At 30.9% G+C, this 55,087-nt stretch overlaps 3 protein-coding genes and 1 pseudogene across 7 annotated transcripts; 2 read left to right on the top strand and 2 right to left on the bottom strand.

The window, feature by feature from the left end:
• The first annotated feature begins 221 nt into the window (after positions 1 to 221).
• On the top strand, positions 222 to 5,739 carry LOC129296411 (eukaryotic translation initiation factor 3 subunit B-like; annotated as a pseudogene).
• A 1,971-nt stretch (positions 5,740 to 7,710) lies between these two features.
• LOC129296412 (uncharacterized) lies at positions 7,711 to 11,085 on the bottom strand. The gene is made up of 2 exons (XM_054935015.1): positions 10,743 to 11,085; positions 7,711 to 8,009 (listed from the first exon to the last, which is right to left on the bottom strand). The coding sequence occupies exons 1-2, from the start codon at positions 11,053 to 11,055 to the stop codon at positions 7,828 to 7,830; spliced, it is 495 nt and encodes a 164-aa protein (XP_054790990.1). The 5' UTR covers positions 11,056 to 11,085; the 3' UTR covers positions 7,711 to 7,827.
• Positions 11,086 to 29,573: 18,488 nt separating this feature from the next.
• LOC129296414 (uncharacterized) lies at positions 29,574 to 34,763 on the top strand. Its single transcript, XM_054935021.1, has 12 exons — positions 29,574 to 30,179; positions 30,346 to 30,548; positions 30,624 to 30,821; positions 31,007 to 31,078; positions 31,408 to 31,503; positions 31,917 to 31,996; positions 32,172 to 32,250; positions 32,335 to 32,545; positions 32,664 to 32,860; positions 33,316 to 33,421; positions 33,597 to 33,686; positions 33,781 to 34,763. The coding sequence occupies exons 1-12, from the start codon at positions 29,660 to 29,662 to the stop codon at positions 34,536 to 34,538; spliced, it is 2,610 nt and encodes an 869-aa protein (XP_054790996.1). The 5' UTR covers positions 29,574 to 29,659; the 3' UTR covers positions 34,539 to 34,763.
• A 2,342-nt stretch (positions 34,764 to 37,105) lies between these two features.
• On the bottom strand, positions 37,106 to 45,126 carry LOC129296413 (protein PTST, chloroplastic-like). 5 transcript variants are annotated; one of them, XR_008589772.1, is made up of 10 exons: positions 45,021 to 45,126; positions 44,089 to 44,138; positions 43,514 to 43,835; positions 42,694 to 42,783; positions 41,433 to 41,501; positions 40,204 to 40,309; positions 39,858 to 39,946; positions 38,368 to 38,477; positions 38,011 to 38,277; positions 37,106 to 37,629 (listed from the first exon to the last, which is right to left on the bottom strand). XR_008589772.1 is itself a non-coding variant. In XM_054935017.1 (9 exons), exons 2-9 carry the CDS (start codon positions 44,106 to 44,108, stop codon positions 38,064 to 38,066), a joined length of 1,020 nt encoding a protein of 339 aa, XP_054790992.1. In that variant the 5' UTR covers positions 44,109 to 44,138; positions 45,021 to 45,126; the 3' UTR covers positions 37,878 to 38,063. The 5 variants fall into 5 exon arrangements, 4 of the variants coding, with proteins under 4 accessions (XP_054790992.1, XP_054790993.1, XP_054790994.1 ...); XM_054935017.1 differs by lacking the exon at positions 37,106 to 37,629 and having other exon boundaries at positions 37,878 to 38,277; XM_054935018.1 differs by lacking the exons at positions 37,106 to 37,629; positions 45,021 to 45,126 and adding an exon at positions 44,907 to 45,003 and having other exon boundaries at positions 37,878 to 38,277.
• Positions 45,127 to 55,087: the final 9,961 nt, after the last annotated feature.

The following is a 55,087-nucleotide window of genomic DNA, read 5'->3' on the forward strand; positions in this document are numbered from 1 at the left end:
GGAGGATATCCAAGAGGAAACCTGAGCCGCTTCGTCTAGCTTGCTCTCAATTGCAAACCTAACTCTGCCCGCGCTAACCTGAGACTGAGACTCTTGTCGCCACAACTATGCTCGCCTTTGAAACTAACTAGTTTTTCAGTATTTATGTCTGGGAACGTAAACTGGTCACTGCCAACGAAAGAGAATCTCGTAGTTTCGAAGCCATTATTTTCGTCTTTGGTCTAGTCATGGCGGACGTAATGGTAATGAATGAGATTGAGGCAACAGCATTACGGCTTGGAGTCGATCTCTCCACTCTTGACTTGGATTCCGTTCGCCTTCCACCGGGCGATGATTTTGGCGTCGTCAGGTATTTCCACCCTAGTTCTTACATGTTTCTGGTTCGCTACTGAGATAATTGGTAATGCGAGAAAAATTGAATCTTACGTTGCAATTAGTTGGCATTTGTATTTATTAAGTGATGTGAATTTAAGTTTATAGCTTTCCTTTTTTATTTAGGAAACTCATAATGCCTATATTCGTACTGGGAAAATATGTACTGTGTAAGGTGGGAAAATAGATTTTTTTTGGCGGGAAGAAGTACATTTTACCCATGATTTATGTGTGATTGAAGCAGTTCTCCTATGAAACTTCTGGATATTAGTAACACACTTAATGAAATAGGATTTGGTTTTGGTGTTTACGGGTGTTTTTGTTACATTTAAGTTATGGGAGTGCTTTCTTAACTCATGTATCAATGTAGAAGGTATGGTTCACGGGGTGAAATTTTCTTACGCTGGTTATTTCTACTTTAAGTTGGAACTTCTTTCAATCTTGGGAGTTTAGAAATAAGAGAATTGGCGACTGTAAACTACCTCGATGAAGGGCATTATTCCTCTGTTTCACCCCCAATTCAGTGTTTAAGTTGCTTATATTCTGGTCGAAAAAAAGTTGCTTATATTAGCATTCTCTTCTCGTCCAAACAAATAATGCAATTAAAAATCTGTGGCCTTTATTTAAGGAATGAAATAACTTATTTTTAAGCCAACCTTTCTCCATAATGTCTCATTCTGTCTTGGTTTATGTATATTTGGTGCTTACAATTGTCAGATTTTTGATTTATCAGTTGGCTTGATGATCTGATTATGTTTTGTTTTTCATAACATAGTGATGATGAAGATATCTACCAGGAGGAAAATCTGGAGTTGGATTCTGGATTTAGCAACATTATAGTTGTGGATAACCTTCCAGTTGTGCCCCGGGAGAAGTTTGAGAAGCTGGAAGGTGTAATACGTAAAATTTTTAGTCAGATTGGTGTGATTAAAGAGGATGGCCTGTTTATGCCTGTTGATCCTGGTTCTGAAATAAGTTTAGGTTATTGCTTCATTGAGTATAATACTCCTCAGGTATGAATGTCAAAACCTGAAAGAAAAAAATTTTTATGTGAAAACTTTGCTATTAGTAATTTAGTGTCAGTTTTTCTCCTTGTAGTTGTTCATTGCATTGGATTTTTTAACACTTTCATTTTTTTGTCTTTAAATCTGACACTCGTTTTAGGAAGCTGAGCTTGCAAAAGAAAAGACACATGGATACAAGTTGGATCGTGCACATGTTTTTTCGGTGAACATGTTTGATGACTTTAACCGGTATATGAAAGTACCAGATCAGTGGGCTCCCCCCGAAACAAACCCATATGCTGCTGGAGTAATATTTTATATCAATTCTGTTTCTTTTGGATATTTGCTTTGTTTTTTAATTGTTCTTTAAGTCTAAATTTTATGAAAAACTGCAGAACTGTGAATTGAACTTTTGTTGCGAACTTTGATGGCACTCTTAAGTTCTCTCGCATGTCAACCTAGGGAGTCAGATGTTGTAGTTTTACTAATGTAAACTATTCTATTTTCTTGACTTGGCTGCTGACCCTTCAATGCAGCCTTATATCTGTTATTGTATGTTACCACGATGTCTGGCAACGGAAAAAAAAAGGTATATTGCTACGATGACCATGTGTATTTGTTAAACCAGGAATTCTGATCATTTGATTGATGATATTATATGATTGTCCAACGATTTTGTTGGTTTACATCTCAGGGTGTTTGTAACTTAATAGGGTTTTTTTAAAAAAATTTTGGTTATCACCTTTTTCACTTGATTGTTTGTGTCTAGTTTTCTTTTACAATTGTATTTAAACTTAAGCCATTTCAATATTATCATATATGATATACCATGCATCCTTTTGCAAATATGAACGCATGTGTTACTTGTTGGAAACTGTGTGGTGTGACCACATATGTGTATAGTTTTTCTTTTAATTTATGATTTAGTGCCTTTATCTGTGACTTCTAGGTGCCACATTTGATGGCTTTTTATTCTATCATTTTGAGCCTGTAAAATGTGCAGCTTTTCAATATTTTTGTGATTCATTTTAGTATTGTACTTTTGACAGGAAAATCTTCAGCATTGGCTTACTGATGCAAAAGCCCGAGACCAGTTTGTGATTCGTGCTGGCTCTGATACTGAGGTTTTATGGAATGATGCAAGGCATTTGAAGCCTGATCCTGTTTACAAGCGTACAGTGAGTGCACATCCTTTTTTCTGATATGAGTATTAATGCCTTCTCATCATTTATTCTTCACTGCCCCTTTGTGTCACTGCTGACCACTGCATGCTTATATCTGATGCAATGACAGTTTTGGACTGAGAGTTTTGTGCAATGGTCCCCACTTGGTACATATTTGGCAACAGTTCACAGGCAGGGGGCAGCTGTTTGGGGAGGTGCCACAAACTTCAATCGTCTTATGCGATATGCTCATCCACAGGTTTTGTTTTGTGTTAGAGTTAGGATTATGTTTCTCGCTTTCTCCTGACTTGTAAATTATATAGTACGTATATTAATAACTGCAGGTAAAACTCATTGATTTTTCACCTGGTGAGAAGTATTTGGTAACTTACAGTAGCCATGAACCAAGCAATCCTCGTGATGCAAATGTGAGTTCAATCTTGTTTATTCATTGTTTTATATTTGTAATGTGAGTTTCTTCTTTACACCGTTTCTGACATCAATTTTATTTATAGAGGGTTGTGATAAATATCTTTGATGTGAGACTTGGTAAAGTGATGAGGGATTTCAAAGGAAGTGCAGACGATTTTGCAGTTGGAGGTACTGGGGGTGTTGCTGGGGTGTCATGGCCTGTTTTCAGGTACCATTTCCCCCTTTCTAGCTTAAATCCTAATATATTAGAATCTCCAATGTGCCTAACACATTGATATCATCTTTGCAGATGGGGTGGTGGTAGAGATGACAAGTACTTTGCCAGAATGGGGAAAATGTGATCTCTGTATATGAGACAGAGACCTTTTCTCTTATTGACAAGAAGTCCTTAAAGGTTGAAAATGTAATGGATTTCATCTGGTCTCCAACAGATCCTATTCTTGCACTTTTTGTTCCTGAGATGGGTGGTGGGAACCAGCCTGCTAGGGTAAGTGCTATTATGTGGAACTACCTGCATTCTGGTTGTTTGGTTTGCTATTTTAGATTAATGTTCATGGTCTTATCTCAAGTGTTGTAAATTGATATTTTGCATTGGTGGATGAGTAGGTTAGTCTTGTTCAAATCCCCGGTAAAGAGGAACTCAGGCAGAAGAACCTTTTCAGTGTCAGTGATTGCAAGATGTACTGGCAAAGCAATGGGGACTACCTTGCTGTTAAGGTAGATCGGTACACAAAGACCAAAAAAAGCACTTACACAGGCTTTGAGCTTTTCCGTATAAAAGAACGTGATATACCCATTGAAGTTCTGGAGCTTGAGAATAAAAATGACAAGATTATTGCTTTTGCTTGGGAGCCCAAAGGTCATAGGTTTGCAGTTATTCATGGTGATAACCCTAAGCCTGATATTAGCTTTTACACCATGCGGACTGCTCAGAACACTGGCCGGGTTTCAAAACTTGTTACTTTGAAAGGCAAGCAGGCAAATGCTCTTTTTTGGTCACCTGCAGGCCGCTACATTGTGCTTGCAGGTTTGAAAGGATTCAATGGACAATTGGAATTTTATAATGTTGATGAGCTTGAAACTATGGCAACTGCTGAGCATTTTATGGCAACAGATATTGAATGGGATCCAACTGGAAGGTAAATTTTGAATCTAAATTTTGATATTACTAATAAAGTCATAAGTTTGTTTTGGTCCTTGCTAAAATCACTCTACACTTGCTTATTTAGTTACTATGGCTGTTCAATATCAAATTGTTGCTATTCTGAAATTACTTATTTCATTCTGCAGGTATGTTGCAACTTCTGTGACTTCGGTCCATGAAATGGAAAATGGTTTCAATATATGGTCTTTCAATGGCAAGCTTCTCTATCGCATCTTGAAGGATCACTTCTATCAGGTGTGTCATCACTCCTTGCTTGAAGCTTTTGTTAGTTTAAGTATTACAGTGGTCAGTGGTCGGGTCTTTAGCAAGGTTAAGGATTGCAATATAAACTCTACTCCTGTCCCCAAAAAAAAAAATGTTGAAGTCTCGTTTTGGTCTTTCACATGTGAGGTAGTCTTTAATTTGGTTCCTCATAATATGATTATCTTATCAATCTGATCTCTTATGGATAAAGTATCTCTCAATTTGGTCCCTCAGAATCTTCTCTTTAGTTTAGTCCTTTTCAAATGGTTAGTTTTCAATTTGGTGATTGGTCCCTTATAAAAATAATCTTTTAATCCGTGTTAAGTAGTTAAAAATGACTTACATTAATTGCAGAATAATCATCCATAATGTTTTGTTATCAATTTATTACAATTTAAATTATGACATTTAACATGTGTTTTGATTGATAGGTTATAAATTTGTCTATATTTTAATTCATTTTTCATTGTCTTTGCAATAAATTGATGGACATCATTGATAATGATTTTGTTTGTGAAAGACTAAATTAACAATTACTCTGGTAAATGGCTAATCTGATTGGTTGATCTAGAAACCAAACTGATAGATGCTTTATTTGCGAGGGACTGGATTGATTAGTTAGTTTTGAGTAAGTTGAAATAAATACCTCATCTTTGAAGGATTAAATGGGGTATAAGTCATTTAAAATCTTGTCATACAGGCCTTCCATATCCAAGATTTGGTGTTGAGAGCAAGTATCCTGATAATTCTGTATTGATTTGTAGTTCTGTACTTGGTCTTCGACGCAAATATTGAGTAATCACTATTTTTCCAACAGTTGTTATGGCGACCAAGGCCACCATCTTTCTTGAGTCCAGAGAAAGAGGAAGAGATTGGAAAGAACTTGAAGAAGTATAGCAAGAAGTACGAGGCTGAAGACCAAGACGTATCACTGCTACTGAGCGAGCAGGAACGCGAGAAGCGCAGGCTTTTGAAAGAAGAGTGGGACAAGTGGGTGAATCAATGGAGGCAGCTTCATGAAGAGGACAAGTCAGGGAGGCAAAAACTTAGGGATGGTGAAGCCAGTGATGAAGAAGAGGAATACGAGGCTAAGGACATTGAAGTTGAGGAAGTGGTGGATGTGTCAGAGGAGGTCCTTCCTTTTGAGTATGAACACGAGTGAAGTGTTTTTTTTGGCTTGGCTTGGCAGAGTGAAGCAGTTTCTTTTTTCCAAACCCAATTTTGCAGGGTCATTTTGTGGCAGCAATATTTTTTCCCCTTCATTATTTAACATGAGTGGCAATTTTGTTGTCGCCTTTGATGTAACTGTAAGGTTTATCTAATTGGCTACTTCATAATTCAGCAAAATCATTTACTGTAACTGTGGCCAACATTTGAAACCCGCATTTTGAACATTTTTTCACATTTTCAGGCAGAAAGGAGGATAATCATATGGGGTATTGACCTGATTGGGTCTCTCTCTCTATGGGGTATCCATCTGATTGGGCCTTGCTCGCTATCTTGAAAAACCAAGGTCTCTTGGTAGTTAGAAAACTGAGAATGGAATGAATTAAAAAAATTAAAATAAATATAAATTAATTTTTTTTTATGATAAGTATGATCAAATTTAATTTTATATATACATGGGAATTATTATATTTTAAAAAAATTTTATGAATTGACTCTCACTTTTGTGAATTAAGTTATTTTTTTTCTTATGAATATAATTAATTTATTTTCTTTACATTTTGATCATTTTAATTTTATTTTTAATTTTTCAATCTATTTCATTTCCTTTTTTTCTTTATTTATTATTAGTACTTGCCTAGATTAATCAAAACCTGGGCTCGCACGTTGATAAAGCGATTATGTTCCAAAAGATTTGTGATGAAAAATGGGAAGTGAAACAGTGGTGGTAATTTCATGCTCGCAGTGGCACAAGCTTTTAAGTCGAATCAAAGCAGTGATGAAACATGTTTTGCGGGAGCCCGGCCATCCCCCTGCCATCCTCTCCCTTGGACTCTTCTTTTTTTTTTTTTTTTTCCTTTTTTAATAAAAAATAAAGTTTATAGGTAATAAAATAGTAAATTAGGATCCTATAATTGTGCTGTTTCCAATTTTTAAAGAGAGAATTACAGATAAATTCTTTTGAAATAAATAATAATTTAATCATGTGAAATGTGAATATCATAGTAAGGTCCTAATGATTTTTTTAGATTAAATTATTGAGTCAAATTACTTTAATACCCCCTTGCTATTTATAAAATTGTGATTTACTAAATCGTTTTAATCGTTGGTAGAATTAAACTTGTAAATGCGTATAGCAAACTTGTGGACTTTACTAATTGAAGAAAATTGTTGGTAAAAAGGTGTGACTCCCTAAATTGTTTTAGTTGTTAGTGGAACTAAACTTGCAAATATTTATAATAAATTTGTGAATTATATAAAATTAGTTGCAGAACAGTATTAAAGTAATTTCACACAGAAATTTAATTTCAAAAAAATCTCTTAGAACCTTACTGTGATTATCATATTTTGTGAGATCAGATTGTTATTTTTATATTTTAGAGGAATTTATTTGTTATTCTCCATTTTTTTTAAAGAACAATCTATTATGAAGGGAAACTGAATTTGCAATCCGCAAGAGTTAATTGAAGACTTGTTTTATTTTTAAATGCAAGATTTCAATTTTCTTTATTTTCTTATTTATTATTTTTTTTCTTAAACTATTTCTGCATAATATCACTGATCAATAGGAGGTAATTTTCAAAAATAATTTATTAAAATAAAAATCAGCACACTTTTCTACAGGTAATAATTTATTTAATTTCTTTAATCTATGTGAATTAGTTAATTAGCTCATATAATCAGGAGTAAAGGGAGTACAAAACAAGAGTTTGAATCTTTGATTTTTACAAACATTTCACCCAACCGCAACCAGTGAGGTAATCTTTATATAAGAAATACTATTCTGTTTACGTGCAAATGGTTGTTAGTGTATTTTTTTTTTTAATAGCTGATAGCCAGTTTTCTTATAAATATTTTTTAATTATTTAAACATGAAGTTAAAGATGCTGAGGATATGCCAATGAACACATAACTCAACTGAAAAAGAGTTGTATTAACTTGACCAATTGTTTTGAGTTTTAGTCTCGGTATTTAGCTGTGTTGAATCATCAAGAGATCTTTGCCTTCAATGTGATCTTACCTTACTCGACCCATGAATAATGGGTAATTGTATTAGGGGGGGAAAAAAAGATGCTGAGGATATATCATATTATTATCATTAAATAGGAGTATTTAATACAAGTGCTCTTGTGTGCACATAAGTGGATTCTACAAACATGGCAATTTGGCGACAGGCATACATAAATTAAAACCAAAAGCAATATACAAATAAAGACGTACGGCAAATCATAAATAATATACCATCAACCATAAAATATTGATATCCTAAATAAACAATTTCCTAAGACGCAAGTTCGGATTGGACGATAAAACATGATTTCCATTTGGAATTCCAGCGACGATTTTGATTTTGGGTGTCATCTTTGATTGGACTTGTTCCTTTGACGTCGATGTTGGCCTCCTTCTTCCATAATACGAAGTTTCTTGCTCCACAACATCCAATGGCTTCCTTCGGACTCAGAGCTGCAAAACCACTTTCACCATCTATAATCCTTATGATTTCACAAGCATCATACATACATACATACATACATACATACATACATACATACATACATACATACATACATATATATATATATATATATATATCTTTCCGATCTAATTTATAAATCATGTCTAACATGTTTCAACATTTAAAAAAAAAATTAAAAGTCATTAACTTTGTGTAAAAAATTATTAACTTTATACACACACAATTTAATAACTTACTCCTCGTTCTTAATTCTCTTTTTGGGCCACAATACATGTCATTAGTAACTAATTCATGTTTTACAAAAAATGTTAGTTGAAATGTTATTTTTCCAAAAGTATCACATCTTTACATTGATACCCTTGAGTTTTCCTAATAACACATGGATAATTTTTAAATATGAAGCATTTAAAGATAAGGGAACGAAAAAAAAGAAGAGAGAATGACATTTACGGTGTGTTTAATTCAAGGAGAGAGGGGAAGGGAGGGTTTTAATACCACATTGTTTGGTTTTGTTGGAGGGGAGGGATTTTTAATGGTCCTTTGTTTGGTTTTGGAGGGAAGAAGAGTAATAACTAATTTATTATTATATCCTTATACATTAGTCTAAATTTTTTTAGTTTTTCCTTGTAGAAAATAATTTTATACCTCAATTTAAATTGCATATTTTCTTAAAAATTCACTCTCATCCTATCATATTCCCAATATGTGAATAAAAAGATTAAACAAATAATTGTAATGATAACAAGTTTTTATAAAATAAATAAGTTCCTTAAATATATAATAAAATATGATGAGTTGTAATTTTTTTAAATCCAATGAAGTTAGTCAAGGTCTGAGAGTGAGGCACAATCTGATATGAAGGAGAGTTTTTTTTTTTAACTATAGGTATATTTAGAATATTAAAAAATAAATAAAGGCAAAATAGTCAAAAAAAATTAACCTCCTTCCAAAAAACCCCAAAATGAGGGGAGGGGAGGAGTTATTTTAGCTCCCCTCTCCTCCAAAATTTCTTAACCAAACTCTCCTCCCCTTCCCTCCAAAATCCCGTAACCAAACACACCCTTGAGGCTCTCTCAAGGGAGTTTATCACAATAATGGCTCATTAGTTTTACATCGGATATTTTCTTGTGAAAGCGGGTATATGTTGTTAAAATTGAACCTTAACTTGATAAATTTTTAAGAAAACTCTAACAAAAAAATACAAGTTATAAAGTTTAGCTTTTAACAATAACATATACATGTTTTCACAAGAAAATATTCAATGCAAAAGTTGATGGGCCTTTATTGTGATAAATTTTCTTGAGAAAGCCTTAGATATTATTCTCCCAAAAAAGAAAGCAAGGGTATAAATGGTAAAAAAATATAAAATTTATCTAATGCCTTATGCTTTTGAACCAAAGGGTTCTCATAGAAAGTGACTTATATTGTGGCATGGAGGAAGTATAAGGTAAGCTTAACCAATTTCACGTTTATTAAAAAATACTCTCTCTGTTAAAAAATATAAGACATTTTTAATTGAATCTCACCCGCCAATAAAGTAGTCACATACTTTCAAACTAATCATAAGTTTTTATATTTATCCATATTAAATACCCTACAATAAATATAAAGTCATTATCAATATGGGTACTTTTAAAAAAAGATTATTGATTACACCTCAAAAGATTAAAAATGCCTTACATTCTTGAACATCCAAATCCTCAAAAATGCCTTATATTTTTTAACGGAGGGAGTAGTTGTTATATTTTTAAAATTATTAAAAAAATTCTCTATAATTAATAATTACATTAAATTGTTATTTAGGAATTCAAATCATAATAAAAAAACAAGGGATACAACTGAAAAAAAAATTAATTACTCTAAGTTTATCATATATTAAAGATAAAAAAAGTTTCAAAATTTACTTTATAATTATATTAAGAATTGTATGGAGCACTTTCTCTTACCCACGTTTAACTGAGGGTGAAAAAACTTGTTATAAAAAATCAATAACATACTTTATGATAAATTTTTTTATCCCGTCTTATAATGTTCATATAATTTTAGTTTAGTTATAACTCAATCACCAAACTTTAACTCAGTTATAATCCAATATATAAATTTTGGCTCAATACAACTTAGTATTTATAATTTTAACCATTTAAAATATCAATCCTCATAACTTTCAAAAAAATTATAAACATTAAACTAATATTTTTAAAATGTGGGGACTAATATTTTAAATTACTAAAATTTTTAATTTCTATAACTATTTTAAAGAACCAATATTATAATTTTATTAGGGGCCAATATTTTAAAATACTAAAAAGTAAAAAGTATAAGAATGGGTTGTACCAAGTTAAAGTTCAAAAACCAAACTAAAATTAAATTAAAATTATAAAAACTAAATTATAATGAATTAAAATTTAAAAACTAGTTATAACTAAACCAACCAAATCATTAATTTTCCGGATAAATAAGACAGCGAGGGAATATTAACAATAATCAATATCTGTGTCATATGCAGTTAGAAAAGCCGTACAGAAGAAAAAAAGCGCAACTTGTTTTAAGACTCCGTACAGGTGTACGGGTCTACTCTAACTTCAACAGCTTCTACATATATATTGGATCTATGGTGGATCATGTTGATAAATTCTGAGATAAAAATATCTGTCAAAAGAAAACAAGCAAAATCAAACCCCACAGAAAAAAAAAAAAAAAAGAAGAGAGTAATATAATACCGTGAAGTTGTGGAGGACAGTAGAGGAGAAAATTGCTGAGATCACATCCGAGAAGAGGAAGCCTTCCAAGACGAGCATAAGATTTGAGAGTGATGAGAATAACGTCGGAAACGACATCGTTTTCGTTCACTAGAAATCTCAGAGGTCCTGTTCTTCCCGCAACACTCACTGTGATCAGCAACCTCGTTAGCTTTCTAGTCTTTCTTTCTTCATCATCCTCTTTCTTCTTCTTCGTCGTCTTCTGCTGATCTGGTCTGTTCTTGGCCACCATTTTTTGTGCCATGGATCGAGGCCGAGGCAGCAATGGCACCATATATTCACTCGCTTTTTGTGGGATGGACTCAGAGAGAGGAAGCAGCGTGGAAAAGAGATATAATATGAGCATATAAATACAGAGAGATTATTGCATGGGAATGGAATGGTCATGTAAGATCATTAATTAATACTGTGACGACATGCATGGGGTGGATTTTGATTGATTGCTTTTCCTCAAGTGAAACCGTACCATACGAGCACTTTACCCCAATAACATATTTCTAACTAAATTATATTATTGACAAAAACATGTCACAAACTCTCTCTCTCTCTCTCTCTCTCTCTCTCTCTCTCTCTCTCTCTCTCACATCAAACACCTAGTATTAGTGAGATAAGATTTTTTATTGTATATGCCAAATGTAGTAGCTAAGAAGATTCAATATGTGCTAAGAATAATTTGGTTCAATGCCACATGCATTCAACTTTTAAAAACGGTGTTGTAGGTTCTATCTCCTATAGCTTCAAAATATGGGGTGAGATTAGGTTAGATAGGTGGGGGTGTGTGTGAGCCAATTAGGGCTATTGTGTGTTGAGTGAAAAATAAAGTCATTAAAAGTAATTTCATGTAAAATTTTATTTGATTAAAATAATGTAATATGACATTTTTATTAGATAAAGCATGGATAACATGATATATCATATTCATGCAAGAATTTATTGTTATGTGATCATAGTCCTTTTTGAATTAATAGTTGGAAAGCATGTATATAGGACAAACATCATGTCACTACATTGTCATGGATTCCTCAAATAAGGTGATTAGTTATTAAACAATGATGGTATATAATTGGTTTATTTATTCAATAAAAATCATACTTTTAATCTTTTTTATTTTATTACACTTGAATTTATGGATTCCTCAAACAAGATTAAATATTAAATAACGCTGACATATAAATGGGTTATTTCTTCAATAAAAACCATAAATCTTCATAATTTCGTTAAATTTAAATTTAGTCTTCATAACTACAAATTATAATTCAAAAATGTTACTTTGGCGATAAACTAGAAGTCCTGTGCCAAATATTGTAAAGACTGAGACTCAAACTTGTAACCAATTTCTTAATAAACAAATACTATTCCTACTATCGACAACCTAAGTTGGTTAATTCAAAAATATTTTGTTAGTGTTAATTATTCATACTTAGATCACCACACATGATACAGAATTAAATTTTTTTAATAAAATATGAAAAAAAAAGAATATTGGATTGGATTTTATTTTTTAAATCATAAAAACGTGATTATAGATTTTTATACTGTAAAGAATAAATTCCAAATTTAATATAATTATATAGTTTAATTAAAAGTATGGTTTTCATTAAAAATAAATAAAATATATATTATTAGCATCATCTAATACTTGTTTATCGAATCAATGATCTAGAGCATATTCTCAAGTGAATCCATATGAAATATGATGGACTGCGCACTTCTAGTAAGTTGCTTGTTTTGTAGTAAGGCACTAATCTCTTTAACACTAAAAAGCCCGTTAAAGTGCTTGAGATGGTGGAAAAGTGGAAGCGGGACATGACAGTTTCCAAATCAAATCGTATATTTATCTAAACATCTATATCTACATATAATTAATATAAAAATGTATTATCAAAATTAATCACATTATATTTATAAACAATAAATAATTGTCTCATTTTAAATTTTGCGATTTTAATGCATGCATCAGCGGACAATGCATTTAATTATGAGAGATTCACATACATGTTGCTCTATGTGTTCATATATATTAAAATGATTTGGTGATCATTGAGAGATCAGATAAGTGATATATGTACTTTTGGATATGTTATTAAACCTTCAGGTGATGATCAGTTTAGTTTTATAATTAAGTTGCATGAACTCATATTGGCTATTGCTCATAAGTTTTATAATTAAAGGAGAAGTTTGTGGGAGATAAAGTATCTTATTGATTGGTTAAACAATAATTTTAAATGATGGGCTATAATATATAAAACTTTACTGAATTTTGAGTCAGTAGTGTAGAACCCATTTACTTTTAAAATTTAAAATTAACTTTCCTAACTTTTTTTTGTTTTTACCACAAACTCCCTTACTGTTATTTTTTAATTGTCTTACTAACAGGATTTGTCATGTCATATTAAAAAAAACCCATATAATAGTTTATCTGGTGTTCAATGTAAATTAATGATAGTGCTTTATAGAAATTTTATCCTTATTTTTTTATTATTATTAGCTTACATCAGGTACCATATAATCTGTTATATATATATATATATATATATTTTAATATGACATGTCAACTTCTATTATTAAGATAACGAAAAAAATAATAGTAGAGAAGTTTGTAGTGAAAAATAAAAGATTAGCAGATTAATTTTAAATTTTTAAAAGTGAAAAGAGTTTTGTACAACTGTTAACGTTAAGGGATTTTGTATATTTAATCTAAATAATATATAATAGTTTTAATTTTACTATAGGAAAATTACACTCTTAATATTTACAGTTCGATTAAAATTGTAAATAGTTATATATATATATAGTTCAAAAGTTTATAACCAAGTCATCATGAATTAAAAATATTTTTCGGTGGCATCATAAATATCGCTGGCCAACACTAAAGATTGCAATTTTCCCCCCAGAATAAAGAGGACAAGTGACAGATTAACTAAAAGTATTTTAAGGTAAAATAATTATGTATTGTCATGGTACTTTAAAATTTAAATATATTTAATATCCCTAAAAAACACTAAAATATAGATAATTAAATGAGATTAAATTGAAAATATAATGATAGAAACTAAATTATAGTTTATTAACTCATGAAGACCAAATTAAAAATAAATTTAATTTACAAGAACTAAAAGTACGATTTTCCATCAATTTTAAATACTAAGGTAACGGTTCTATTTGAATTAACACTAAATGAATATATAGTGAATATTTAAAAATAGGGGAAATTAATATTTTCATCACATACTGTTACCCTCTAGAAACTATGAAATCTCTAATTTTCCATAATCAATTTCTGTTTATTATTAGGAGAAATTTCTTCTCATCGATGGCAAAGTCATCAAGATTTAATTATAAGAAGGGTTGAGATTGAAAAGCTTATATGGTTGGTAATTCGCATAAATTTTGGGAGATAAAACGTACAATACCTATGCATTAATACTAAGAGAAAGTTTAAATCTTAAGGCCACGGTTCATGCCACTCCTCCCCCAGTCAACAGCTGACCTGGCTTTCCGGAAACAACAATACATTATTTTCATTCCATCTTCTTTGGGATTTTTTTTTAATCTCCTGAGGTGGAATGTTGTGTGTTGTTGATTGATGATTCACATATTTTATAAACTTTGATCTCTCTTATTTTGATTCTTTAGTACCTGTTTTGATATATTTTATAATAATTGGGTCATATTTGTGATTACAGGGCAAATGAATATTTTTAAATTTTTTTTGGCATTTATTACAATTTTTTTCAAATTTTATTGTATATTTTTAATTCCCTCCAATATATTTTCTATTGATTTATAATAATTTTCGTTATCATTAATGGGTTTCAAGATATATATTATTAAATAAAAATAGGCTTAACAATCTCAACTCATTGTTGTTTGTAGAAACAAAGTTGTTTTTAATTTTATTTTGAGATGTTTCAAAGTACATGAAAAAATGCGTTTTTTCAGAAGAGGAAACCTTTGTTGGCCAGCAAAAGAATTAAGAGTGATTTGAATGACATTGACCTCCCGGCACTTTTGATAGGTATTCAATGTGAATGAGAACCTCGTTGTCACTGTATATCTTTAATTTAAAACCTTAAAATATTGAGTTTATGAATTTTTTTCACTTACATACCTCTTTTTTAACCCAACTTCATTTGATGCAAAACTTTTTCACATACTGAGTCAACTCAGCTCAACTCACACTTGACTTTCTAATATTTTTTCAGCAAATTTAACCCCAAAAAAAGAATTTCTATCAACTCATTATAATTTTTGTTTTAATTAAAGCATTGCATTCTCTTCATATTCATATATTGGATGTGACTATAAGATGGTATACTATTTTTTAAAACATTAAATTAAAAGGCTTTGAATTGATAGACTTCAGTCTACACAAAAATAAAATGTTGTTGGTGGCCATATCAATAAGGGATCAGAGCTAAGCAAAAAGAGCACAAATAGGTAAATACACATACTATTAAACAGAAATAAACATACACTAATCCATAAATAAATCTACAATAATTTCAAGATCAAGAATTTAGCTACACATTGAGAGTTCAGCAAAGGAAATCAACACAACAAACCGAATAAATAATAGCCCAAGTGCAAAGGAAGCAAATTAAAGGGTCTCAACAAAAACAAAAAAGAATTCATAAAATCTCCATCTCAAGGCAAGCCTAGATCCCCATGCTCCAAAATCTCCCTTAAGCAACCCTAAGAATTTTCAAAGTGTCAAAATGACGACTGATTTTGAAGGTAGCTCCATATGTCCTCAAAATCCTAAATTTTCCTTTGGTTAAGTAAAATTACACGTCTTGCTGGTTGTTAATGGCAAAAATCACAACCTTAAATCTCTCTAGAATTGCGCCACTTTAGAAGCCAAAGTCACAAATTTAAGTGATTCTATCCACCTTCTTATTTTTGCCAAAACTATCTTCTTCATATATTTCTCTTGATCTTTCTTCTTTCTAAGCAGAGCTTTCAAAGCTTCCCCGAATGTTTGGAATAATAACTTAATTCCTTAACCAACTTGATGACCCTACAACAAGATAACAAAAATTAAACCTAAAATACTCAAAACCAAAAACTAAATATGTGCAAAGTAAGTAATGGTGCGCAATCTAAAACAAGAATGCACATTTTTTTTAACTCTTGAATATTTAAAATATATACAAGTATGCCAATTAATTGTATAAAAAAATTCTAAAAAAATGTGTTCAAAATGACGTAAAATCCTAGATGTTAACAATATTGTATTCCAGTCAAAAAAATTGTATCAATCCAAATATGAGATACTCCCTCCTTGCTTTTTAGGAGTTTATTTTATCGTTAAATATAAAGAGTCTTATAATATTTTTGAGTAATTAAACAATTTTGACCTTATCTTGAAAAAATAGAAGAGATATTAATTGTGTACTTTGACCACCACCACCATAATATTAATTAATTAACATTGTTAGGGGAAAAATTGAAAAATTATTGTGATTTAATGTGATTTTCATTAAATAACAAATTTTTATTGTTATCCAAGATTTAATTAAAAACACTTTATATTTAGAGACGGAGGGAGTTCATGCTCAATTTCTAATTATGATTTGAAAATAGAGTAAGGTATTGGTGAGGAAGCAGGCCAAACAAATATTGGCATTGAAAGACAAACTAATTAAATGATAAAAATGAACTATATATGAATGAATAAATAAATACAAGCCAAGAAAACTACTTTTTGTTTTTTTACAAACTTTCTCAAGCTAACAATTTCGATATTTCCAATAAAAATACTTTTGATTTAAGGTATTAATGGATTCCAACTAAGTTTCTTCAAAATTAATTAATATGAGAAATGTAGATATACAAAACAAATTTAAGTACATACTCTTGGGTTGAATTTTTTTTTATTTATGATCAAAGGAAAAAATGAGTTATCTATTGAGTCTCTCAATTTCTATCAATCATAAATAGTGGTACTTATTTTTTAAATTCAATGTATTGCACTGCACGATGAAATACATATCTAATCTATCAGAGATCTCAAAACGGTTCTTGCAGTGGATGTGCAACTTTTGATTTTGCGATAAAACATAGACTTCAACTTGGAGTTCCAGTGACAAGTTTGCTTGTTATTAGTCTCATCTTGGATTTGAAGTGCTGTTTTTTCTTTCACAGAAACATCTGAAACATCCTTCTTCCACAATATAAAGTCTCTCACCCCACAACTTCCTATTGTTTCTGTGGGACTCCGAACTGAAAAAAACATTATAACTATTTATGCTTAAATTAAAATTAAATCCCAAAAAGAGTACAATGCAATATGATACATTAAGTACTATATATAATTTTTAAAATGTTAAAAATAAGTACATGAGGCTAAAAACACTTTCAATTTAAAATAAAATAAATTTAGTTATAAAATAAATATATTTAAAGCGCACACAAGCATAAAGTTTTATTGGTGTCTTTGTTATTATGACTAAGACTATTTATTTTATTGACTCTACTACTCTCACACACACAGGTGTTTCCAAAGAAAAAAAAAATAGGTCATCAAGTTTATCTTAATTATCAACTTCATCTCTCAAATTTAATTTTTATGAATGTAACCTCTTACGTTTTCTTAAATTATTTTGAGAAAAATTAGCAACATGCATCAATATTACATTGTATGATTATATATAATAGGCTTATTATCATATTCATGGCTGCAATGGCGAGTTCGGAAGTGGGACATGGGTGTCTTGGCAAATACATTAAAACATAGATTATAAAACTTAAAAAATAAGAACAAGTAATAATAATAATACCATCGAAAGTGACATTTGAAGAATAAAGAAGGAAATGGTTGGCGTCAGAACCCAAAAGGGGAAGCCTTCCTAAGCGAGCATAAGACTTAAGAGTAGCGTGAATAACATCAGAAACGACATCATCTTCATTCACCACTAACCTCAAAGGTCCTGCACTTCCCACAATGTTGATTGTGATCAACATTCTTCTTCTATTATCAACCTTCTTCATCTTCTGCTTCGCTCTGTTCATTCTTTTTTGGTTTCTTGGGATATATCAAGTCAACTTTGATTTGAAACATACGAAACTGAAGATCAGAATGAAAGGAAGATCAAGACCTGGGCAGCAACGTACCAATCCCTTTTATGGGACGCAAATAAGGGAGATGATGACGCCAGCCCAAACATAAATCCTCCAAGAAAATCATCAAACAGATCGATAACCTGCGCATATGAAATATGAAGATGCTGTTTGTTTCATATCGTCATTCATGTATGTGTGTGTGTGTGTGTATATCTAGAGAGAGAGAGAGAGAGGAGGTGATTGCATGAAAAAAGAATTAACGTGGTCTCCCATATCTAGTTATTGTTGTCTTACACATAATAAGTAGGATACGGATCACATGCTGTGAGAATGGTGCAGTGGCAGGAAAGTGGGCTAATCATCATCATGCATTTTATCTTATGGCCAGAAAGAGGGAAGTGTAAAAAAAGACTTTTCACATATAAAGCATTCAGTCACATTATTTTTGCTTTGATTTATAAAAATAAATTTTTTTAATATATTTGCTCATTGATTTGGACAATCTATATTTAATTTGGATAGTCAAAATTTAGTATTAAAATTTTAATAATTTTTTAAATTGATTATCTAAATTTACTTTCAATGATTTAGATTTAAAATTTTTAAAAAATATTGTTTTGGAAAGTGTCAGTTAGGATATCATTATTATTTTTAATATTGTATTTATCAAAATAAAAATAATAAAAAAATTAATATTCAATTTAAATTGTTCAAATTACATTTGAATAGTCAATTTATAAAAAGTTAAAAAATTAATATTAAATTTTACAATCCAAATAAAATCTATGCTATCCAGATTAGTAATTAATAAAAAAAAATTTATATTTTATATAATTTTTATGAATTATAAAATTTCTTTTAATAACTAAATTATAAATTTTTTTAATAAACTTAATTGTGTGCTTTGCAAATGAGAAGACTTTTTTTGTACATCTCTCTATTCTTAGCCATTAGATAAAAATGCATGATAAGGATTACTCTACTTCCCAATTACTATATCATTATAAGTATGCATGAGATTTTGCATGTGTTTAAGAAAATAAGCGTCACCTAAACCTACTTTTTTGATACGTGATCGTAGGGGCTAAAGAGGATGAAGAAAATGGATATCATAAATTGTCACCAAATAAAGCATAATACAATGGTCAATTATTTTTAACGAGTTAGGCATACATCGCATCGCTGTTTTCTCATTTTTGTCTCAAATTTAATTAGGACGTAGAAGTGGACCCGACATATGATTATGGGTGAATACGGCGGAATTTCTCTGATCACTGTTAAGTATTAATTGCTTTCACATGACTAAAAATAATATTTTCATGGAGATGATGCCCGATGGTTGCTTCAATTCGTAAAAATTAATACCACTTATATTCTATAAAGTCATAGATATTTTCAAATTAATGAAAAAAAAAGATGGAAATTATAGTGAGAATATATAGCAAAGAAAGAATAAAGAATGACAATAAAATCTTAAAATAGAGAATTAATGACAACTAAGTTTTCAATGAAGTTTTCTTTAAAAAAATTACAAATATTGATTTAAATAACTACAAAGAAGAATTGTAATTATAGACTGAGAATTATATTTAAAATTTAAATTTCTTAATTGTAATTGGAACATCTACAGCTGTATATGGCCAAGGTCACGCCGAGAATTACCCATGGTTGGTGCCTGGCTCGATGTTTAATGTTCAAGTCAGGTTTGACATGATTGACTTGAAAATATTTTTATAAGTATTTTTTTAAAATATATAAATTTTTTTAAAAATATTATTATTATTATTATCATTTGAAATATATTCTTCATAAAAATAATATTAAAATTAAAAATTAAAAGTAATTTTTTAAATGTTCAAATAACAACAACTATCAATTATTTTTACATACTAATAAGTTAAAAATAAATTTTAAATTTTGAAAGAAAATTTTGCCCAAAAATTTTGAAAGAGATTTTAAAAATTGTAATGATAAAAAATATTTAAAAGATCATAAAAAAATATAATTTATCATAATTTTTAACAAATAATAATATTATAAGATAAATATTATTCAAAAAAATATAAAAAAAATTAGCACGTACTTGGGCCAAGCCGAGCAGGGTTTGGCACCTTCTCAGTGCCTAGCTCAAAGCCTTGCCTAATGTGCTTGAATGCCTTAAGTAGGACCAGGTTAATAAGGTATTTAGAGTGTACAATCTTAAGAATTCTTAAATTTAAAAATGTTTGAATTTGATTTACAATTGATCTTTTAAAAAATTTTAATTGAGAATTTAACTATTATTAATTTTTTTTATTTTAGGATTTTAATGTCATTCTTGCAGGAAAGAATGATGATTGAAATGGGTAAATATGTAATCTAACTAATATATATTGGGCCCAAAACTGAAGTGGGCCTAGGTCCAAAAGGGGAAAGAAGGAAAACATGTCAAACAACGGTTTTTGATGGGATAAAAAGATTTGTAACGATTAGTAAAAGAAAAATATATTATTATCAAAAAAATAAAAAGAAGAATAAGAATATATTATTGATGAGAAAAGGGTTTTTAAATAAAATAATAATATGCTGGTAAATAATAATAATAAAACTGTAAGAAGAAAATAATAAAGGTAGAGCTATCTCTAATTAAGTTCAGCTATGCAATGCTGAAATATTACTTAATTAGATAACTTTATAAGTTCTATGATTTATCACATATTTTATATATTAAAATACTTAATTTTTGATATCAAATTGTGCATATTAAGATTTTAAATCTCAATTTTAAGTTGTCTTTTTTCTATTAACTCTATAAACCCTAATAATGTTATTTGATGATTGTTTTAATACTTTCATACTCTAATTGAGATCTTGGGCTTAAATTCTATTTTCTTTTCTTTTTAATGTTTTTTTAAAATTTATTTAATTTTGTTTCTTTTATTTTCAAATTTTTGAAAAAGAAAATTTAGAACTAAAAAGTAAAGATTAAAGCAAACTTCATTGAAAAATTTAAGAGCAAGAGAGGGTTTATTTGACATTTTAATTTCAAATTTAAGGGGTTGTGAAGTGGCGCCTATATTCAGAATTTATTAAAGGAATTAAATAAATAATTAGCAAGAGAACAATGAAGCAATGGTATCATCTTAAGTCAATGAAGAAGCATTATATGCGTGAATGCAATAAGATCCAAGAGGAAGTATTAGATGACATCATCATGAGGCTTGAGTGAAGCATAACATGCGTGACTTAGAGTTCACGTGGCAGCTGGAGAGGAGCTCAATTGAAGTCACATTGTCCCTGCTTATTCACATTTCCCTTGCCATTTAATTATTACAAATCGCTTTTCTCCAGAAATAAATGATTTAATTACAAATTATATTTAACACCACAAGGCTGTGTGTTTCTTCCCCATCCAATCCGAACATGTTGCACCTGAATTTTGATTTTTATAGCAACTTTCTTGGGGTATTTTATCTCCATTCATCCTAGAATTTTACTTTATGTGCTACATCTGTGCCAGTGCATTCTTTTATTTCTCCTAAGTTTAGGCCTAAAATGATACGTTTATATGATACTATGAACCACAGCATGTTAAGAATGACGATATCCCCTGCTACTGTGGTACTGCCTGATGGAGTGATTGCCTCAGTTTCTATAGAGACACATTTAGAGATCATTGATGACCTTCAAGAGATATATCGAGATATCTGTTTCCCTTAAGCATCGTTTTCCTGCCAATTACATGCAATGAATTTACAGGTCAAATAAACCTTTTGTGCCATCATTATTGTTCAACATTTCCCTTGCCATTCTTCAGCTCACATTCGGCGCCAATATTAATCAATTTTTCAGAATTATTTTGATCATTTTAATTCGTTCAAGCTGAAAATTAGTCATTTCAGATTTAGATTTGCATTGGTATTATCACCTTTCATATTGTTTTTATCACCTTCACATTTTGCACATATACTTGATCCTTCATTTTTTATTTCAGCTTCATTCTTCACCTTTACTTTCAGATTTTTTTTTTAAAATTTTTCTCTCTTCTTCATTCATTTTTGTCAAGCATTATTCATCCCTTTTTCATTTCATTTCTTCATCTTCCATCATCAACAATTCGTCCAAATCATCATTCCTTCTCTATTTAGATTTTTGTCCACTTTCTTCTCCATTTTAGCTTGCATTTTCATCCATCTCTTGTTCATAAATTTATTTAAATGTTCTTGAATATATCCATATGTTCTTGATATTCTTGTTCAAATTTTCTTTATGTCTTAAGCTAGATCCATATAGGTTTATGTGAATTTGGTTTGAGAGGTTTTTCTATCACTTAATTTGGTCTAAATTTAGTAGCTATGAATAAGGTTGAATCACATTAGTAATTTCAATTCACTTGACTTAAATTCTTTAGTGATCATTGGATTCAATGATTCACAACATTTTAAAAGTTTTAGAGTATTCTTCATTAAACTAATTGTTATTACATGTGTGATTGTGAATATGGAATTCAAGAATTATCACAAAGGATTCTAACTTAAGCTCATCATCTCATTCATTCATTTCATCACATTAAAATCAAAAATTTCAAACATCTAATTCTTACATTTTAAACTTCGTTGAACCATTCTCTCATTCTTTTAATTTGTCGACAATTGGCTTGAGAATTTGTATGCATTGCTCTCTCGGGAGATGACTTAGAATGCTCTCAACTACATTCTAATTTTCATTAATGGCTTTAAGCGACTAAGGGTTTTCATCATTCTAACAAAGAAAAAGATAAATTTATAGGAAAATAATACTCCCTCCATCTCAAATTATAATACACTTTTAGGAAAGATTCAGCGTTTTAAAATATAAGATACTTTGATAAAAATAAAGTTTCATCAATGATACTTTTTAATACTACACTTTTCATGCATTATTTCTCTTCAATATTCTTTCATTAATAGAGTATTAAATGAAAGATATTTTTAAAAGTTTATATTTTTTTCTTGAAAAAGTAAAATTGTTAGGTGTATTTAATGAAATTTATTGATATGTAAGATTTTATTTAAAAATATCTCATAATTTGAGAACAGAAGGGGTAAAAGTAAAAACGAATAAAAAACAATACTGTAATGACCAATAAAATTTCAAATAAAAAATAATTTTTTACTTGAAATATAATGCTATAAAAATATATAACTAATAATGAATGAATGAATTAATGGGTCTTTTAAATATTTGTGGTATTATATCAAATGAATTCAATTGAGAATTATCAAAAGGAAAAGCAATAGTAAAATCTTCTGAATTATATAAATGACAATCTGGTCTTTTGAAATGCCATAGTTTCACTAAAGTTTTTAGAAATTCTTATATTAATAAATTTTAAATTAAAAAAATTATTTTACCCTTATTAATAAATTGTGATTTTTTATTTAATTTTTATTTTTTAAATTAAAGTTATTATTCTTTAAACTATAGGATATTTTAACGAGAGCATCTTGTTGGAACCCCTTTGCGACTGGTTATGATCGGGAGTGCCATCTACATGGTATTTCTTTTTGAAGACCCGTCTACAACCAACAATCTTCTGGTTGGGTCTCCGAGGAACAAGTTCCAACGTACCATTTCAAATCAGAGCATCAAACATACTGCATAGCAGCATACCAGTCTGGTCACTTTAATGCATCAGCAACATTCGTTGGTTCTGCAGGGTCACGCGAGATGGCACAAATAAAAAGGATGCTTGGGCTTAAAAATACAACTTTTAGATCGAGTCACCATGTGGTGACTATGGGTTGAGAACGATCACAAGATGGTGAAGAAGTAGTCTCAAGAAGCATGGGAGAAGGACTCAACAAAGAAGGCACCGTGATAGAGGAATTAGATGCATCATCAAATTGAATTACAAATAAATCGTTAGAAGTAGGCTCGGTAGTGTCAATTGGCCCAAGACTATCACAAACTCGAGAGTCAGAATTTGTGGATTAAGGAGTGCTACACCTTGCTATGGACAGATCAGTAGGAAACATTGCAGGACTAAAGGTCAGAATCTCAGTGGGCTGAGCTTGATGTAAAAAGCCAAATTTGAAAGGAAAATCATGTTCATTGAAAACTACATGCCGTGAGATGAAGATTCTTTCATTTGCAGAGAGGTATTTGAAAGCCTTTGTGTAATCAACTGTATCCAAGAAAGACACATCTAGTAGTATGAAAATGAAGTTTGTGTTTATTAAATGGCTCTAGGCATGAATAGCACTCACATCCAAAGACCTTGAGGCTATGATAGGACGGGTTTTTGCGAAAAAGAGCCTGAAATGGTGATTGGGCTGCAAGAACAGGAGCATGAGGGCCGTAGTTTTACGTTCAAACATGGTTTATGCCATATTTTTGAACTGAACAAAGGCCATCTTCACATCACTTTTATGCTTCAGTGGATAAATCTGGGTAAATATACTAAAATCATCAATAAAATGAACATAATAGCGAGAACCGTTTGTAGAGAGATGGTCCCCATACATTAGAATGAACAAGATCAAGTAGATTCAATGCATGAGATTCAGATTTATTGAATGGAAAATTTTTCATTTTTCCAAATTTCAAGCCTCACCCAAAAAAAAAAAAAAAAACTCTATTGCCGCTAGAAATGTGAAGATTACAACCATGCAAAACCTTAGCCAAAACACCAAAACATGGATGTCCTAGATGCCTGTGCCATATTTTAAGTACATCACTTGAGATTGACGCATGTTGAACAATAAAAGAATAAGTATGACTACTATTATTCTAAAAGCTACTACTGTTATTTGGAGGCATCATTTTTGTTGCCATTGTGCGAATTAACTTATAGAGTTCTCCTCCTCCTTCAGGTGTTGCTCGAAGTAATATTATTGTCCTCTCTTCCTTCACAAAATAAAGAGTAGCATGAAATTCAACAAAGACATCATTGTCATTTGCAATCTTCCAAGGTTCTTTAACACAAGAGGAGCATGCAATATATCCTTTAGTTTTAGCTTTTCACCATTATTCATTAATATTCCTGCAGAACCAGTATGAGAGACGGCTAGTATGTCACTATTGCCAACATAGAGTGGAGACTTATCAGAGTAAGGGTGAGTTTTCAAGTTGATCCTGATTATTAGTCACATGTGCAGTAGCACAGCCATCAAGGTACCAATCATCATCATCTACTATCTCAAATGTTACGATGAATGCAGAGTGATAAGGGGGATCTTGCCTTGAGTCTCCAGTAAACAACCGATCATACTGATAGTAACAAGTGGTTGCAAAATGGCCAAACCTGAGACATAGTTGACACTCAACTTTGTTAATGCCTCGAGGAGTTCAGCCATGACCACGATTACCTAGATTACCACGACTGCCGCGATGGCCGCCACCACGAGAGGGTGCACGTTGATGGTGGTCATGAGCTACAAGGTTAATAGAGTGGGAGCCCAAGTCAAGGTTGCTGAGTTCATTTAGTTGTTGAGATCGTGCTTCGAACATCAAGAGTGCAGCTTGTAGTTCTACCCAGCTCAACTCATCTTTCTCAAGCAATTGACATATAATAGGATTATAGTCTGCATAAAGACCCGCAAGCACTTATGAGGTAAGATCATTAGAGGAAAGAGAGCAACTAGCGAGATGCAAGTTATCTGATATGGATTTCATTCTAGTAAGATAGTCGTTCATGGACATCGAGCCTTTGCGGATTCATTGAAGATCGTTACACAAAAGAGTAACTCGTGCTCAAGTGTGAGACCTAGTGAGTTCCTTTCGATTCGGATAAAGAACGAGAGGAAATGGGCGAAGAAAGGGGATAGATCAAATTGATTATTTTCTACTTCGAGGCCAAAGCAAGCTCCTATTGGTTACAATAGCATGAATGAGGCTACAAAAGCATGAAATTAGAATTAGAAGAAAAGAAGGCTTTGGAGCTTCTAAGAAAGTTTGTGACGAGCAACGACCTTCAGACGAAGATAAGTTTCGGACGAGTGGCAAGCTTTGGATGAGCGACGACCTTTAGATCTGGTTCCATTTTCTTATTAAAAACTTTGTGGCCACGTTCATCTTGAGAGATACACGATGGATCTAGAATGGTTGCACGATAGGGCTTCGAAGGCAGAATAATCAGATCTTAAACACAGATCCGGAGAGGACGTAGGGTCAGAGGCAAAGGCAACAAAGGGTGGGGTAAAAGGGAAAGGGAAATAACTATTATGGAATTAATTTTGATGGAAACAAAAATGGATATAGAAATGAAGATGAATATGAAAATGGAGATGGATATGGAGTTTAAAAATATATTTGATATGTTCATGGAATTTTAGCATCATTTTTGTTCAAAAGACGAAAATACCCTTCTTAAAAAACTAGCATGTACGACACCCACCATGAACAAAGAACCCGTTATCTGATGCAGAAGACAAGAAACCCAATCAAGGAACCTGGCCGCCTAAGCAAATCCTGATCAAGTTGCCAACATTCTTCCACCGGCGAAAGTGACTGTCAAGCTCCAGTCCATTACCATTGCAAAAAAAGTCTGACTGTAAAATAGATATGAAAATGAAATAGATCTAAAACCCATATATGAAAATGAAGCAAAACAAATTTGCGAGAGTGCGAATAGAGATAAATGCAAATGCAGGGGTGATTGTTTGTTGGAAAATGATGTACGACTTCGAAGCTCTTGTGTTCAACATCCATGGCCGGTTACCTAGAGGCAATCATGCGTGGGCACTGAGGTAGGTTATCCTCTGATGAATGGAGACAAAGAGGGAGTATCGAAGACGAAGGAGGTCACTAGCAAGAAAGGGGAGGATCGGAGGGAGGAGAAGGTCATTGGCAAGGAAGGGGGGATCAAAGAGGGTGAAGAAGGTCACCGGCGGATGGGGAGAAGGTTGCTAGAGTTGAGAAGGCAAGAAGCTTGAGACCGAAGGGGGTAAAATTGGAGCATGGAGCAAAGAATTTGAAATCCTTGGGATGTATCATGGAAGCCAATTCCACCGATTTTGGTGGATATGGAAATGAAAAAATTTTCAAATTCCATGATACCAAACAAACATTTTTCAGAATTTCATATCCATTTTCAATTTCATGCTTCAAATTCCAGTGTACCAAACAGGATCTAAATAATCTTATAAAATAAAAATTCTACGAAAGCATTTTATTGGTAAAATGCTCCTGTGTCTCCACGACGTTGTTTTTTTCTCAAGAAAAGTGGCACTATATGTGTTTTCAAAATTTTCTTTAAAAATAAAAAAAATCAATTGCATAGTACTTAATCATTATTATTTTAAAAAATTAAACTTAATAACAATAAAAGTTAGGTCTAATAGAAGGAGTTAATCTCTTGTAACTTTGGTGAATCAAAGGTTTGAATTCCAACCAAAAGACATATCTACATTTAATGGCTGAACGTACCACATGATTGCCTCCAGTAAGAAAATATCAGTAAGTAATAAAAAAAATTAAATATAATATGTTAACATTTGATAATGCTGTTGTTAATATTTAAAAGTTTAATATTAACATTTTTTTAATGAAACTAACTGTGTCAGGATTAGAAAACTTAAAAACACATTTTATAAAATTAAAGGATCATAATAAAATCTTGTGTGATGAGGTTAAATAACTATAAAAGCATAGTTTTGCCTATATGATATTTTATCATTATTCTTTATAATTTACCACATCAATCCGGATAAAATTGGAAATGCCTTCTCTCTTTTTAGTGTAGAGGCCCTTGCAATTCTAGACTGTTGGATTAATGTATACCATTTGATCTAAACGGTTGAGAATTTCACTGGAAACATAATGAAAAGAAAACATAATAAAAAAAATCAGCACTTCGTTAGTTCTAGTGAAAGAGGTTTTAGCCATTTAAACATGAGGTTTGAATTCAAATTCACTTGAATATAAAAAAAATGCCTTCGACAGAACTATTTTCAATTGAGACTAACAATGCTCTTATATGATCCAATCAAATAGCTACATGAAACAAAATTAGTTAAAAAAAAAAAAAGTTAAAACTTACTCCCTCTATCCTTACATATAAGATATTTTCTAAAAATTTATTTTGTCCTTAAATATAAGGGGTGTCAATGATATTTTTAAATAATTAGATAATTTTATCCTTATATTAAAAAATAAAATAAATCATTAATTGTATATTTTCTCTATCACCATCATAATAGTAATTATGATATTACTAGGTGTAAAACTGAAAAATTATTGTATATGAGTTCAACTAGATAACAAATTTTTTTGATATGCGGAATTCAATTAAAAAATACTTTATATATAAAAATAAAAGGAGTAAATACTTAACTTTATATAAAAAATACACATGTCAACACGTTAAATATATAAGATTAAATATATAAATTTAAAAAAAAAATCTATGTCAAGAAGTGATGACATCTTCTGAACCATGCAACTTGAGATATACACGGTCATTTGTCTTGAATAGGTTTCAAGAGGATGGTCTTAACTGTTTCTTCAATGCATGTATAATATCTCATCATTGTGCATGATCATCCTCTTCAATAGTTTCCCCTTTCATGTCGGATACTTTCTTCATGTGTGTCACCCATTTATCTTCTTTCTTCAATTCATGTAGGATTAGTGATTACAATCTCCAATTGCCACGTATTGCTTCGGTAATCCAGTCTCATCTTTTCTTCATCTATATAATCAAGTTTCTATATCCTTCCTCATAACTTGCATATCGCTAAATTTCTATATAATTGTAATATTTTCTCTTTGCATTTACTCGACTCCAAAAATTAGTTTCTGATTTGAATCATAACCAACTCACCTTAGAATCTACACTGAACACAAGATTCTTAGTCTATATAGCCAGCTCACCTTAAAATCTACACTGAACACAAGATTTATATTTAATATAAAAATTCTAGAATTGTATTTTTTCAATCTTATTTATAAGTTACTTTTAACTTTTTTCTTTTTGTCAGATACTTCTAATTATTTCATTAGAACAAAGCAAAAGGTAATTAAATTATTGATGTTGTCGGAAATAAATTCTCAATTTGTCATTATTAAATGCATTATTTTTAAAAGAGTCAAATGACAATTTGACCTCTAAATTATAGGTGCCAAAGCGTTTGAGATCTTAAACTCATTTTCAATGTAAAGTTATCTTTCAACCTTTAAAAATAATGCAATACGACCCTTATTGGTAATAAAAGTTAATTTTGATCATTAGTTGATCAAAAAATAACACAAGAGGATATCAAAAATTAAAGAAAGGGGAAAAAAATTCTTAGTTCTTTCTTGTAATTTTTGGGTAATTGTTTGAAATTTTTGGGTCATTTTTGTCTACTAACGGTCAAAGTTAACTATTATCAATGATAAACATTGCACCGTTTTTAAAAATTCAAATGAAACATTATACTTAGAATGAATTTAGAGTCTTAGATGTTTTTGAACCTATAATTTAAGGGTGAAATTGCCCTTAATTTTTGTACTTAATGTAACAAATGCAGGAAAAATTCAATAGATTAAAAAATGATGCAACTAATAAAAGCATAGTGCTGGAGATTTGGCTTTCAATTATGAATTTATAATATACATTGATAATGTATTGTCGGTAATGTGAACCTTATCTGTTACCCCATTCAACCTTTATCTGTTTAACCCTCTCTCTCCTTTTTTTTTTTTTTTTTGGAGGGGGGGTTTCCTCTTATCCTCCTCCTACCATTTATATTTTCATTTTCCTTTGCCTCCACACACTATACATACCTTATTACCCTCTTCACATGCCTCTCATCCTCTGAGCCATTCCTCTTTTTCTCACATCTCCTTCGTTCATCTTTCTGCTTTTTTGGATGAATATTTGTCTTCTCTATTCCTTTCTTCTGATCCTCTTGCTTTATTCTTGTTCTATCACTACTGCTCTTAAAGCATGCACCAACAAGGCTACTCAGTCTCACACCTTGCGTTACAAGTTATTAACATCAAAAAACCAGACATGGAAGGCTGAGTTAATGTCTCATTATCATCTAACCCCAACAGATGACTCAGTTTGGGAAAGTTTATTGCCCAGAAAGTTACTGAAAGAAGAACAAGAGCAGCATGATTGGGCAATCATGTACAGAAAAATCAAGAATCTGGGTTCGCTCACACCACCTCAAGGGCATCTCAAAGAGGTTTCACTGCATGATGTGAGGTTGCATCCCCACTTATCAATCCATGCTCGAGCTCAGCTCACAAATTTGGAGTATCTGTTAATGTTAGATGTGGATAGCTTGCTCTGGAGCTTCAGGAAGACGGCTGGTTTACCCACTCCTGGCAAGCCTTATGGGGGTTGGGAAGACCCAAAAATTGAACTTCGAGGCCATTTTGTTGGTTGGTTTTTTTGATTCAAAATCTTAACTTCTGTTTCATCATATCCAGTTCTTGTTTTTAATCAGTCATATACAGTGTTTCTCAGGTTGATTTCTTCATAGATAATTAAAGAAATGAGGAGGAAGAGTGTTTGATATAATTTCTTGTTTCTCTTCACATTTGGAAGGACATTACTTGAGTGCATCAGCTTTGATGTGGGCCAGTACACACAATGATAGTCTGAAGGAGAAAATGGCTGCTCTTGTTGCCAATCTTTCTGTCTGCCAGAAAAAACTTGGTACAGGATATCTCTCTGCATTTCCATCTCTGTATTTTGATCACTTGGAAGAACTTAAGCCTGTGTGGGCCCCATATTACACCATTCACAAGGTATGTTTGAAACTTGTTTTTGAGCATATTTGGCTTAATGTTGTGGGATTTAATTAAGCTAGAAAACTTTGACAGATAATGGCTGGCCTGTTAGATCAACATACTGTTGCTGGAGATCCTCATGCTTTAAAAATGCTGAAATGGATGGTTGAGTACTTTTACAACCGGGTGCAAAATGTGATTTCAAAGTTCACTATAAGTAGACACTATCAATCAATGAATGAGGAAACTGGAAGAATGAATGATGTCCTTTACAAATTATATAGCATTACGGTAGGTTAGCAATTAACTATCTTCTTGTTTCATTTGCTGGTATGATGTTTTTTACCTCTTTACTTGACTGATACAAGTATAGGTACCTTGAGATACATAGATTCAGAATTATAACTCATAATTCCCAATACTTGCTCTTATTAAATTCAATTCTGAGAATCTGTCTTGTCAATTAACCTATGCAGGGAGATCCAAAGCATTTATTGTTGGCTCACCTTTTTGACAAGCCATGCTTTTTAGGGTTGCTTGCGGTGCAGGTAGTGATTATATTAATTTCTTTATCATATAGGTTTTCTCTGAATTTAAACCGTATTTATGGCCTTACGTAATACCCAAACATTCAGTGGCTGGAAATTTCCCATCAAATTTGATCTCCCACACACACAAAAGTGTCTTGCAAATTAAATAAATTATTTATGCTGTATGTGACAGTCTTGCCTTCTAAGTCTACATTATCATATCTTTTGTTATGTCTCTTAGCTTTCAGGATGTTGCAATGTCAGCATCATGATTTTATATTACTTCACGTTACAAAATACAAAGCCCAAGGGTTTTAAAATTCTCTGTTTCTTTTTCCCCAATACAGGCTAATGATATTTCTGATCTTCATGCTAATACACATATTCCAATTGTTGTTGGATCCCAAATGCGTTATGAGGTCACTGGTGATCCACTTTATAAGGTAAACTGCTTCATATAAGTGATAATATAAAAGGAGCAATGGTTGTTTATTATTCGTTGCCCTAAAAAACTTATATATTTAATTAATTATCTATTTTGATTATATTATTCATATATAGAATTTACTTGTGACATTTTCTTCTTGCAACTATCTAATAAAGCTACAAAAAACAACTACTACAAGGCTTATCTTACTAGGCGGGTTGACAACATGGATTGAGTGATATCATTGTGCTCTAATAAAACTATTGCAAACAATACTTTTTTGGGGGAGAAAAAAGCTTTCATCTTGTGGCCAAACTTGAAAATAATTAACATTTAAAACCCACTAATTTTATGCGTTCATTCTTATAGTTTAATGTGTGATGATCTCAAGTTTCTCACTAACTCTATTCTTGCCTTTTGCTATGATAGGAAATTGGCACATTCTTTATGGACCTTATTAACTCTTCTCACAGTTATGCAACTGGAGGGACATCAGTTACAGAGTGGTGGTAAATAATGGGAAATGATTATTTTTAGTTTCATTTCTTCCATATAATGAACTTAAAATCATCCATTTGAATATCAATTTGCTACAGGGACACTAAGTAGGAAGTGTTGTGTTCCTTCTTGTTAAGCAGTTACTTGCTGATTCCTTCATACTCATCTGCTTCAACTTTTTTGTAGGCATGATCCAAAGAGAATGGCAGATTACCTGAATACGCCAGAGACTGAAGAGTCATGCACAACTTATAACATGTTGAAAGTATAAAACTTATGAGTTGTTGCATAATAAAAGTTTTCATTACATCAGAAGTGAAAAATTAACTACACTTAATTCATTTCTTAGGTTTCAAGGCACCTATTTAGATGGACCAAGGAAATAACATATGCAGATTATTATGAGCGTGCTTTAACAAATGGTGTATTGAGTATTCAAAGAGGTAGAGAACCCGGAGTGATGGTTTATATGCTGCCACTAGGCCCTGGGGCTTCAAAGGCTAAATCTGAACGCGGTTGGGGAACAAAGTTTGAATCTTTTTGGTGCTGCTATGGAACAGGTATTCGTATGTTTTGTTTATTAAATAATTCAAATTGTATCAAACTACAATATATACACAACTCAAACTTACATGCTCTTATATTCTCCGCTGTCTTTTTTCTGTGGTCAATGTTCAGGCATTGAATCATTCTCAAAGTTAGGAGACTCTATTTATTTTGAACAAGAAGGGAAGGATCCAACTCTTTACATAATCCAGTATATATCAAGCTCTTTTAATTGGAAATCTGAGTATCTCATGCTAAATCAGACTGTGGTTCCTACTACTTCAATGGATCCTTATCTACGAGTGACATTTACATTTTCTCCTACTAAGGTACCTATTACATTTGTATTGTGTTATTTATGCCATGCCAATTATTAATTATGATCATTTATAATTTTACCAACAATTACCTTAAGCTTGACAAACAATTTTGGAATATGATTTCTGAAAACAGATTGCTACTATCACATTTCAGCCCTGTAGATTTAGTCAATAACAAGAATTGTTAACCACTCAATTTTACAAATGATACTTGCTTTTGCATGAATCAGTTATCAGTCCATTAGAATTTTGACCTCCAATTAATTTCCCCCTATGTAATAACAGATATATATTTTATATTGAATATTGCCCTAATAGATAAGATCCATATATGATGCCAAAAATTTCTCTCACTTGACACAGACATGCAGTAGTTTGCCCTTATTTTTTTTTTTTTTAAATTGCTAAACGAATTGGCTGAATGACAATTGATGGGGTATACATTGAAATGTTCACTTTTGCAGGGATCTGGTACTTCTTCCACATTGAACTTCCGGATACCAGTGTGGACTCGTTTGGACAATGCCAAGGCAATACTAAATTCTGACACCCTATCTATGTTATCTCCTGGTACTAGAACTCTTCATCTAGAATCTCTCAGAAACAACACGGGAATAAGAAGTCTGTCTCAACAAAATTTCTTTTATCCCTATAATTTCAAGCACATGTTTCTTAAATCAACATATTACTGTCACATTTTGTCTTTTTATTTATTAACTCTTCATTTTATCTCGTGCACATTTAGGAAACTTTCTGTCAATCACACAAAAGTGGAGTGCCAGTGACAAGTTGACCCTTCAATTGCCCATTACTCTTAGAACTGAGGCTATAAAAGGTACTAATGCATGTATGCCAGTCACTATTATCACTTTCAAGAAAAGAATTTTTTTTTTTCTTATTACTCATTATGTTTTCTGAATTGAAATCAGATGACAGGTCAAAATATGCTTCTATTCAAGCAATTCTTTATGGTCCATATCTTCTTGCTGGTCATACCAATGGTGATTGGAACATTACAGTTAGTTCAAATGCATCCATCGATGACTGGATTACTCCAATCCCTGCAAGTTACAATAGTCACCTAGTAACTTTTTCTCAAGACCTTTCTGGCTCAACTTTTGTTTTGACCAACTCAAATCAATCTCTTAAGATGATAAAATCACCTAAACCTGGAACTGCATTGGCTCCTCATGCAACCTTTAGACTTATCTCTAGTGAATCCTCCTCAAAAAGGTCTTCAACAATTGGAGAGGATTCTATTATTGGTGAATCAGTGATGTTGGAACCATTTGATCTTCCTGGAATGCTCTTGAAGCACCAAGGAGCAGAAAATAGTAATGTCATTGTGGATCATTCTTCCAATGGTGGGGTCTCTAGTGTTTTCAATGTAGTAAAAGGATTGGATGAACAAAAGGGAACTATATCATTAGAATCAGAAAGCAAAAAGGGTTGCTTTGTGTGTAGTAGCGGCTCTGGTGCAATTGTGAAGCTCAAATGCAAGTCTAAGTCTCATACTAATTTCAAGCAAGCTGCTAGCTTCATAGCAAGAGAGGGACTAAGCAGGTATAATCCTATCAGTTTTCTGGCTAAAGGAGCAAAGAGGAACTATCTTTTGGAGCCATTATACTCCTTCAGAGATGAAACTTATACAGTTTACTTCAATATTCAAGCCTCCTCTAAAGAGTGAGTGGTGGGGAATTGATTTGAAAGCAATAGGTACCTCAGCAGAAGAAAATGACAATGTCACTTCTAGGTAACAATCCCATGGAGTAGTTTGTAGTACCTTCAAAAAATGTTAAGAAGATGAAGAAGAGCTTGTACTGGATGATTATGTAAAGACTTTGGTCCTTCCTTTTTCTTCTAAACCGAAATAAATAGAATCTCCTAAATCCAAAAAAATTTGAAGAGGTGACCCAGGAAAAAAAAATGAGAACTTAATATTTTTAGAAAAAATTAATCTGCAAGTCTTTATAGTTTTGTTAAATTTTAAATTAGATCCTTGTAGTTTATTTTGTTTTAATCAAACCTTTATAGTTTAATTTATTATATATGTTAACCCCTAAAGTTTAAAATTAATAATGAAGTATAAAATTTTATAAAACAAAAATAATCTTGGAATTTACAAAAAAAATTAATTTAATACCTTGTTTACAATTTTATTATTTTTTATTTAAACTCAATGCATAAAAAATAATTATATAAACTTTGAGTTATAAAAAGTATTTAATTAATATTAAATTTATATAATCATATAATAAAAATATAAAAGTTCTTGATTTTATTTTTTTAAAAAAAAATTAAGGACTTTAACCTTTAAGAATTAAAAAATTTAATTGATCAAATTATAAAGACTCAATTAAATAAAATAAACAGCAGTATTCTAATTCAAAATTAAATAAAACTTAAGACCTTGTTGATGCATTTTTTCATATTTTTATTAACACAAAATATTTTTCTTGGTTACATCGAAAGCATTTAAATCTCTCTACTATTTTAAAAATAATTAATAAAAAACATTAATTATTTTATAACATTAATAATTAATAAAAAGCGTTAATAAAAATAAAATTAGTTAAAAAAATAATTATTCTTATTAACATTTATTATTTTTCTTGGTTACATCAAAAGTATTCAAATCTTAAATTTCTATTATCAATCCATCAATCGTTACTACTCGAGTTAATCTATGGTAGATATTACTTAATATTTTCAGTCTCTTTACTATCTTTTAGGAGAGATTTTCTAACTTTTTTCCTACTCTTGTTATGAAGTCTAGTATGTGCAGTTAAAAATATTCATTTTATTTAATGGTGGTTATGTAGAGGATTTAGGTTCAAGATTGGAACATTGTAGCCTGCGGATGAAAAAAAATATTTAGAAAAACGACTAAAATTAAATCAAACTTGGTATTAGGGAACACCAAGTTATTAAATAAATTTATTTTTAATTTATGATGAATTAGTGAGATAATATTTTGACCAAAAATGAGATATCATTATTTAATTATCATTTTTATCATGGGAATATCTTCAAACTACATAATCTTTGGTTAACATTACTTGATCCTTTTTTCTCATACTATTAGACCAGATTTCCTTTTTCTGGTAATACATGGTTTTTAGCTTTGGGCAATGAAAAATTACTTTGATATCAATTAATATATTATATATATCATATCAAATATAAAATTTGTGATAAACTTTTCACGAACTATGAAAAAAAAAGTTCATTCCATGATTTATTTACTTGTACCTATCTAACTACAAGAAATTATTGTTATTATTATATTATTATTTAACTATTAATTATCACATTATTGTTATTATATATTGAAACATTCTTTTCGAGCAATGTAACTGTATCTGATTTTCTTCTTCATGTTGTTCTTAGATAAGTGCCTTTAATTTTGACCATATTCACAGCACCCACGGATAAACCACATGATTTCTCTCGTGTTTTTTTTTTTTTTTAACCAATTCTCTTTGGGTTAATATAGGCCCTTCCATTTTAAAATTCAATTCCAAACGCACGGGTAATTGTGTGTAAACATTTTCTTTCTAATTTTCAATGCAGGGGTTCAAGGCATAGATGTAAATCCCTTTTGATTTGTATATGTATAATTTTTTTTAAGGACTTAATTGTAAAGGTAAGAATGCTTAATTATGATTGTGATGGACCAAGTTCCTTCGGCAGTTCTTTCTTAAACCCTACAAGAGTAAATATGTGTTCAAATTAAAAAATTTACAACTAAAGTTAAAATTTAACTAAAATTAGCAAATTGAGGTTAGAAAAAAAATTTATGACTTTAATATAATTTATATTTAAATACTTTTTTTCATATATCAGTTGAATAAATTGAAAATTATTTAGATGATTCAATTCAAAAATCAGCTAAGATATATAATGATAAAAATGAGCATAAATTTTGTTGTATATATTTTTGTGATTAATTTAATATTTTTAGAAAAAAATCATATACTTTAGATTACATTTAAAAAGTTAGACTTAAAATATCTAAATAAATTAATTGTTTAAAAATCAAAATTTTAAAAAAAGAGCATGGATGAAATGATAAATTATAGTCTATATATAATTAAAATTTAATAAATAGTCTAACTTGATCTTCTTTAAAAAAATTAAACTTTAAATTTAAATTTAGAAAAACAATATATATAAAATGAGGTGTTAAATATTAACTATTATTTATAATACTGGATTACTCTTGCAAAAGCACCAGTAGTTCGGTCTCAACCTCGCCAAACGCTATATTTCATCGACACCACCTTCTTCGACCTCATCTGCAACATTTTCATAGACATCACCTTCGCCGTTGACAACACATTCCTTCTTTACTTATCTTGTCTTCTCCATGCAAGTCAGCTTTGCTATGCTCTAGACTATCTCCGTTCATGCCAAAAACACCATGAGCACTGGTTCAATCGACGAAAGATCAGACAACAACAATAATGGTGAGCATAATCGCTAGTCCGATTTGCAGCGAGAGATCAAATGGTGACCAGCACGCTCATAAAAGTAGAGACTTGTGAAGGCAAAGGAAGAGAAATCATGCCACTCGTGAATGAAGAGAGGGAAGACAGCACGGTAAATCAATGCGAGCAACACACTGCACACACGGTGGAAATCGGGTCTCAACAACGGTGGCGGTAGCGACTGCAGCTGTGATCTCTCATCAAATCCAACAAGGTTGGGAGTATGAAGGGCGAGCCAGAGCAACCATAGGAACGGCAATGATGATGATCTGAGTAGAGAGCAAGCAACTGAAGAGAGAGAATAAAAAATTGAAAAAGCATTTGATGCTCCAACATTCATATATTTGGACACCCAACGTTATGGAAAAGCTGGATGGTTGAGGTTTGGCAAAAACGTTGGTTTGAACCCTAACTAAGGTTGGTTATTTTTTGCTATCCATACATGATAAATAAGGCTTTTAAGATCCTAACTTAGGTTTGATCTCTCCTAACTTAAGATTCAATCCAAATATGCTCTAAGCCTTATAGAATCTCAGTTGGCCGAAGCTGTAACAGCATTCACTTTATGTTGCATAAAAATGTTATTCAAACGCGTAAATAACATTTAATATAAAGACTAGTTTCTCACTGTATGTACTGTAATTTTAATCAGCAAGTAAACCTACTTACATGCACTTCCGACGGGACCCAGCTGCACTGACTCGTCTAAGTAAAATATGGCCTCAACCCAATTTAGCAGAACAATTTGATTCACAAGGAACCAACACGTTGTCCAAGTGGAAGATATGGCAAACACTTGAAAAAACTACATATGCTTCTGCAAACTGCATACAAATCATTCCACAACTAACAGATTGTTTTTGGTTAATCCTCACCAATAGTGGGAAACTCCGGTGAAAGCTGCCATTCACCATCCACCAAGAATTTGATCTCATACCTGCACAAGACATTTATAGCTCAAGAGAAGACTCACGGCTATTAAAGGACCAGGTTCGAAACTTCATTTAGTTGAGAAAACGGCACCTTCCTGGTCTGAGCATCAATGTTGATGAGAACTTTGTATAAGAACCATCATACTCTGGTGATAGGTACTCTCCTTGGCTCCAACCATCAAAGCTGCCCATTACTTGCACGCTCTTAAGGCCTTGTTTGGTATAAGGTATTGAATTTTATAGGATTGAGATTGGGATTGGAACTGGAATTGGGGCTGGTATTGGGATTAGAAACAAGTTTTAAAATTATGTTTGGTATAACATGGGATTAAAAAAAAAAAGACTCAAGTTTAACCCAAAAAAATAGCTAAAAGACAATATTGCCCTCATCTCCATTATCATCCTCTCTCTTTCAGAAACCCTCACCTCCATCCTCTTCCACCGTCCTCAATGTCATTGGTGTGGTGGGGCAAGCACGTCTGCCGTCGCTGGGAGGTCCAGAACAAGATTCTTGCCTTTCCTCTGTTTCACGCGACTAATCGTTCGTCCTTGCCAGTTGCTGTTAAGCTTGTTCTTCCATCACCGTCGCTGTTGAAGTCGCTGTCGTCTACCACTGTAAGGAGTTTCGTTCAGGTCGCGAACTCTCCTGTCTCTGTGTTGCTGTCGATCCGTGCCTTCCCTGTCTCTGCATTGTGGCAGTTCTCTTCCGTCGTCGTTATGGCGGTTGTCTTCAGTAGCTGTCGTCTCTGCGTTGCAAGGTCGAAGATGATGGAGGAGATCCGTGTGAGATGATGGAGGAGTAAGCTGACTGGGCAGGTTTTTGATGAGGGCATTTCAGTCATGAAAATTTCAATCCCAAGATTGAATTTGCAGTACCAGGGGGGAGGTGGTATTGGGTATTCCCACCAAGATGGGATTGGGTTTGGGAATAAATTTGTCATTACCACCTACCAAACATAAAAGCTTGGTATTACTCAATCCCAAACCCAGTCCCACTTAGCCAGTGCTGTGTACCAAACGAGCCCTAAGAGTTAAGAGCAAAAATACGACAGAATAAACAGATAATTCAGACGTTAACCAGACACAAACTAAATACCAAAACATTATATAAAAGCTTAGAAATGCAGTATTTCACAATAATATTATAGATTCTTGGGAAAATGACAAATAAATCCCCTCAAAATAAACAAATGACCAAATAGCACCATGAAATGTGGTAATTGATATAAAGACTTTATATTCTTTATTAACTTTAGGTATTAACAACTATGTTTTTTATTATTTTGCTTAGGGTCAAAAACATAATTTTGCCCAAAAAAAAAATTGTCAGATAAGTTCTTGGGGACTTCAAAGTAACTACTGCCTTTTGTGGTACTTATTTGTATTTCGATGGGATTTATTTGCCATTCTTCCTAGATTCTATTCACTGGCAAATGAAGCCAATGTTCAGTCCTATATATAAAATTAGTTGATTCAGATGATATGGCAGCAAAAGCAACTTTGTTGACATTAAACTATCCACTGTTTTCATGATTCAGATTAAAGTTTCCATAGAATAAATGAAGGACTATCTTCCATATTTACCTCAGCCATGCCAACCCAAAATACAGGAACCTCTTTGGATTGAACTGAATCTACATCCTTTATCTGTTCCTTCAATTTCTCATGCATAGCTTTGGAGGCCAAACCATTGCATATGCATCGACAAAGAGATGGAAGAGGCAACAATTTATCAGAACTAGAGAAACCCCTACCCCCTCGAGTAACATATTCAAAAGTAGGAAATTGCATGTATTATATAAAATGAATACATAATGATCACATGAAATCAAGTAAATCTATATATAATTTTCCTGAAATTTATTCATTAGCATTACATAAATGGACCAGTTCATATGGAGCATGCAGAAGAACTGCAACACCATTCTACCTTCTAAACGAGAAACAAGGTGAGATTGAATATATTTTCCCTTGATCTTCCTTGAACCTCCTGGAATAGCAGACTGAGCTATTTCTTCAGCAAGTTTGACCAAAGCCTTCATCCAAAGCAAACATTATCAGAGATTCGCAAACAATATTAATCAGCTGAAAAGAGTTTTAAACATCATAGAGGAAAAATTTACAAAGGTGTTTGTCATTAGAAATCGCAAATTAAACTGAGTAGAGGATTAAATAGCATTTAATTTATAAGATGACATATCATTATCTCATTCTCATTATCATAATATTAACATTAATAGCTTTCGTCATCAAAATCTTAATCGAATTAAGATTAGCTATTCAAACGATTATATAACTACTTATAATAGTTTCAATCATCAAATTTGATTATAGAGAATATAACACCGTAACAGGCAAAGGCAAGCATCGTCAAGGTACAACTTCAGTAACGATGTAGGAGGGAAACATGACCCATAATTCATTACGAAGGTGGAATTTGTGTGCTAATCTCAAGTTAGAACAGTTCACACAAAGCAAGATTAGTCTAATGTCATCAATAGAACATGAGTACATGGGAGCAGAATTGGTAATTCCCACAACGAACATCATAGTTACAAATAAAGTGCTGATATATTTGGAGCTTTCAGAATCTGAATTCAGCCAAAATTATAGAAACATGAAAAGTTAAAATTCAGGAAAAAGCAAAGGCTGAGATTAGTTTTCATAACGCCCTTCCACAGAATTTCATGACTCAAGCTCAAAGCAATGAAATGAAAGACATTATGATAAAGACTCATACAAAACAAGACACTCCCTCTGGTTCTAATTGTAAGAGCTTTTTACCAACTTCACAGAGATTAAGAAATAAAGTTAATAATTTGCAATTAATGTGTTAACAATTTGTGATAGTTTTCCTCAAATACCCCACTTATTTAATTCACTCTATTTAATAATTTCCTTTGCAGATTGCAGTGTAAAAATGGGGCATTGAATAGGGGTACTCCAGGAAAAGATAATTAATGTGGTAGACAAAAGTGGATGGGGTCTTACATTAAGGACCAAACCAAAGTTCTCAACGGTTTCTTACATTTAGAACTAGAGGGTGCAGTAAAAATCACAGACTGCTGGGCATAATATTACGCAGCATATATTTTCAAGAGGAATGTTAGGCAGCATGAAAACGGCACAGAAAGTAAAGAAGTTGAAATTGATTTTAACCTGAACTTCAAGCTCCATAACAGCAAGTTCACTTTTAAAGTTAACCAATGATTCCTCCTTTATTTGCAACTGTAGATAACAGAGATCAATATAGGATGGCGGTTTCTTATAAACATATAAAAGTAAAAGAGAAGCGCATTATTCATAAATCACGAACATAGCTCATCCATTAGATTGCATGCCAACATTTTTTTTTTTTTTACACATTCTTAAATTTGAACGGTGGACATGGTGGCCACACCTAGTTAACTTATAAATATTGCCAAAATATTCTTGTTCGTTACTAAGAACTCATTAATATTCTATTCCCTACAATTGTTTTTATATTTTTACAATGTAAACGAAAGAATCCCCACAAAAAATAGTTACAACATGAAATCAGGAACCATTATTAGTTGAGTTCAAAAAGGACCACCAACTTCCACGAAGAAAATAAAAATTAAGAAAAGACCAAGAATTAGAATGCACAAGTCTACCCAAACACGCTACGATTGATTAACTGATTCAAAAAAGATAAACATGCATATGGCATTAGATAGTTAGATTGGATAACTTAATCTTTAAAGCATCTAATTTGGTATGTGTGCTCCAAATTTATCCCAGTGGATGAGTCAGCCCTGACTGGTAATTAATAAAACATGTAATTGCAACAATTCCCATTATCTGAATGGACTTGCAGTTAGCCTAATACAGAAAATTAACAATATCAAAAGACCTAAAAACACTTAAGAAATTCACACTTTCTTCCACTTTGACGTGATATACAAATCCAATTCCACTTGTCTGCTGTTTTTCTATTAATACATTTTATTTTACCAATAATACAGCCATAGATCATAATCTTGTTTTAGTATCATATAGGGAAGATGCAACATCCAAATTAGTTGTCTTGATAAAACATATTCTGTTGCTTTTGATTCTAGCATAGACATCTAAGGTAATGTTCAAACCGATTGCAATGCATGGGACCTGAGTTCCACATGAGGGGGTATGGGTTCTAATGTGGAATTAACATTGACCTCCTGTTCTCTATCCCCATGAACTAGATTTTGACGTATGGCTGTTCTAAACATTCCAATTATTTCTCTAGCCAACCATTGACAATCAACCACGGAAGATATCTATATAGTTTGTGAGCAAAACGCAAACCTAATATATTCAATATTATAGAAGATTGAGAAGAAACCCAGACTCTTGAGAAATAGTTATACGGAAAAACCTAGATTTCAAATTAAGAGCAATCCAAAATATCTGATCAGACCTGTCTTTTGAGGAACCGATTATGTTGGTTGGCTTCACTAAGCTTCTTTGTAAGCCTCGCTCTCTCAGTATCAGCAAGTAGTGCTGCTATCTTTTCGAGAAAGAAAAAGATCCAAGTAGAAAAATTAAATCCAACAGAAAGCACAATCATATTGTGCAAGAAACAGGTAAACTTAAGTAAGCACAAATCTGCATGGGAACTCAACCCTGTAACGTGAGTTAATAGATTTTTACCATTCCTCCTTGCAGTGGACAGTGGTAATAAACAGAAAAGATGAAAACCAAATATGATCATTATAAGAGTCAGTTGTGATCAAGACAGATTTTCTTTTTCAAGTTCTGCACCTTACACCAATCCTTCCAATTGACTTCACTTATTGTATATAGAGCCTTGCAAAAATTACTGATTGATAATACATCTCAAGTTATGCACTTCATGTCCTAGATTAGAGTTGCATTTCTACTTCAACTTTTACTATTTACAGAATCCCTGTGACTAGGAGCATATAGGTGCATCACCTTTCATACATAAATGAATAAAAGAAATAGTAAAGACAGGAATTGATTTTTTTTTTTTCCAATTTATAATGGAATGGCAAGAGGCTATTATCTGAAATTCAGAATTATTTGAGTTTTACGATAGCAGGAAAAGAGAACTGAGAGCTCCTGAAAGTGATTTTAAAAATTTTAAGATATAATAGATCCTGCTTTTAAAAATAATTAAGGAAAATATTAGGAATTCCATATTTCCCTGAGGTAGATTAACAACTAGCAGTCATTGGCCTTTCTGTAGACATCCATGTAGTAGAATTGGAAATTACCTGTTCACTTGTCAGTGGTTGTTCCAAAATCTTCTCCGTCGAGTCTTCAGATGCATCCTCATCTTCATCAGAATCACCTTCAGACTGTAGCCATGTAGACTCATCCAAACTAGTTGCCATAGAATGTGCTCTATGGAAACATGGCCTATTTGGATATACTGCATTTAAGATTGAGATTGGGTAGGAAGAGGCCAAGCCTCGATAGCCCAACCTTAAACTCAGGGCAGTCATATTATAAGAAATTCTATGAGTGCTTTCCCACCCCGATGTTCTTGATATTCTTGAAAACAATATTGCCTGTGGCTGGGAGTCCAAACAACACCTAATAAAATAAAGAAGATCGTAATTTTTATAATTACTTTTTACAAAATTACTAAATTGAGTTTACTGTACTGCAGTACTGTAGAATGAAGCATATGAGTGCAATATCACAAAAGACAAACCTCAATAATATTAATACAAAGAATTCAAACTTTGGGTGGACAGGAGGAAAAGGGAGCAGACTAGGCGGGGAAGAACAATGGTGATGTTTAGACAGCTGGTCAATCTGTAAAATTAACTTCAAATATGCTTACCTAGCTGTACTTATCTCCATCTTGAGGAGTTATATGTTAGGTAGTACAAGCTGAAAAGAACACAAAGGGAAACATCAGCTATTGGATTAGCAGTCTAGTAACTAAGAAGCCATGCTGCAAGGATGATACTATTAAGACGGGATGAGAAATAAATCATAGACAAACAAAATTTTGTAGACATATTGTCCTCTTGCAATGAGAAGCCATTGCTGCGCATGAATAGCACAGAAGTAGTCCCATGTAGCAACAACAGTACCGCATGTCACGCAGTTTGCAGTATGCATTCATCAAATATTTTCTCCAAACCAGAGGAAAAAAGACAAATTGCATTCTATTATATAGTAAACCTCTCCTCAAATCCAAGCGAAGCCTCCCCAGGCACATGCTAATAGAGAGGGGAGAGCTCCACATGCCCAGGCATTCACTCTGAGGCAAGCCAGTACAGAACTGCAAATGATCTTGGATCATGCAAGAATTAAATGTTTTGCTACAAGTAATTGACAGAAATTCTGTCAATACCCGTTGAAATTGTGAAAACTGCATCATTTAGTCCTTGTCTGAGGAATGCTAGAAAACTACATAAATAAAAGAGGATTTCTCAACTCTAGACTACGCTTTCAGCTGGAAGGGAATTAAAGAACGCACAGGAATCACTACAGTGATAACTAAAATGAGCACCGGACAGAAATCAATGCTCGCTTTGAGACTTAAAGTCTTGATACAAAATTAACCCGTCTCCCGGAAAATTCATAGGGTATCATGCTCCACTATGAAAGGAATACGAAAATTCTGTCATCAAAAAAAAAAAAAACACTTACGGAAGCGTACATATTCTAACACAGAAAACGAACCATCGTGGAAGCGGAAGCAAACTATGGGGCACCGTGGCAATTGAATGCAACGAATGGAAGAGGGTTAGCATAGGCACTTACGGAGTAGAGGAGGTTGAGGATTAGCACGCGCCGGCGCTGTGCATTTCAGTCGCCTCCGTCACTCCATACTCCTCGGGTTTCGAGTTCAGAATTCGCGGTCGACAAGGAGGGAAAATGACACGTAATGGTGTAATCATGCCACGTGGCGAAGCGGAGGCCCTTGATCATCATCATGTGGGAATTGGAGTGAGTGGACTGCGACTGCGAGGCTTGAGGAATAAAATAACTTATGTGAACACTGATTTACCAAAAATACCCCCGGTTTTTTTCCTGGTTTTTTATCTTGCATACAGATGTCAGATGGTACTGTAGATCCGACTTTTTCGTTTAAAAAAAAAATGTTATGGAGCACTATAATTGATAAACAGGCGGGCCTAACTTATATGGGTTCGGTCCTTATGGACCTAAGCCCGAAAACTCGATTACCCTAATTTCACCCAAAAGTTAAAACTCGACCCTTTTTCAAAGGACTCAGGGCCGAGCCCATAAGCTCGTTTAAGGAAAAAAATAAAATAAAATTTAATATTTTAATTTACTTAAAGTATTTTAAAATTTAAGATATATCAAATAAAGTCTCACATAATTTAAAAAATAAACACAAGATTTAGAAGTTCAAATAAGATAAAGACAAAAGTCATTATCAATGCTAATCAAAATCTCCCTCATCACCATCCATAAATAAAATGTTATTTCCAACTCTGTTATAGGTTTGACTGAGAGTGAGAGACTGAGAAACCAAGTACAAGTGTGCTACGTAGGGTTTTTTTGAAAGTTAAAAGTCCAACCCCAATTCGGCCATTCCCCAAAGTCCAATATAAAAGCAAAAAAAAAGTTAAACGGGCTTGGCAGGCCACCAAGCCCGAGCTCCTTTTTTAGGGCTTAAAAGGGCCAGACTTCAAAGCCCGATTATCCTAAAAGTCATCAAATTTTTAAATCCAAACCCCTATTCAAAACGGGCTAAAATGAGCGGCCCATCAAGCCCAGCCCTTATTCTCAACTCTAACACCCATCTAATGTTCTCTTGCTTTTTTTATATTTTTATTTGTTATTTTTTTAATATGATATAGTAAATAAAAGAGGAAAAGGATAATGTGGGCCTTGTAATAGAAGCGATGCATGTGAGATCTATGAAAAATAAATTGTTGATACAAAACTTATACTTAAAAATGAAAAAAATATTTTGTCTATTTTTATCTTAATTAATGATAGATTTCATCTATTTTTTTAAACCTATATGAACTTTTTTTAACATGAATAGTTATAAAATATAAGTTTTGTTTATTTTTAAGATTTTATTTTCATCTACCTAGCCATTAGTTGAATGTTAAATCATGTATACTGAACTAAAATACCCATATTTAAATATAAATATTATTCAAAAATCATTTAAATTACCAAAAAATTAATTTGCATTATTTAAATGAATTTATTTTGTAAAATTTTAAAAATATTAAATATATAAATTTGTTAAAAAAGATATTCAAAGACGCAGTGTATGGATTCAATAAAGAGAAAAATAAAATGAGATAATTTTTAATAATTTGAGGTAGTGAAAATAATATAAATAAACCTGAAAACTCAAATTGTTAAGAGTCAGACTTGACTATAAATTTTTTTTATATATTCAGATATTTTAAACTCTGTATGAATTGAGATTTTAAGAGTAATGGAGAAAATGTAATATTTTAATAACCTTAGTTTTTTAAAAATTAAAGTAATGTGGTTTTAAAAAGTTATGTGTAGGAGCTACCATTAAAAATTATGAGCTAGGTCTAGATTTATAAATTTAAAAATTTAAGCAAGGTGTAAAAAATAATAAGATTTTTATATTTTGAGAGATCATATTGGATTTTATACTAAAAATTAATGGTGAATATAAGATTTTTAGTAAAATAATAGGTGTTGGATATACAAAGAATTTTTTATATATTCTCTCCATTAAAAAATATAATGTGTTTTTTTAGGAGTTGAATGTTTAAAAATATAAGATAGTTTTAATCATTTAAAATGTAATCATTGTTTTTTTTCAAACTTACCCCTATTGAATAAATCGCTTTATATTTATTTTAGAGTAAATTTCTTATTAAATATAGATAAATATAAAAAATGAGATTAATTTGAAAACAAATAATCACTTTTATTGAGGGTGAGTTTTAGCTATAAATACCTTATATTTTTGAACGAAAAAAGTATTTATTGTTAACACAAGGTTACAAATTAAAATAGTTTGTGTGAGCATATTATATATAAAATAAGTTTTTATTTATATTCTTCAAATGCATAAGGAATAAAATTTATTACTCTATTATTTATATGTAAAAGTTGATTATGATTTGAACACTTATGAAAAATATTGATGCAATTATGTACCTCAAGTATGAGCAACAAAATTTATCGGCTACAAATTAATTACATAATATTAATAAATTTATCTTCACTGTACACCTAATCTTTTCTTAATAATCATTGTATTGCTTATAATGTTTATACATATGATTGATAAATGGTAGCAAAACATGAATTATATTATTTGGTTGACTTAGTACTATTATAATTATGCTTTATAAATAATATTATCATATAAACTATAGTACGTTTTATTGTAGTATATGTTTTATTTTCCTTGAGGTGATACACAGGGTAACACATTTTAGGAAAAAAAAAACAAGTTAGATTATATTTCAAATTGCAGGATGTGAGAAATTTTAAGAAATAATGATATTTTTTAATATGTATAAGAGCATCACATAGAAGTCATTTTTTATAAGTATCATCTTGTTAAAATTTTAATCTTATACTTACCGATTGTGAGGATATTTCAGGAAACAAAAAGATGAAGAAGAAGTGTTTTTTAAATTTTAACCTACACAGGATAATACACTCTAAAATGAAATAAGTTATTATTTATATTTTTAATATGTATGAACATGGAAAATTTTAAAATACAATATTCTTTAGATTTTAATTTGCACAAATTAATAAATTATAGAGTAAAATACACTAGCATTCCTTTTATTTTGTTAGAATTATAAGGACTTCTAAACTTACACTTTAGTCTCATTAATCAAGATTATAAAATTTAAATAAATATAAATATAAATTATACTGACTAATTTATCTCTTATTCCATTAAGTTTTTTTTAGATATGCATTTGAAATATTATTTTACTAAACTTACTCCTTTTATTAAAAAATACAAGACATTTTTTAAGAGGTTATGTCTTAAGAGTTGGATATTAAAAAATATAAATTATTTTTAATGTTTAAAAGTTTAATAATTGATTTTTTTTTCAAAAATGCCCATAATGAATAAATTATTTTATATTTACTTTAGAATGAAACACCCAATTAAATAATAAATATAAAAAGATGGTGCTATTTTGAAGACAAAAAACTACTCTATTTGAGATTAGATTTGATTAAAAATATCTTATATTTTTTAAAAAATTACTAAATAAATTAATTTGTATACTAATAAATTTAAAATATAAATAAAAAATTAAAAGAATATATCAAAAATAGTAACTATCAGTTAATGATTAGATGGGTGAAAATGAAAACTTAAAATAGAAAAGATACTCATATTTTGTAACTCTTAACCATTGATTTCATAGAAATTTTAAAATTTAAAAATATTTATAATGGAGATAAAATAAAGAACAAATATATATTTTACTTTAAGAATGTTAAAATATTTTTTAATATTTATTTTATTTTTATTCTCAAAAGTTTAAATATTTTCGTGCATCACGCACGAGGCATAGATCTAGTTTAACTAAAATTGATTTAATAACCTATTTAATAATCTTCTTTCTCCCTCTCGATCTTGATAACTCCTCTCTCTATGTCTTTCTAATAATGAGGGAGGATGTCAAGTAGTTATGATGTCCTATTGTAGAAAAATAATTCTAGAAAATGAGTAGACACACGACGAAAATTAGCTGCACAAGATCAAGCTTGTTTAGCAAGCACGGACACAACTTCATTAGCATCACATGAAATTTTATGAACTTTCACCCTCCAATCCCAAACTAATAGAGCTTGAATTTTAGAGATGACATTTATATTTGAATGTTGGGCCGTCTACCATTGACAGAATTAGGTTTAAGAATCACTTAATGGTACCTAAGATCCCAAGCAAGTTTAAGACCCTACAGACACATCCAGAACTAAACAATCGATAGGTGATCACCATTCATATTAAGCATGAAATGATCTTTAAACCACCCCTTAAGTTCTAACAAGCACCACCGTCTCCTCTCTTTTTTTCACTCATGCACATATTAGATCTTTTTTTTTTTTGCATAAAGATTATGTCTTAATTTACACATTTGTAAGATGGAGATTAATTTTATGTTTCATACCTTAATTAAAGCCGTCCATCCTTTCCACAAGGCCTTTGTGACTATTACGATGAATCAAATATCAATGCATCTATAATAATTATGACATTATCAATTATCAATTATTCTAATTCATAATAATCATGCAACTCATCTCAAATTTTGATAGGTTTATAGGACCTACTATAATTTTGATTTAAAATATGAAGTTAGGTAGTGTTTAAAATGCTAGATTTGAATTTTAGATCACATTTATTTATGTATTTAACATTTATTTGAATATTGTAAAAAAATTAAGATAATATCGAAATCCATAAATTTTTAAACAATCAAATAAGAGATTTGGCTCAAATTTAAATTCAAATCCACACACACATATACATCCAATGATAGCATAATAGAGCTGTTTCTTATGAACATTCATTCTTTTAGTACATCTTCTTTCCAACAGCTAAGGGCAATCTCATTAAAAATGTTGAAACATTGCAGACACCTCAATGTCTGAATTAGTTGTCCCTGTAGAAAGAGGTTGAATTTTGGTGCTCATTAGATTGATAAAATCTGAGTCATCAAAAATTATTTTTAGTGGTTTAAATTTAAAATTTCTAACCTGTAATTCTTTACATAAAACTTATTTTTTGCTAAAGTGACGGTCATAAAATTATTTTTAATTTCAATCTGTACCTATTAAATTAATAATTTATTAAAAATATGAAAAGACAATTTTATTAAATTTAGATTGTCCAAATACTGATGCCCATCACTTTAAGATATCAATCAAACAAGGTCAAATTTAAACAGCTCAAATTAAATCTTTGCTTTTCAACTTCTGCCAGTGGAGGGGGTAACGAGTGAGTGTAGCAGTCTTTTGTAAATGAAATGGGCCCATGAAAGGTAGTTTGTTTTTCGGGCTAGCCTATCGCTTCTTCAAGCGACGACTTACATTTGTTTGGCCCATTAAGTTGTCTTAACATCAAAGAAAGCCCAATGGATCTTCGCGCATTTCTCTTGTCCCGAGCTTATTATTTTCAGTGTTTTAAAAACCAAACTGAACCAGTCAATTTAACTGGTTAAATCAGAAATTAGCTATTGATCTAGTTTGATTGACCCCTTAGAACAGGCCATAAAAAAACTGGTCAATGATTAAAAAAATTGATCAAAAATTTAGAAAAATTGGTGGAAAATCAAACCAGTTTCCTTAAAAATCGATCTAAATCATTTAAAAATTTTAAAAAATTAACTTAAAGATTAATTAAAATAAAGAACAACCAAATAATAATTAATATTAATCATGTATTCATCAAGAATATATCATTTTACCAAGCATTTATTAATTTTTTTGAAAAATACAAATATTTACATATATTTCTTATTTATTTATTTTACATAAATTAAAAATATATTAATTTTATGTTAACAGTTCAACCACAGTTGAACTAATGAACAATGAACTAGTGACTAGTCCGATTCAATAATCAGTCTAGTTTTTAAAACCTTAATTATTTCTCATATTAAAACTATATGTATATAATTGTTTTCTTTTTTAATGTAAATAAAAATCTTCCTGTTGAGCAATTTCTTAGTATATTTGTTTGTTTGTTTTTTTGAGTTCGGAGTCATGCCATGATTAGGCATTACTCACCTAAGTTTTTGTTTAGCCCATTAAGTTGTTAGGCCCGATGCATCTTTGGCATTTCTCTTGGCCCAAGCTTATTGTTTCCCATTGTTAAAACCATCTCTATGTAATTGTTTTCCTCTTTAATGTAAATAAAAATCTTGTTGTCGAGCAATCTCTTATTATCTTTGCATGGGTCCTTTGAATCCGGAGATATGCCATGATTATGGTGAGCTCTCGAGGTACAATTTATCTAAATTTTTGTGCATTAAGAAAATTATTCAAGCTTATAAGTTATACTATTTAATATCTATAAGTCATTATTAGTGTGGCTCATCTCAAATTTTGTGAAAACAAGGGACCCATGATAAAGTTAAAGTAAAATTGTGACAGGAAATTTCTCAGTATGCATATTGAAAAGAAATGGATCATTTGGCTTTCTCTTTATTTTCCGATCGTGACTAGAAACAAAGAAAGATTTACATGACGTGAAGCGCAGTTTTATTTATTTATTTTCAATCGCATTCAAGTCGTGTTCAATTTGTTTTTTAGCCATCAAGTGGCGTTTTTATGCTCCCAAAAAATTACTTTAATGTTATATTTATCTTTATCTATAATATGTAAAAGTTGTGCTGTAAATTTATAATATTTCTATCACAGTCCATCCCTTTGATATTATCGTCAAAATTGAAGCGAATAAAATAAACAGATTACATAAGGCATTATACATTCTCAAGAGTCGGTTTACGAAAAGACACACAATATATTTTTTTTTTTTTGGTAATTTACTGTTTTAGTGTTGTTCCCTAATTTGTTTTTAATAACTACATACATTTTCCTGACGGGAAGTTCGGGAAAAGATAAATGTTACTATGTACTATTTATGGTTTATAAATATGAATAAAAAATTAATAAAAGATATATCCATTGGGGTTAGAGGTGGGAATCAAAACAAGTCTAACAGTAATGGGCCTAGTCCTTATGGGCTTGACCCTTAAGAACTCAGGCCCAAAAATTCAGTTACTTAAAATTTGACTTAATTCTAAAGCCTGACCTTTATTTACAGGGCTCAAGGTCGAGCCATTAAGCTCTATTTCTTGAAAAAAAATTCAACATTTTAATTTAAATATAATATTTTAAAATTTAACATAAAATAAATTAAACTCTTATATAAAATTTAATAAAAGATTTAAAATTTTAAATTTAAGATCAATGTAAATCTAAATCTTTCTCATCATCATTTAAAAATAAAATATTATATCTTTCAGATGTAGATCTACTTGTTAAAGATAGAGGTAGAGATTTAATGTTAATTATCTCAATAATTTCTTCTTTATCAATTATAATAAATATTAATCAAATTATATTATTGTCAGTCAAATATATGTATGTATGTATATACATATATAAGATAACTTAACTTATCGGGGTTTAAAAGATCACTCGGGCTCTAACTTTTTTTTTACAAAATTTATCAAAATTAGACCTTTAAATTCAATTACTTTTAAAAAAAATTAATTTAAAAAGTTAAAATTTTTATTTAAATAAGACTTTTAAACTTCACCTTTATTCTCAATTCTAATTGGGGCTCGTTCGATAGTGTAGCAAGGAGAATCGCATTAGTCCGGGTTGTAGTGTAATACTGACCCCTAACCCTAGAAGCATCCGAAAGACCAAAACGTGAAAACGACAACCCAACCGCCCATGCACGTCAATTGTATGGCTGCGTTTTGTGGATTGACAATGTTTTATTTTCCCCCATCTTTTTGTTATGACGAGAAATAGGAACGAAGACTAATTTTTATTGCTAAATCAATGCCAATTAAATTTGCTTTATATGTAAGAATTAAATCTCAACCTTCGACTACTTGTTCAAAGAATAGGTCAAAAAACTACTTGTCAAGAATGATAACTCTTTTGTTTTCTAAATTATTATTAGTATTATTTAAATTATCTCTAGTGATTACATATATTAAAATGGGTTTTAATAAGATACTTTTCAATGCAAACAATTAAATGAGGTATTCTAAAAAAATAGTACACACTTTTTTACAAATAACTAACCTAACTATTTTCTTAATTTTGACTCCCTTCTGTCCAAACACTCTTAAACTTATAAAAATATTTTACTCTTTAATTTTTCTTTTCACTAAAAAATAAAGTGTATTTAAAAAATATAATTCAGAGCAATTGAATAGAAATAATATGGAAATAAAATTAACTATTACATTTTTAGAGAAATTAATTATCAAATACGTAAGACATATTAATATAATTTACGTTGATGACAATTACTTTCTGTTCCAACTTTGCTGGTTGCGGTTCTCCTCCTTCTTGTAGACCCACACCAACGCCGCCGATTCGTTGTGCAAATTAAATTTGTCTAGTGATGTCCAGTTAAGAAAGTCACATCAAATCAAACAGGTTGGAGGAAAATGACAAAAAAACATTCATGAAATGTGTAGATAAGAATTTAACATCATCACGTGTGTTTAATTTTTAGTTTCTTGTGTTGTATTTTAATTTTTTATAAAATTATAAAGTGAACTATAAAATGACTATTTGTTTATCAATCAACTAAAGTAATTATTTTTTAATTCATTTATAAATTATAAATTTGGCGTGAAGGAGTAGTCATTTTCTTATGTTGAGAAATGATTATTTTAATTGATGTATTGATTGAAACGGAATACAGAATGACCACTTATTTATACAAATTTATTTATCAATCAACTACAACTAAAATAGTCTGTTTTAGAAGGAAGTATTCATTTTTTTAATTCATTTATATACCACAAATTTGGCATAAAAGAAATAGTTATTTTCTATGTCGTTCGAGTCAATGGCCCAATTAAAATAATTATTTCCTAACATATAATAGTCATTGATTTTTAGTGTTGCACTTGACCAACAAAAAACAATTTGTAAAAAAAAAAAGTCATTTTCTATTTCATTTTAATTAAAAATTTATTAAAGTAATCATTTCTCAACGCATACTAGTTATTAAGGGCAAAGGTGTTATTTTGTCAAAAATAAAAATGTCAGACATGTTCTTAAAACCCAAATAACAATTGTCATATTTCCTGATGCTTAGTTGCCATTTGCATATTTTGAAGGTAATTTTTTGTTATTCTCCCTCAAATTTAATTTAATTGCATGTGGAATTATTGCTTAAATTATTAATTTCTTCCATCTCGGTGAGCATCTTTTACATAGAGGATACATGGAGGATTCCGCTTGATTTATATCTCTTTATTTATCCTTTTTCTCTCAAAGTATATCTTCATTTATCACTAATCATACTATCTATATATAAAATTTAGGAAAAATACAATAATTGATCTTTATAATTTTATCGAGTTTTGCTTGTAGGTTATATAGTTTTTCAGTATTTCAATCCTTATAATTTCAACAAGATTGAGTGATGTTTTTCCCCAAGTCTATAATTTTAGTATTTTAGTGTTTTCAGTCCCTGTAAGAATTGAAAACAATGGGAAAAAATACAGGGACAAAAAGAAAAATTTGATAACACTATAGAAATCAATAATTATGTTTTTCCAAAATTTATAACAAACTACATGTAAAGAGGATGACAAACTTTTTAAACTCCAATGTTCTAAGAAACCATATCAGACTAACTTTTGAATCTAAAATCAATTTTGAGTTCGTTTTGGTCTTGAAAGAAAACCAATCAAAACTAATAAAATCAACCTCAAATCAGTGATTGAACTAGTCACATCTGTAATTAGATTCAAGTGTGACTTCAGGCTTGTTTAGTTTATGTTTTTAAAAATACAAAAATTGTTTGTGTTTGGTATTCTTTTGAAGCATTGTGCTCCTTGCTGTGCTTGGCGTAGCTTTGTTCTTAAATAAGATGTTAATCAGTGGAGAGACTAGTCATTTACATTTCAAAATCAATTATAAAGTGAACCTAATGTAGCTAGGAAACAACTTAGGTCATCTTCTTAAGAGCTTGGAGGAATTGCTAATGAGCTTAATCCAATGTTACAAGTTACTAAAATGAGTCATTGAGTTGTTTATCTAAGTGAAAAAAATAGTAAAACTACAAATAGAAAATAAAGCTAAAGAATTAAATAAAACTCCTTAAG

Source organism: Prosopis cineraria, unplaced genomic scaffold (assembly GCF_029017545.1).
Source record: "Prosopis cineraria cultivar Desert tree isolate PC_DT_omini unplaced genomic scaffold, ASM2901754v1 PC326, whole genome shotgun sequence".
Classification (NCBI taxonomy): Eukaryota; Viridiplantae; Streptophyta; class Magnoliopsida; order Fabales; family Fabaceae; genus Prosopis; species Prosopis cineraria.

What these genes read in the sequence shown, in the direction of transcription:
- LOC129296412 (XM_054935015.1), bottom strand. Translation starts at nt 11,055, where the DNA reads ATGGTGCCATTGCTGCCTCGGCCTCGATCCATGGCACAAAAAATGGTG. An exon ending in CTGTCCTCCACAACTTCACG is followed by an intron (nt 8,010 to 10,742) that starts GTATTATATTAC and finishes GTGGTTTTGCAG; the next exon opens with CTCTGAGTCCGAAGGAAGCC.
- LOC129296414 (XM_054935021.1), top strand. Translation starts at nt 29,660, where the DNA reads ATGAATATTTGTCTTCTCTATTCCTTTCTTCTGATCCTCTTGCTTTAT. An exon ending in CATATTACACCATTCACAAG is followed by an intron (nt 30,549 to 30,623) that starts GTATGTTTGAAA and finishes AAACTTTGACAG; the next exon opens with ATAATGGCTGGCCTGTTAGA. An exon ending in ACAAATTATATAGCATTACG is followed by an intron (nt 30,822 to 31,006) that starts GTAGGTTAGCAA and finishes TAACCTATGCAG; the next exon opens with GGAGATCCAAAGCATTTATT.
- LOC129296413 (XM_054935017.1), bottom strand. Translation starts at nt 44,108, where the DNA reads ATGGAGATAAGTACAGCTAG. An exon ending in AACCACTGACAAGTGAACAG is followed by an intron (nt 42,784 to 43,513) that starts GTAATTTCCAAT and finishes TTTCTCGAAAAG; the next exon opens with ATAGCAGCACTACTTGCTGA. An exon ending in CCTTGTTTCTCGTTTAGAAG is followed by an intron (nt 39,947 to 40,203) that starts GTAGAATGGTGT and finishes TGGCCTCCAAAG; the next exon opens with CTATGCATGAGAAATTGAAG.